Source organism: Cibotium barometz, chromosome 21, assembly GCF_041138505.1.
Source record: "Cibotium barometz isolate CiBa-2024 chromosome 21, ASM4113850v1, whole genome shotgun sequence".
Taxonomy (NCBI): domain Eukaryota; kingdom Viridiplantae; phylum Streptophyta; class Polypodiopsida; order Cyatheales; family Cibotiaceae; genus Cibotium; species Cibotium barometz.
This window is the reverse complement of record NC_141066.1, coordinates 44,645,571-44,717,659: the sequence shown is the minus strand read 5'-3', so window position 1 is coordinate 44,717,659 and position 72,089 is coordinate 44,645,571. Positions and strand designations below refer to the sequence as shown.

The 72,089-nt window shown below is 39.2% G+C and overlaps 1 protein-coding gene and 1 pseudogene across 2 annotated transcripts; both read left to right on the top strand.

Annotated features, from left to right (window-relative positions):
* The first annotated feature begins 36,726 nt into the window (after nucleotides 1-36,726).
* On the top strand, nucleotides 36,727-44,812 carry LOC147627211 (acyl carrier protein 2, mitochondrial-like). Of its 2 annotated transcripts, XM_086815872.1 has the most exons (3): nucleotides 36,727-37,028; nucleotides 44,282-44,454; nucleotides 44,530-44,812. In XM_086815872.1, the coding sequence occupies exons 1-3, from the start codon at nucleotides 36,834-36,836 to the stop codon at nucleotides 44,567-44,569; spliced, it is 408 nt and encodes a 135-aa protein (XP_086671998.1). In that variant the 5' UTR covers nucleotides 36,727-36,833; the 3' UTR covers nucleotides 44,570-44,812. The 2 variants fall into 2 exon arrangements, with proteins under 2 accessions (XP_086671998.1, XP_086672000.1); XM_086815874.1 differs by having other exon boundaries at nucleotides 36,730-37,028; nucleotides 44,282-44,812.
* A 1,186-nt stretch (nucleotides 44,813-45,998) lies between these two features.
* LOC147627210 (uncharacterized) lies at nucleotides 45,999-46,888 on the top strand (annotated as a pseudogene).
* The last annotated feature ends 25,201 nt before the right edge of the window (nucleotides 46,889-72,089 follow it).

Here is a 72,089-nt window from a genome sequence, read left to right as displayed (position 1 = left end):
ATATCACCCAACTCCAGCACCAACTTTAGGTGACTAGGAAAGAAGCAGCCCACATAGCCAATCATGCTATTCCTCACCCAAAAAGAAGCTCAAGACCTCCCGTTGTAGAGTCCAAATGGTCGCATGTGCACCTCCTTCGATAGTTACAAACATGTGGCCAAAGAAACATTGCTTTAGAAGGGATGCATACATTTATGAGCAAAATATCTGAGCAAATTTTTTCAAGCAGACATTTTTGAGCATTTCAATAAAGCATATTTCTTAAAGAAATATATCTTATAAGCTAGAAGCTACTATATAATTAACTATGATTTTCACTACAAATTCCTTATCCTTGTGACCCCATCTAGTCTCCATTTTTATGGAATTAGGCTGCTCCATTGACCATACTTACCCAATATTTTATGGATATATTAATATTATTTTTCTTTCTTTCTTTAATTCTTTCTTACTCCACTCTCTCCTCCTCCTACATAGCTACTCCTCCAAGTAAGCACAAGGGGCAGGAGGGGTTTTTTTGTCTTAACCCTCTCAGTCTTTGATCTATGAGATATTACATGCAGAAGGATGACAATCCCTCTCTCTTTTTGTTTCCCTCCAGCCAATTGAAGAAGACAAAATCAGCTCTCCCTTTGATATGCAATAAGGGAAAAGCCCGACTCTCTCCATCTCTCTTGCTCACTCCCTCTGATCAAGTATGTGCACCTCCGCCGTCTCTCTTTCTCTCTCTCGCCTTTGCATCGTGTGCCTTAGCCGGTTAGCCATTGCCTCTGCCACCATTGTTGGAGCCGCTGACCATGGTCTACCAGCTACTACAGAGTCTTTCATTGAGCCCCCCCTACTCCAACCTTGCACCGAGACTTCATGTGAGCATACTCGATCTAGTACAGATAGATCCGGTCAGCTCTAAGGACCAATCTGAATTAGGGAGGGGGGTATGTTAACCACTCTAGTTAACATTACTTTTAGCGTGGCTACGCTTATTGTAATTCATCTTTTGTAACCATGCAAAGTGCTTAATGTAAAAGAGACATGGGATGACCGAGCTTACGGCTTATGTAATGCCGGTCATGAGAAATAGTTATACATATAGAGCTAGAAAGACTAGGAAGACTAGTTTTGGGCCCCCAATTGTAAATGGGGGCCCAAAACTATTGTAAATAGTTGTACATAGAGCTCGAAAGACTAGGAAAACTAGTTTTAGGTCCCCAATTGTAAATGGGGGCCGGCCATTGTAAACTATGAGCTCTTGTATATAAGTCATTTTATGGAATATGAGGTGTTCTTGCTTGTTGTGCTTGCATGCTTGATTGTTGGTGTGTGCTTATAGAGATGGTGATGCTCAAGCTTCTCTCCCTTCTCTTTGCTCTCTACCAAGTCCCTCTTGCATGCATGTGACATGAGGTGAAGGTTGAGATATCCATAGCTCCCTCCTTACTCTCTACCCAACCATTGAATCTCTACTTGGGTGACACAAGTAGAGTTGGAGTGAGCCCCTAGTGGCTTCACATCGAGGAGTTAACCCTTCGGACTAAGTGCAACTCTTCAGACTCGACCCTTGCATGTTCTCTCTTCTCTTTTCTTTCTCTCTTGTGTGCAAGGTAGCATGTTAGGTTTAACATGTTTGGTGCCACTATCAGGGAATGCATTTAGCTTAGGGTCCTCCACTTTGTTCATTTGCTAGAGTCCTTATTTGGCCCGATTAGAGTGCAAATCCATTGGTTGGTTGCTTGATTTTAAGCTTGTTTTTGTTTGTTGATGGTGATTCCATGAAGCATTGAAGTTTGATCAATAATTGGAGCATTGAGATCTTCACACCGATGAGTGCGGGAGAAGACTAGTTTTCCAACTGTAAATGGGGGCCGGCCATTGTACACTATGAGCTCTTGTATATAAGTCATTTTATGGAATATGAGAAGAGACAATCCCTTTGTCTCTCTCTCTCTCACTCTCATGAGCTTATGGTTGTGTGCTTGCTTGTTGTGCTTGCATGCTTGATTGTTGGTGTGTGCTTATAGGGATGGTGATGCTCTGGCTTGTCTCCCTCCTCTTTGCTCTCTACCAAGTCTTTCTTGCATGCATGTGGCATGAGGTGAAGGTTGAGCTTTATAGCTCTCCCTCCTTCTTGCTCTCTAGCTAGACATTGAATCTCTACCTAGACATTGAATCTCTACTTGTGTGACACAAGTAGAGGTGGAGTGAGACCCTAGTGGCTTCACATCGAGGAGTTAACCCTCATTAGGATTGGCTAAGTGCAACTCTCCGGACTTGACCCTTGCATGTTGTGTCTCTTCTCTTTTCTTTCTCTTTTGTGTATGTAAGGTTTAACATCCATATAACTTCAACCACTATGAGTCAATATGTACTTAATGTATTCTAATGTACTTAAATTCCATGTAACTTCAACCATTGTGAGTCAAAATTCATAAATGTGAAAAGCTAGTACTCTATAAATTAAGAAAGTAAGTACAAGAATACTTCTAACATAAGTAACTATGTAACTTCAAAAGTACAACATGGAATTCAAAGCTGTCGATTGAAAAAAGTGGGTTTTTAAAAAAAACTCGAATATATCTTACAGAAAACTTAGTATTTTGAAAAGTTCTTTTTTCTCGCGTATAAACACGCTTAAGTTTTATTCTAGTGCATTTTTATGAAGTTATGGTGGTTGTTGTTGGGGGAGTTTCCTCATTCAATAGCCACTCTTTTGGCCTAGCCTCCATTTGAATTTCCCTCCATTCCAATCGTCCTCAATATCTCAAGAAAGCCTCTAAGCTTTCAAGCAAATCTCTAAGCTTTCACCTAAATCTCATATTTTCTCATATACTATTTATGCATGGACAACAATGAAGAGAGATTTGAGTTTCTAGTGCCATCAAGTGAAACCAAAAATTCATATTTACCTTCATTGATTTTCTGTACCCAATTTATGTACTTCTAGGAAGTGTTATTACATCAAGAAGTGTTGCTACAATGCTGAATGGAGGTATGGATATGTTTAAGTGTTGCTACAATGCTCAATGGAGGTATGGATATGTTTAGAGGGCATTAATTTATGTTGTTTGAAATGTAAGTGTGAAATTAATGATAATGTTTTACTACACTTATATTTTTGCAAACAAAAGGGGTTAATTACAATTTTAGGATTGTTTTATGGTTTGTAGAACGTCAGAAACAATTCTAAGAAGCGATTTATACATCTAGACCTAGATGATTGAGTATGCTCCTCTTTATAAGAGAAAGGAGGCTTGTGAGGTCAACCTTTATGTAATGCAGTAGGCTAGGGCATTAGGGAGAAAGCACGTTGATATATCGGTGGAAGGATTAATGTATCCACTTGATCCCTCAACCCAACAACCACCTAAATTTTCATAGATAGCGACTAATAGGATCTTCTAATGTAGAGGGCCCATTGAAACGAGAAGGTTTTAGAAAACAATTCTTCTACAACCAAGACACAAAGTTCAAACCTCCGATAATTTCTTCTTGAAAGCTTTCTAAGTGGTTGGATCTCATCCACTCATCTTTTGTCCCATCCACCAATTGGCACAACTACTTCTTTACAAAGTTGAATATGAGATATAAAAGGGATTGAGTTGCCTTGAGTCTTGCCATTCTCCGAGTGAGATTTTCCAAGTAAGTCTTGGCAAAAGGGTAGTTTTAAATTCTCTCCTTTAATCAATTCCCTGGACGGTTACATATTAATATTTCTTTTTTAGTAGTGTAAATCATGACTCCCATAAAAATTTTTGGGTTCTTCTCTTTGGAAAATGTACGATCAAAATGAAAGAATAAAATGATTACCACACACATCATTCTAACAAAAGCCATTAAGCAAGCTGTCATGTAATTAAGGTTTAAATGTGTTGACCAAGTCGTTCCACATGCTCAAGGGACACTGCACAAAAAGCATCTAAATATAAAAGATATATTTCACACTAATATAAACAAGAATATAGCGTTCAAAAAGAGACGGCATATTGTAGGGGCTTAGCCCCACCAATGAGACAAGTCATGACTACTCACACTTGTTGTCGACGAAGAACCCTCCAGGATCCTCCTTAGGTGTCCTGGCACTTCACTCGGGGACCGCTTCATCGTCCCTCGTCCATGGTACTGAAAGCACACCATTTTAACCATACCGAGGCTAGTCAAGACCTGGGTAGGCTTTGCTGCATGAGCTGTCCTTTGAACACTCCCCGCCAGCTGTTACAACCAAACTTTCCTTAGAAAACACATATACCAAATGCTCCCTCCAGCATTTTGGCGTAGGACAGTTCTTTAAGAAAACAGGGTTTCTATGCAAGTTTTTAGTTTTGATTTTCTTTTGAATACAATGAGTATATCTTAATTCCGTATCCCAAGACTTCTAGATCACAGTTTGGATTTCCAAGCAGAATTCCTCGAATTTTGAATTCTTAATCCTCAGATCAAAATCAAAGGTCTCAACTTAGTTTCAGAATCGGTGGGTAATTTGAGTGTAGATTATGGGACTGGTCACATCGTCATTTCTTGAAACTGACGAAGAAGTTATGTCTTGGTCATAGTTTGATTCAGGTTTTGAGTCTGGAAAGGTTCTTCTTGAACTATCTTTATCAAAGGAAATATTTCAATTACTACTTTACTGAATTTAAAACTAATCACGAATTCCTATGAGGAATCATTTATCTAAAACTTCTATTTCGATAGTTTCACTGAATTTTCTCACTGCTGTCATCTTAGAGAATATGAAATGGTAGGATTTTCTTTCACAGAGTATTTACTTAATCCTTTACCAATTTTCATGGGAATTAGGCATAGGATTAAAGAGAACTCTTATTTTGATATAAAAATAAAATTCTTTTATGCATCCTTTTATGCATAAAAATCGATATTAGTGAAAGTAACACTTTTACAATAAAAAATTTTCTTTTATGCATTATTTTATGCATAAAAATCAATAATGATGAAAGTAACACTTTTATAAAAAAAATATTCCTTCATGCATACTTTTATGCATAAAAATTAATAATGATAAAAGTAACACTTTTATAATTAAAAAAAATTCTTTTATGCATCCCTTTATGCATAAAAATCAATAATGATGAAAGTAACGCTTTTATAATAAAAAAAATATTCTTTCATGCATACTTTTATGCATAAAAAATAATATTGATAAAAGTAACACTTTTATAATTTAAAAAAATTCTTTTATGCATCTCTTTATGCATAAAAATCAATAATGATGAAAGTAACACTTTTAAAATTTTAAAAAAAATATTCTTTCATGCATACTTTTATGCATAAAAATCAATAATGATAAAAGTAACACTTTTATATGCATAAAAATCCATTTTGATGAAAGTAACACTTTCATAATTTAAAAAAAAACTTTTATACATAAAATCCATTTTGATGAAAGTAACACTTTCATAATAATAAAAAATTATTCTTTTATGCCATAAAAATCCATTTTGATAAAAGTAACACTTTCATAATAAAAAAATTATTCTTTTATGCATAAAAATCCATTTTGATGAAAGTAACACTTTCATAATAATAAAAATTATTCTTTTATGCATAAAAATCCATTTTGATGAAAGTAACACTTTCATAATAAAAATTTATTCTTTTATGCATAAAAAAATAAATCAATATGCATCTTCTATGCATGAAAATGACACTTTTAGAATATAGAAACGATAGGGATTACTCTTTTAGAATAATAAAAGATAATACTTATTTCTAATTTTTTAAAAAAGTTTACCATAACCTCCTTTGTATGGCTAACCATTTTTTAATTTTTTCTACTTATTTTTACTTAACAATTAACCTCAATTGGTTTTTAGCATTCTAAACTAAACAATTTTCACTTTTAAATGAGAAATAATATAAAAGTTTAATTCCAACTATTAGTTCACTTAACTAGGATAAAGAAGGGCTGATTTTAAGAATGAGAGAGGGGGGAAGCCTTTCCACAAGGCATAGCATCCATTTATCACTTCAAACAACACAAAAATTAGAAAGCATAAAAAGAATAAAGAAAAATATATGATTTCTAACCTACATAAATTCTTGGGAGCTTTCCTTTGGCTTGATGGTTTGAGGGTTCTACTCTTGTTTGTAACAAGAGTGGCCACTAATCTTTAGAAGAGGGAAAGGTCAAAAACTAGTGAATTATTAAGAAATTCACAGTTCTTGGCTCTTGGGAGGAATAGAGTAACAGTGCATAAATGCTATTATTTTTCAACAAAGGGGGAGACTTCTATTTATAGGAAAAAGTGAGCTCCTAACCAAGCAAACTGATTCTAGAATTTTCCAATTCAGTTTGGTCAATTTATTACCATTTTTAGGTCAGTTTAGCTTACTTTTTGGAGCTAGACTTGAATTAGGAGAGAGGAGAGATAAAATATCTCAATTTTTGAAGATTTAAAACTCCATTACACATGTGAAGTAGGCGCCTCATTCATGAGGGGGAATCCCCATTTAAGGTGTCAAAAATCCATTTTTTTAGCTTTTCCTTTGGTCCTTAGTCCACTCTTCATCTTATGTGAGTATTTACTCATTTTTGGGGAGATTTTCTTTATTTCTTCTATTTATCTTCTCCACACATTTGGATGAATTTGATTGGCCCCTCGAAACCTTAATTTGAAATTTTTCGAAAATCTAGACCCCTGGGATAAGGCCTCTTAGACAGATTATACTTGATTTCTAATGCACCTTCTGAAAATCTTTTTGAACTTCTGTTTCGGGGGAACTTATTTTAATAAGAAGGGATATTTTTCCATCCAAAAATATTCAAAATTTGAATATTCTCTCTCTAGAACATTCTCTCTCTCTAGGTCAAAATAGGTAGAAACAAGATCTTTTATATTTTTTAAGAGGGATTTGATTACAGGGGGAAGATGTTGGACATCTTGAGAGCCTGGGGAGGAATCTTACACATACCATACTTGGACAACATGTCCAAGCCATACTGCCTCTATAATAGCAAAATGCCATGAGGTGATCTCACCACCTCTATGTCCAAGAAATACCACAGCTCACCAAAATCCTTCATCTCAAACTTCTGCTTCAAAAGCATCCTGACATCATGTATGTCTACATCACTATTACCAATGATAATCAAGTCATCTACATAGATGCCTAATAGCATGATCCCTCTATCTGTCTTTTTCACATATAGTGAAAAATTCGCATTGGATATCTAAAATCCAATGGTAACAAGTTACTCCCCGATCTTGTCTGACCATGCTCTGGGTGCCTACTTCAAGCCATACAAGGCTTTGCATAGCTTGCACAAAAAATCTGGATGTGCATCACTCTCATAACCTACTGGCTGCATCATGTACACTTATTGTTGTTGTTGCAAATCACCACGCAAGAAAGCATTCTTTACATCCGAATTTGATGTGAAGACCAACCCTTCGCTGCCCTCACGGTTGCCAATCTTGCGACCAGGTTGAATGTCTCCTCATAGTCTATTCCATAAGTCTACACATAGCCCTTGGCAACCAATCTTGCCTTGTACTTGCTCACTGAACCATCCGCATTGTGCTTGAATTTATACACCCACTTACATCCAATTGCCTTCTTTTCCTTAGGCAAAGGCACTAACTCCCATATTGCATTTGCATCCAATGCTACCATCTCCTCATCCATGGCATCTTCCCATTTCTTATTTTCAATTGCCTACTCAAAGCAAGTGAGCTTAACCTCCTGTATTGCTTTTACTATGTAAGCATAATGATGGGCTATATACTCGGGGGGGGGGGGGGGGGGGTCACTCGTATAAATATGTAAGTATCACGTGGGCTCAACAGAAGGACATTTTAAATATTTAAAACTTACAGAAATATATTTACAGAGGGGATTTATTTATTGTATTTTAAAAAAAAATTACAGATTTGAATAGGAAAGGATACATTATATTCACTAAAAAATTCACAGATAAGGGACTTTTTAAATAGGCCTTGAACGCACGTGATATAGAGGATTTACATATAGTGACCCCCCCGAGGCTATATATCCATCATATCTCAACCTTCCAATAGAGTATCTCTAACCCTCGTAGACCTTCGTACGCCTGGATCACTACCAGGTGTCCTCAAAATAGCCCTAATTCTCCTTACACCAGGAGTAACCATAGATGGAATCCCAAGCTCCTCATCAAGGCTCTACTCAGAGCCACTAGAGTCACCATCCACATATGAGTGACATGTTGACAGATCAAGCACAAAAGGTTGATCTACCTTTTCCTTCCCTTTCTGTGATACATGTGTACTTGCATCATTCCTCAACCTGCCTGACCATGGGCTAACATTGGATCCACTACTTAAGGACTCCCCAGGTCCACTCAACACCTGTGATTGTTACTCCACATGTGGTGCAGCATCAGCACTTCTTACATATGCATCTTCTGTTGCCTTCACTATGCATACCTGCTACTCATCTCATCGAAGACATCATCTTTGCTTACTCGCATCTCACAAGTGGTAGGGTTATAGGATCTATAACCTTTTTGCTCCATAGCATAACCAATGAAGATGCATTTCTCTTCCTTTGGATCCAACTTTGTTACCACTTCATTAGGAACATGTATATATGCAATACACCCAAACACTTTCAAGTGAGACACATCTGGAACATGTACATATGCAATACACCCAAACACTTTCAAGTGAGACACATCTGTCTTATGCGTGTAAACTTCTTTTCAGTCATACCATGAACAACAGTGGGTGTCCTGCCCATAATGTACACATCAGCAGTTGCTACTGTTTCTGCCCAAAAATGAATGTGGCATATTCTTTTCAGGTAGAGGGAGAGGAGACACACACACAAGAGCAAACCCTAATGTATATTGCAAACCCTAACCATAGAGGGAAGCCATCTCACTTCTCACACAGTGCATAAAGCCATTAATCCATAATACACAACACACACTATGTCTTGTGTCCACACACAGCTAACCCTAGCTAATGTCCACACACTATGACCAGCTGGACGTGGTCATTTATGTCTCACACATGCTGCTACCTAACATGCCAGCACATGGTGCAGCTGGCACAAGCTGACATCGAGCTTGAATCTCAACAGCCCCTCTCAAGCTCATGATGTACTACCATAGATGTAGATGAGCTTGGGCTATCAAAGCTCTCAACACTCCCCCTCAAGCTCATCCCTCGTACTCCCAACATAGTACGGAAGTACTCAAACTTCTCCCTGCTAAGTGGCTTTGTAAAGATGTCGGCCATCTGCTCTTCAGTCTTCATATACTGCAGATCCACTGTACCATCCATTCCAGCACTTTCTCTCTGACAAAGTGATAATGGACCTCTATGTGTTTGGTCCACACATGAAAAACTAGATTCTTGGCCAACTATGTATGTTGCTCATGTTGTCACAATGAATGACAACCTTGCCATCAATAGGCTCACCCAAATCAGCCAAGAGACTCTTTAACCATATTCCTTCACATGTAGCAATGGCTGCACCCCTGTATTCAGCCTCTGTAGTACTAGATAAAGCAATAGTAGGTTGCTTCTTGCTACTCCAACTCACCACGGCACTTCCAAGTATAAAGGCATAACCACTAGTAGACCTCCTTGTTGAAAATATACAAGTGAATAGGGTGTGTGTGGGAACAAGCCCTTGGTTAGAGGCTGTAAAAGAGAAGATGTAAATGTGAAAGAACCTGTGAAAAGGTGAGAAGAATCTACTGGGAGAGAATAAAGGGTAGCATGAGAAGATTTAGGAAGTGTGGAGATACTCTGGGAGATATTCTGGGAAAAGTGAAGAGGTGGAGAGAATCAGGGAAAAGAGATGGAGTGAATCATGGAGAAATCAGTGGGATTTGATGCTCTCTATGAATTGAGGCATTGTCCTAATGAGAATTTGCTGGTTTTTGAGTATCCATGCCTACATTAATCTCTTTGTTAATTACCCACTAATTATATCTTAATTATTTACTAATCACTTTGTTAATGATGTTGATTCTAGTGTTTGATCCACCATAGCTCATCACAATGCTCAAATTTCAACATGGTATCAGAGCCATGCCTAGAATCCATCAGATTTATGAGTCCATTATCTAATTAATAGGATTAGTAGTTAGTTATTTTTCACTTCACCCCCAGCCAGTGGAGGATCTCATTCATCTTGCACACTCACAATTAGGGCAAACCCTTCTAGCACATGGTAGCCAACATCCTTGAGCTATAGCCAGTCGAAACGGAAGTGAAAACTGCCAAAGCATTTAGGAGAAATCGTCATTTTCGTTGGTGCTAATTTTCTGAGGATTTTTTGACATTGCAGCTTCCACAGATCAAAGGTCTCTAATTTCTCCTAGCCTAAGGTGTTTTCAATCATGCTCTACAAGTTGGTGAAGAAAGAATTCAGTTTCATCAAGTCTACAGTGAGATCCAAGCTCTTCATCAAATCTGCAGGTGAATTTGGTAAAACAGAGATTAAGCTTTCAATATTTGGTCAAGTCTTGTGTTTCTTGGCTTAATCCTCTACTAGACTCATTGCTATTGATGCCTTTGAAAGCATTTGAGCTCATTTGAAGTCTAAGGCACCAGATCTGGACTCCCCGCATACTCTGTTTTCTGCACACAAAACAAAGCATTAATTTGCTAATCAGTGATTAATCAATGCTAATCACTATATTTTGGTGCAATTGAGGGTTCAAATTAACCATTAGTATCTGATACAGATCCTTATAACTTCAAATTGCAATTTGGAGTTGGTTTGATACTCCAACCATTCTGCACAAATTGGTTACCCTTGATTTAATGTAATTTCTAGAAAATTTATGCTGATAAAATTGGGATAATCATCATTTTGCATTTAACCCTTGGTTGATGCCTATAAATCTCACTCAAAATCAAGATTATTCACAGCCAGAGTTGTATTTGGGAATGTGCATAAGAATGAATGCTATACGCATTATGTATTGGGCACATTGCATCAGTGTAAATATGGGAGCAGACACTACCCTTGTCCAGAATAAGGCAAGAGGTAAGACCTCCCGCATAAATTTGGGTTTGCATTGCATAATGACACAAGATGAACATCAAAAGCCCAAAGAAACTGTCAGCAAAACATTTAAACATGCTACTCACATGAAGCAAGAAGACTTGACAGACAAGCTTATGGCCCCAGCCATGAAAGAAGAAGAACATCTCCTTCCAAGAGGAAGATCCACACCAAGAAGATCTAGAAGAAATGCTGAAGGAAGACATGGACACGAGAAGAGAAGCTGCCCCAAGAAGACTGAAAGAAGAGGAAGAGACGGACACATGGAGAGAAGCTGCCACGACAAGAAGACTGAAGAAAAGAGAAGATGTGAGGCTCCAAAGAGTGAGGAGCCATGTGAAAATCTCTGAGAGAGAAAGAGAGAGAGAGACCCCACAACCCAATGTAACCTGCCCCAACAAAGTAAAACCACCTCTGAGCCACCTCTGATGTAGGCCACGTGGTAGATGTATGTGTGAGCACTTTAGTCAAGGTCGCGGGCACTTATAGTAGCCTTGGACACATAGAGAGAGAGAGTGTGTGTCAAGGACTATGGAGTTTAGGGACTTGAGGCACTGGTCGCGGACTGTCAAGTAAGAAAAAAACTTGATACAGGTACCAGGTGTGCTGAGATAACTTGAGGGGAGGAGTAGACACTTGTTCGCAGACTACCAAGTAAGGGTAGGCAAACTTGGTATAGGGTCTAGGTGTGCTAGGAAGTATTCACTTGAGGGGAGGTGTTGAAAATATACAAGTGAATAGGATGTGTGTGGGAACAAGCCCTTGGTTAGAGGCTGTAAAAGAGAAGATGTAAATGTGAAAGAACCTGTGAAAAGGTGAGAAGAATCTACTAAGAGAGAATAAAGGGTAGCATGAGAAGATTTAGGAAGCGTGGAGATATTCTGGGAGATATTCTGGGAAAAGTGAAGAGGTGGAGAGAATCAGGGAAAAGAGGTGGAGTGAATCATGGAGAAATCAGTGGGATTTGATGCTTGATGTAAAACTCTATGAATTGAGGCATTGCCCTAATGAGAATTTGCTGGTTTTTGAGTATCCATGCCTACATTAATCTATTTGTTAATTACCCACTAATTATATCTTAATTATTTACTAATTACCCACTAATTACATCTTAATTATTTGCTAATCACTTTGTTAATGATGTTGATTCTAGTGTTTGATCCACCATAGCTCATCACAATGCTCAAATTTAAACACTCCTGTCATATGAGCTACCTGCCCAATCTGCATCTATGTAGCCATGTATATGAGCTACCTCCCAATCTGCATCTATGTAGCCATGTATATCCAAGCCTTTACCATGCTCATAAAGAAGACCATAATGTGCAGTGGTCTTTACATATCGCATAATGCGTCTCACTGCATCCAAATGAGGTTTTCTGGGGCTCTACATAAATTGGCTTACTAGCCCCACAGCATAACTAAGATTCGGGCATGTGATAGTCATGTAAATAAGACTCCCAACCATCTTTCTATACATAGATGGATCATCCAAATCTTCACCAAAATCAGCCCACAACTTCACATTCTGCTCCAAAGGTGTACTCATTGGCTTACACCCTATCATCCCATATTTTGCCAACATATCCAATGCATATTGTCGTTGCACTAACCATGTACCTGTATGGTCTTTGACCACTTCAATCCCAAGAAAATATCTCAATTCACCCAAGTCTTTCATGTCAAACTGCCCACTCAATGCCTTCTTGACATGCATTAGCATGATCTCCTATGACAATCAAGTCATCCACATAGATGACAAGTAAGACAATCCCATGATCTGTTTTCTTCACATAGAGTGAAGAATCTGCTGTAGAAACTTGAAATCCAAGGGAGATAAGATATCGGCTCATCTTATCACTCCAAGCACGAGGTGCTTGCTTCAAACCATATAATGATCTGTTTTCTTCACATAGAGTGAAGAATCTGCTGTAGAAACTTGAAATCCAAGGGAGATAAGATATCGGCTCATCTTATCACTCCAAGCATGAGGTGCTTGCTTCAAACCATATAATGCTTTCTTTAATCTGCATACATGAGTGGAATACCTTGGGTGTACATATCCTTCTGGCTGTGCCATATAAACTTGAAATCCAAGGGAGATAAGATATCGGCTCATCTTATCACTCCAAGCACGAGGTGCTTGCTTCAAACCATATAATGCTTTCTTTAATCTGCATACATGAGTGGAATACCTTGGGTGTACATATCCTTCTGGCTGTGCCATATAAACTTCTTCTTGTAGATCACCATTTAGAAATGCATTTTTCACATCCATTTGATGCATTTCCCAACCATTTGCTGCAGCCATAGCAATGATTGCTCTCACTGTTCCCATCTTTGCAACTGGACTAAATGTTTCATCATAGTCCAAGCCTTGGGTTTATGCATAACCCTTAGCTACCAATCTCACTTTATGACGTTCAATGGAACCATCTGACTTGCATTTCACTTTGTAAACCCATTTGCAACCAATGACATTTTTGTCCTGTGGTAATGCAACGAAATCCCATGTTTCATTATGAACCAATGCGTCCATCTCAACATCCATTGCCTTCTCCCATACATGCTTTCCAATAGCTTTTGTATAGCATGTAGGTTCCACATGCTTCACCAAAGAGGTCATATATGCGTAATGCATAACAAAATCACGATATGTCAACCTGACCCTTTGGGATCTCCGCAATGCATGCGGATCACTCTGAACACCTGTCACTCTAGCATGTGGTGGCACATATCTATCCTGCCCAGCACCAGGTGTGCGTAAAACTGGTATGCCAAGTTCCTCATCCAAACTCTCTGAACTTGATGACTCATAACCTGTAATTCCAATTCCTTCAACTTTCTTTTTCCCTTTATCCACAGCACTACTCCCAGTGCTCACACTCTCATGCCTCAAGCATCCTGACCATGGACGTATAGTGCTACTCTCAGACTCTGATAGCCCAGACATAGAGATAGAACTTGCTTGTGAGTTCACATGCACATCAGCATGAAGGGAATCAATGACACCCTCATCCTTTGCTTTGTACCAACTAGCAAGTTCATCAAACACCACATCTCGTGAGATAACCACTTGCCTAGTTTGTGGATTGTAACATTTATATGCCTTATGATCCTGTGCATAACCAACAAACACACACTTTTCTGCCTTAGGATCCAACTTCCTCCTTCTCTCATCAGGCACATGTACATAAGCTATGCAACCAAACACTTTGAGGTGTCCAATGTCTGGCCTAAAACCTGTAAGCCGCATCTCTGGCGTACTTCCATGTATGGCTGATGTGGGTGTCTTATTAAGTATATACACCATGGTAGCACACGCTTCTGCCCAATAATAGTCTGGCATGCTCTTTTCATTGACCATTGCCCTGGCCACTTCACAAATGAGCATTGCCCTGGCCACTTCACAAATGACTATTCTTTCTCTCAGTGACACCATTTTGCTGAGGTGTGTACCTGCAAGAAGTTAATTGCCTTCTTATGCCATGGTTTCTCAAGAAATGCTCAAAAGCATGTGAGGTGTATTCATCACCTCCATCTGTCCTCAAACATTTTATCCAAGAGCCATATTGCTTCTCTGCAAAAGCTTTGAAATCCATAAACTTTCCCAACACTTCAATTTTCTCTCTGAGAAAGTAAATCCAAGTCATTCTGCTGAAATCATCAATGAATGTCACATAATATAAATTGCCTTTAATGGCCAGGTTTTCTGCAGGACCCCATACATCGCTATGAACTATCTCAAGTGGCCTGCTACTCATGTTGCCTTCTCTAGGAAACGGCAACTGCTTGCTTTCCAAACTGACAGGCATCACAAACATGCATATTCCCATCATACTTGAATCTAGGCAGCCCACTAACAATGCCTCTTGCCTGCATGTTCTTTAACCTTTGTATATTCACATGCCCAATCCTTTTATGCCACATGTCAATGTCTTGTACCACATTTCGACTTTTAGAGAACATGGCTGGTTTCAACTCAGGAATCCCAGTATCCAACTTAATAACTTGCCTTCTTTCTTGTCTTTGGCAATGACTCTACATCCATTTTTGAAATCCTCAACGAAGCAACCATGCTCGTTAAAACGAACCTGTAAACCCTGTTCCACCATTTGACCAACTGAGGCCAAACTTTTTGTAATAGAAGGCACATACAAGACATCTGCCATAAATTTTATTTCACCATTGTGCATAACCAATGGTACACTTCCACCAACATGTGTAATGGCATGTTGGGTATCATCTCCTGTTTCCACATAGCCTTTCACATCCATAGGCTTCATATGCTCAAACCATTCACCATGATAAGTCATATGGTTTGATGCTCCAGAGTCCATATACCAAGTGTCATCACTTTCTGCATTTGTCATCACAGATCCCACAACATGTTTCATGGCAAACAAGTGATTTGCGCTGCCATCATTACTGCTTGATGCATAATTTCCACCATGTTGTGCATAATGTCCACCATGTTGTGCTCTACCCCCTCTCAAATCATTTTGTTTGCAGAAATAATCACGTGCCATATGACCAAATTTCCCACAACAGTAATGGCATTCCACATTTTGCATAGATGTTTGTTGGCCTTTCCAACGTCCTCTACCACGAGGATTACCTCTGCCTCTCTGAGGTGTATATCCACGACCACCTCTAGCACCATATGTAGGCTGAAAATTCTGTTTTGGTGACCTGTCATGCCATCCACGACCATCACCACGGCCACGTGATGCAAATCTCCCCCTGCCTCTAGATCCCCTTTGTGAATAGAAGGCCTGATTTCTGCCATTATCATCATCATGGCTAGTAGATGCATCATGAAAAGAATCACTGAGCTTGATTTCCTCAACAAGCAAGAGTGAAATCAACTCATCAAAATCTGGTAGACCTGTACTCCGAACCGAGATGGATGTATCAAAAGACTTATACTCCTTGCCAAGACCACGCAAGGTAATGTCTACCAAATCATCATTAGGCATGGGGGCATTGATTGTTGCCAATGCATCTGCATACTTCTTTATCTCTTGTACATAATCATGGATGCTCCTTCCTTTCCGTTTCACATTATGAATCTGTTGTCGCAACAACTGATGCGAGAGCACTAGTGTCTGTATCAAAAAGCTTTACCAATGTATCCCATGCATCCTTGGGATTCTCAGCATCATGTATCTGTATGAGTATAGCATCTGAGATATATATAGACAGGTAGATAATGCAAAACTTTGTATGCTCTTTCTTCAGACCATTGCTTATGAGCTATAACCTGCTGTGTAGGTTTGTCAGGGTAGTTTCGGCTCTGGCTCCACACCTGTAATAAGATTCCAAAAACCTTTTCCCTTCAGAAAGCTTTTGATCCTATACTTCCATGCCTCGAAGTTCTTTCTATCCAACTTTTCACCCACAATTTGTACTGGATTGTCTGACATATTTGCTCAATGCAAATGCACCTTTCCGCACAGGTCCAAATCTATAAATGAGCCTTCCTCAGTTCAACCACACTCTAATAAGTGTTCCAAATACTCCAAAATAGTCAACAAACTTCACTTTTGATGTAGAAAATCAAACTGATTTCATCCAAAATGAATTGGCATACGCAGTCCAAGGTACCCTGTTTTGGCATACGCAGTCCAAGGTACCCTGTTTTGGCACGCTTTCCAAGGCTCCGAATTGCAATGTAGTGGTTCAATCAAGTGTGGATAACTTGCATTGACACCTAAACAAGCTCAATGTTGCATATCAACACCAACCAAGGTGCATACATACCAATTTTGTCAAACCCCCTTCTCTATTTTGAGAAAAGCCAATAAAACCAGTAGTAGAATTGCTCTAATTTCTTCAATGCTTATCCAAATTGGGAGAAGCATTCATTAGCTTAGCAATGATGTCCACTAACTCCATGTAAAAGGAATTAGACCAATTGTTTAAGATGAGAGAGTAATTAGCCGATATTTAATCAGCTCATTTCTAGCTTCATAGATCATAATTGCTTCAACCAATCATATAGCAACCTCCTCACTAGGGTGAATCACAAATTTGCTAAGCCAATTTTGAAGTTAACCAATCAAATAGCTTGTAATTGACCTCCTCTTGTAAAGTTTCAACAAAAATACTCTGTTTTCTCTGTATGATCTGCACCACCTACTCGTGAGGGGATTTGGGCTGATTGTATTGTCAATTGATAGCATGTGTAGTTGCCTAACACTCCAGGGCATGTGTACGACCCATCAATTGTCTGATTTTTGTAAAAACTTGCTCTAATTTCATCCCCCAAGTGACTCTTTTTCTCTGTTTTGTGAGCTTCAAAAATATTAATTTTTTAATCACTCAAATGCACCATACTTGCTCCAAATTCATTGTAGGGCTTGCACATGAGTTGCCAATACATTAATCCTTGTCACATACATGTGTCTTTGCTAGATTTGCATCTATTTTCACAATACATCACTACTTCCAAGCTCCAATGGAAAGCTTGCGAAAAACCAAAATTTTCTTTTGCTTTGGGCAACCCTAATTTGCCTTGTTTGTGCTTGAATCACCTGCAATCCGCTCAAGGGTGTTTAGTAGTCCTTACCCAATAGGCCAAGCTCTCAGATCTGATAGAAATCGGTGTGCTCCAAGCTTCACAGCATCAATGGCAAGCTTCACAGCTTTTCTTCGCAGCTTCTTCTCCCTCTTCTCTCACTCACTCATAAACCCTAATAGAGAGCACCAGGCTCTGATACCATGATGAAAAACAAGTAGAGGGAGAGGAGACACACACAGGAGCAAACCCTGATGTATATTACAAACCCTAACCATAGAGGGAAGCCATCTCACTTCTCACACAATGCATAAAGCCATTAATCCATAATACACAATACACACTATGTGTTGTGTCCACACACAGCTAACCCTAGCTAATGTCCACACACTATGACCAGCTGGACACGGTCATTTATGTCTCACACATGCTACTACCTAAGATGCCAGCACATGGTGCAGTTGGCACAAGCTGACATCGAGCTTGAATCTCAACAATGTACAATTACAAAGGACTCTTTCTCTTGTACCCAAAATCTCTTCCAGCACATACTCAATTATCCCCTCCCCATCCACTAGAGGCAATTCATCTTGCACAAATATCTATGAAAGAAAGTGGCAGCCTAGATTTAGCCTCATTAGCCTAGGATTAAGGAAATCATGATAGATTAGCCTAGTATTAGAACAAGAAGAGAAAGCAAAGGACTTGTGTAATCTTGATTATCAAAAGGTACCAAAAATATGGTGTATGTGACCTATACATGACCCCCATTTCACACTATCATAAGTGTTGTCCATGGGCATGGTCAATTGGCCTTGGGCCCACTGTTCATATGAGACCATTCCACTTTGTTACAAACCATCCCCACCCAAAGGGTTTCGTTCTCAAAACCATTGATATGTACAATTACAAATCCCATGGATGGAGTATATGTCAATGGACTCATGTAAATCTTGAAGCTTATGCTCACACCATGTATGGGGTATCAAAATCACATGTATATAGTTGTAAACTACTCAATAAACCCTCAAAACAATACATAATGTCTTCCCCATAATGGTATAAGAACCTTGAGTAGCTTCCAATCATAATGCATCCAGTTCCCAAGGGTATAGGGCTATTGGCAGTGAATTTACGGTAATTTCCAACAAGTTAATTCACTGTTCATGACCCTCGTTGGACTTCCAAAATGCATCCAACAACCCTTCAAATCCTTCCAATGTAGAGGCAGGTTGCCAAGAGGCTTCTTCCTTAGGTAGCCCGCACCATTTGATCAAGTACTCCACTAATGTACGTGCAACCGGACCTTTAATTTTCTTGAAGAGATTAATCAAAAGACTCATAAAAATTATATCAAATATCAAAACAACTATTTGAACTAAATTAAAAATTAAGCATATAACAAAACATAAGACAAGAGAAAGAAAACATCACCATGGTGCAATCTTCCCCCCCCAACGTGAGTGGCTTCTTCTCGCGTGGGTATTTTTATATATTCCAAAAAGCAGGCTTTTAGCCAAAAATAAAGTATACATCCATATTTGGACTTTGCCATTTAATTAGCCTTTGTCCTCAATTAACCTTTGTCCTCAAACCTTCTAAGGTTTGCACTATTTTTCTAATTCAATAATCTAACTTGTGCACATATGCACATTACAAAATAAATCAACTAATGCTCGTACGCACACTGTACAATAAATTGACACGTGCACACACACATATCACACTGATGTCAAAATAATATCAAATGCCATAATATAGCCACAAAATATTGTGAGATCGGTCCACACGCCATGACTCAATCCACCATCCGTGCGACACCTAAATCGGTACCCTCGCACTGTGCAACACCTAAATCGGTACCCTTGCACACCTCATCACCTAAACTCATAAACATAAATCACGTCAGTAGTAACAATCAATTGATATCACATCAATCAATCCTAACGTGTTCATGATGAGAAATAGGCATCATAAAAAATATATATCAAATATTAAATGACCAAAGCTTGCTTGCGCCTAGCGCAGCACAGAGGAGAGGAGGAAAAATTAAATAAAAAAAACAAATTAATTTTTGAAGAGACTCATGAATAATTCTCAGCCCTCTATTATAGATTGCTTCCTCCCTCAATGGTTTAGCAATCTGAAAGCTAAGCTGGATTGACTATTAATTTTGAAACCCATCCATACAGACAGATCACAAAGAGGTCAAGAATTTAGCAAAACCGCTTTTCAATTTTGAGAGAGGTTTCATGGTTTCTGAGAATGGTTTACCACCTTTCCTTTATCCTTTGGGAAATAGGTTGATGGAGACTTATTAGCCAATGGTTAAAAACAACCTTTATTTCATCCATAAAGAAAAATCTCTAAACGTGTTCTTCTTCAATTAAAATTCAAGAAAATTTTTCACCTTCAAGAAAATTTTTCACCTCTGTTTTTGTCTCTTTCACCTCTTTTTCACGGCCTCTTTTTCACGGCCTTGAAGAAAATTAAATTTCACCAAAGCTCTGATACCACTGCAACCGGACCTTTAATTTTCTTGAAGAGATTAATCAAAAGACTCATAAAAATTATATCAAATATCAAAACAACTATTTGAACTAAATTAAAAATTAAGCATATAACAAAACATAAGACAAGAGAAAGAAAACATCACCATGGTGCAATCTTCCCCCCCCAACGTGAGTGGCTTCTTCTCGCGTGGGTATTTTTATATATTCCAAAAAGCAGGCTTTTAGCCAAAAATAAAGTATACATCCATATTTGGACTTTGCCATTTAATTAGCCTTTGTCCTCAATTAACCTTTGTCCTCAAACCTTCTAAGGTTTGCACTATTTTTCTAATTCAATAATCTAACTTGTGCACATATGCACATTACAAAATAAATCAACTAATGCTCGTACGCACACTGTACAATAAATTGACACGTGCACACACACATATCACACTGATGTCAAAATAATATCAAATGCCATAATATAGCCACAAAATATTGTGAGATCGGTCCACACGCCATGACTCAATCCACCATCCGTGCGACACCTAAATCGGTACCCTCGCACTGTGCAACACCTAAATCGGTACCCTTGCACACCTCATCACCTAAACTCATAAACATAAATCACGTCAGTAGTAACAATCAATTGATATCACATCAATCAATCCTAACGTGTTCATGATGAGAAATAGGCATCATAAAAAATATATATCAAATATTAAATGACCAAAGCTTGCTTGCGCCTAGCGCAGCACAGAGGAGAGGAGGAAAAATTAAATAAAAAAAACAAATTAATTTTTGAAGAGACTCATGAATAATTCTCAGCCCTCTATTATAGATTGCTTCCTCCCTCAATGGTTTAGCAATCTGAAAGCTAAGCTGGATTGACTATTAATTTTGAAACCCATCCATACAGACAGATCACAAAGAGGTCAAGAATTTAGCAAAACCGCTTTTCAATTTTGAGAGAGGTTTCATGGTTTCTGAGAATGGTTTACCACCTTTCCTTTATCCTTTGGGAAATAGGTTGATGGAGACTTATTAGCCAATGGTTAAAAACAACCTTTATTTCATCCATAAAGAAAAATCTCTAAACGTGTTCTTCTTCAATTAAAATTCAAGAAAATTTTTCACCTTCAAGAAAATTTTTCACCTCTGTTTTTGTCTCTTTCACCTCTTTTTCACGGCCTCTTTTTCACGGCCTTGAAGAAAATTAAATTTCACCAAAGCTCTGATACCACTGCAACCGGACCTTTAATTTTCTTGAAGAGATTAATCAAAAGACTCATAAAAATTATATCAAATATCAAAACAACTATTTGAACTAAATTAAAAATTAAGCATATAACAAAACATAAGACAAGAGAAAGAAAACATCACCATCAACACCATGCTGGGTGCAATCTTCCCCCCCCAACGTGAGTGGCTTCTTCTCGCGTGGGTATTTTTATATATTCCAAAAAGCAGGCTTTTAGCCAAAAATAAAGTATACATCCATATTTGGACTTTGCCATTTAATTAGCCTTTGTCCTCAATTAACCTTTGTCCTCAAACCTTTCTAATTCAATAATCTAACTTGTGCACATATGCACATTACAAAATAAATCAACTAATGCTCGTACGCACACTGTACAATAAATTGACACGTGCACACACACATATCACACTGATGTCAAAATAATATCAAATGCCATAATATAGCCACAAAATATTGTGAGATCGGTCCACACGCCATGACTCAATCCACCATCCGTGCGACACCTAAATCGGTACCCTCGCACTGTGCAACACCTAAATCGGTACCCTTGCACACCTCATCACCTAAACTCATAAACATAAACCACGTCAGTAGTAGTAACAATCAATTGACATCACATCAATCAATCCTAACGTGTTCATGATGAGAAATAGGCATCATAAAAAATATATATCAAATATTAAATGACCATGATTATCATTCAAATAACATGGGTCATAACAGTACGATTGCAAAGGACTCTTTCTCTTGTACCCAAAATCGCTTCCAGCACATAATCATTCCCATCCTTATCCACAAGAGGCAACTCATCTTACACAAATACCTATGAAAGAAAGTGGCAACCTAGATTTAGCCTCATTAACTTAGGATTAAGAAAATCATGAGAGATTAGCCTAGGATGAGAACAAGAAGAGAAAGCAAAGGACTTGTGTAATCTTGATTATCAAAAGGTACCAAAAATATGGTGTATGTGACCTATATACATGACTCGCATTTCACACTATCATAAGTGTTGTCCATGGGCATGGTCAATTGGCCTTGGGCTCATTATTCATATAAGACCATTCCACTTTGTTACAAACCATGCCCACCCAAAATGTTTCGTCCTCGAAACTATTGATATGTACAAATACAAATCCCATGGATGGAGTATATGTCAATGGACTCATGTAAATCTTGAAGCTTATGCTCACACAATGTATGGGGTATCAAAATCACATGTATATAGCTGTAAACTACTCACAATAAACCCTCAAAACAAGCCATAATGTCTTCCACATAATGGCATAAGAATCTTGAGTAGCTTCCAATAATTATGCATCTAATTCCTAAGGGTATAGGGCTGTCGACAGTGAATTTACAATAATTTCCAGCAAGTTAATTCACTCTTCATGACCCTCGTTGGACTTCCAAAATGCATCCAACAACCCTTCAAATCCTGCCAATGTAGTAGAGGCGGGTTGCCAAGAAGCGTCTTCCTTAGGTAGCCCTCACCATTTGATCAAGTACTCCACTAATGTACGATTGCGCGAAGGACTCTTTCTCTTGTACCCAAAATCGCTTCCGGCACATACTCAATCATTCCTTCCTCATCCACTAGAGGCAATTCATCTTACACAAATACCTATGAAAGAAAGTGGCAACCTAGAATTAGCCTCATTAACCTAGGATTAAGGAAAGCATGAGATATTAGCCTAGGATTATAACAATCCACTAGAGGCAATTCATCTTACACAAATACCTATGAAAGAAAGTGGCAACCTAGATTTAGCCTCATTAGCCTAGGATTAAGGAAAGTATGAAAGATTAGCCTAGGATTAGAAGAAGAAGAGAAAGCAAAGGACTTGTGTAACCTTGATTATAAAAAGGTACCAAAAATATGGTATATGTGACCTATATACATGACCCTGATTTCACACTATCATAAGTGTTGTCCATGGGCATGGTCGATTGGCCTTGGGCCCATTATTCATATGTGACCATTCTACAAGAAGAACATACAGAAGTCATTACCAGAGAATAATTCATTCATATTCTTAACACAATAATGGTCCATTAGACCGAAAATTCTATCTGAACATTCCCCGAAAATTTTAGTTATGCAGGTTCTCAATTTGTCATTCCTTAATTAGACCCACTCGGTTAAAGGTTAAACGGCAACAATCTGTCAACACAATTCACTAATCTCATAGTGACCTACTGAAAGTCATAATAGTCTTTCAGTTACTAACATCATCACTGGGATTCTCTCCATTCATCCTCATTGTGGCTTTGTTCAACTTATCTTCTTTCAACCAAATTTCAGAAATCATCATCTTTCAGTCAGAATCCAAATCAATTCATCAATTCTCAACCAGAATTTTAAAGTCATATCAACTAGCACTCGAATTCATCATCATCTGGACAGCATTTTTGCTTATAACTTCAAGGTCTTAGATTTACTCGTATATATTGTCAGTAAAGTGCTATAGTTATACCCACGATATATACGAGTAATCACGGTCCTTGGAACTATAAGGTAAATACCATCATATCTAGGCCTCAAGCAAGTCAGGGATTCCACACAATTGCGGTACTTCCATCTGAAGACCCAATTTCCAATTTATGAGTCTTTATTCTGAATATCAATTTGTATGAATTTCATCACATAATTACAATCTTATACTGGTACTTCATAAATTTTTCACATTTCTTGTTTCTCGGTTAATCCACTTTAGCCAATTCACTCTGATACCAGCTAAAAGATCCGCGCCCCCACTACACATCGAATTTCGGGTGCTAACAGCGAAAGTAGCACTTCTCGCAGGGCAGAGTCTCGCACTCGGGGCCTTGCACAAATATCCAGACAAGAGACTAATCCCTCGATTCTTCCCAAAACCGAACCCAAAAAAACCTCCCTCACCCAGCAAACATAGGAGATTCCTCTAGGAAAATTTATTTTAACGTAGTCAAGAGCCTTAAATTTACCCATTGACATTCCGACCAAACCCAAAGGACACATGGTGGGGTCAAGGGAGGAACTTGCACTTGGATCATAGAGACCAACGCTTTTTTCCTCATCAAGAGGAACAGCCGTTGATTCTTTTCTATAGAACAAGGATTATCCATGATTTTACTTCAACTATCGTAACTTAACAGGATTTAGTCTTATTTTAAGGATCCATGAGTCCAGCCTAACCAATCCCATGGGTTAGCCAACTACCCACCAACCACTATATTGATGGGATCCATTTAGAAATTTGGTTATGTTTTGCCCCGCGTACCAGGGAAAAGAGTTCCCAGGCTCCCTAACCGGTGCTTTAAGCAAAGTTCAAGATAGTCACACCACTTACACACCCAATATGAAATTACCTTTTTCTCACAGATTCAGCTATCTTTAAAACAATCGTTTAATGAAACCATAGTATCACTGATCATAATCCTCTAAAATATTTAACTTGAATTCTAATTTCCAATCATTCCTTCGTCGGTGTATCTATGGCATCATTGGCAACCAGAACGCTCACCACCTGCTCACTCAGGGGACCTGTTCAATAGTTTCTAGCTCATAATACTCGAAAATATAATCACGTAAGAAAAATCCAGATGGACTCTGTTAAAGATCAGCAAGATCAAACAACAGATCCATATAAAAGAGCCATGGACTCATCCGTTGAAGACCAGCAAGGCCAATCACCCAGATCCATGCCTGTGTTTAGAAAACAACTCCAACTCATTGTTTCATTTCCTTCCTTGATACACACATGGGTATCTTCGACGACCCAGAGCCCAAGCACCGTATGATCAGCACCCTCTAGGCTCCTTCGCAGGTCACCTAGCGCTTCACTCATAGGCCGCTTCCTTGGTCCCTTCTTATCCACCGTAACCTAAAGCTCGCCATTTAAATCGAACCAAGGCTGGTGGTCAAGACCTCAGCCAACCTTGCCACACGAGATGTCGTCCATTGACTCTCTCTGTTAGCTGTTGCAGCTTTTTCACTTAGGTCACCATGACCTCATTCACAAGATGGTCAAAATGCTTCCCCAACATTCTTGACATAAAATAGTCTTTTAAAAACAAGTTTCATAAATATAGTTTCTAACGAACTCTCATCATTCCACATTGTCCACATCATTTCTCATTATTCCCATATTCTTCTACATCAATTCACATTGCTTATTCCACATCCACTCATATCTATTCCCATCATCCTTCATCCATTCTCATCCAATCACATCATATTACATCTTATTACATCTATCTACATCACATCACATTCATCCACATCACTTCTCATCATATCCATTTACATCTATTCAGATCCACATCACATATATCAACACCACATCTTATCCATTCACATCTATCTAGATCCGCATCACTATTCATCACATCCATCCACATCGCATCTCATCCACATATCATCATATCACGTTCACATCCATTTACATCATATCACATCTCGTCACATCCATTCACATCTCATCACATCCATTCACCTATCATCACATCCATTCACATCTCATCACATCCATTCACATATCATCAATTCCATTCACATCACATCACATCCATTCAGATATCATCAATTCCATTCACATCACATCACATCCATTCACATCTCATCACATCCATTCACATCTCATCACATTCATCCACGCCGCATATTATCCACATATCATCATATCACGTTCACATCTATTTATATCACATCACATTCATTGACATCTCATCAAATCACATCCACATCCATTCTTAGTACGGTTTCTCTACTTTCGATACTGATAGGACTTTTCTAAGTTTCTGCAAATTGCTTGACTTAGTTAAAGGCATTTTTTCTCAATCCCATTAAATCTAATTATCAGAGTGTTGTTGAGGGTTTAAAAAGGAGAAATGAACCTTATTGTTGCCATATATATAGGCAGTGATGTGTGTGAACACACTTACATCTGCCGGGGCACTTTTTCTCTCTTTAGGAGGTTTTTTCCCTCTTGTATATACGCCCATTATTCTAGGGCTAACTTATCTTTGTACATAGACACAATCTAATACACTGTGTGTTGTGTGCATTCTTGCTTCTTCTTCTCCAAGCTTTGTGTGCTTTCTTGCAACCCTAATTCCAACAATTGGTATCAGAGCGGGCATTGTCTCCCAGGGCTATGCCGCTAGCACCCTCTAACTCACATTCTCCGATTGAGGTGAGCTTTCACGAGCGCTTGGTTGTTGCAGGTCCCTATACTCTGCAGATAAGGTCATTTCGGGCTCCGTTTTTGCATTACAAGTTCTGTACAAGTGTTTTTGTCATTTTGTGCAGAAATTCGAGATAGTGCAAAAATTTTGACAAGGCAATTTTTTACAAAACAGGCATACGTATTCTATTGTGGACTGTGCTACATAGCACGAGTTGTTTTCTGTTCAGTCTTTGCTTCATTACAAGTAGCTTTTGCATCAGTTTCAATCAGTGGCCATGGCTGATAATAGCAATGATGTATTTCACATGTTGTCTGCTACTGCTGTTGATGACAAATTAGATAGAGACAGCAACTACCCACTTTGGGCATACATGATGCAATATGTTTTGGTTGCAAAAGGAGTGTGGAACATTGTGCAGGGTATGGATGTACATCCAAGTTCTGTGGATGTAGGATCTGTTAAGTAGTATCGTCCTCTATTTCAACAATACCTGGTCTTTTAAGACTCTTCATTTCCTTGAACCACTCACCATGACTTGTCATTTAGTTCGAAGCACCTAAATCAACATACCATATATTATCCTTACATGTTGCTACATCATTTTCGAACATAATATTAGCCACATGTTGTATAACAGGCAATCTCTCATTATCCTCATTATTTTTGCTAAAAGATGCATAGTTGTTTTGCTACACTTTTCTATTTCACATGTCACTCTGCTTTTTATAGCAATCTACCTGCACATGTCTAAGCTTACCACAATAAAAACAACCTCATGTATCATTATGTTACCTTTGCCAATTACCACCACGACCTCTTTGACTCCCCCTACCTCTAAACTAACCTCTTCCACCTGTGTGTTGTTGGCGAATCCTAGGACTATTACTACTGCTGACCATAATTCTGATTACTTGTTTGGCCGCCACCTTGGCCACGTCGTCCACGACCTCTACCTTGTCCTCTACCTACACGTATAGAAGACCTGCTGCTTTGAATTATTTTTGTTTTGTGAAGACTGTTGATCTTCACCCAAATTCTTCTCTTCAATAATCAGCATTGACACCAAATCTGTAAAGTTGAGAATGTTCTCCTGAGTTTGAATAGATGTCTTGAATGTCTTGTATTGTGGTCCGAGACCACGTAGACACACTTCCACCTTATTATTATCATCAACAGAAATACCAATTGATGCAAGGGATTCTACAATGCCCTTTATCTTCAAGGCATAATCATTCAGTGACATATTTTTCTTCTCCACAGTATAAAGCTCATTCTTCAACTGGTGCCTTGGTGTTAGTTTCATACAGCTTCACCAAGGTATCCCATACTACTTTAGGTGACTTAACATCCTGTATATATCCAATCATAATGTCATGTATGGTGATAAAAAGTCAATACATAACTTTCCTTACTTCTTGATTCTAATCCTTGAATTCTTTTACATCTGCAGTAGTTAGATTAACCTTCGGTATCTCTGATGCCTCCTCATGTTCACCTTCAATATAGTCCCAATAACCTTTTTCCATCAAGACATTTGTCAATTTAAACCTCCAAACATAAAAGTTATTCTTGTCAAGCTTCTATGCAACAATCTAATTTATTCCATCATTCAACATCTTGTTCGCAGTGCCCGTGAATGCCTACGAACTGAAAAACAGAGATCCAAACACCCCCAAAATACGTTTTCAGTCCTTAAAAAAATTATGTCCAACAAACAGTATAGTTGCCATGTAGCTCTGCTCTCACAAAAAAAACTCCTCAATCAGAGTTTGTTTGTCGATGCTTCCCGAAGAGCTCTTAACAAGGGTGTAGTAACCAACACAAAGAGGTAAGAGTAAATGAAACTTACTCTCGTACCGCTTTTTGTGCTTCTCTTGCTTGTCGCTTAACCCTTAGCATGAACCAAGCTCTGATAATATGAAAAAATACAAGAAAGAAGAGAGCTTGAGCTTTTACAAGCACACACTCACACAAACCCTAAAAAAGAACACACAAGGTGAAACAAAAAATTCTTCTTCACACAATAAAAAGAGGTTTACAAGGGAGATAAAATGATTAACACACATAATAGAGTATATACAAGAGCGGTCCATAATGTAAACACGCTAAGTGGAGTGGATAGGTATGGAAGACTAGTCAGTGTAGTCTAGCTTAGAATCTTAGGACGAAGATATGTCGGTGCCAGCTACCAAACCCACCAGTGATATAAATGTCGAAAAGTCATGCAGGCGCCTGGTGAGTGTCATCCCATATTAAGCTTGACATCTCAACAATGAGTAGTTTTTGTTTTAGTATATTAAAAAAACACAAAAAAGATGGATCATTTTATGAAGCTATGAACAAGATGTGTTTTATGTTCATTGCTTGTTGTTATAAGCAAAGATTATGAACGAGATGTTTTCCAAGTTCATTGTTTAGAGGTTATTGGGATGTGGTGTGTTCACAATTCATTAGCAAGAAATATTGGACATGATATGTCCAACAACCCATCATTCTATCTATTTTAGAGTTCATTACATATTGGTGTGGAGATTTGAAGCCAATAAGATTTCTTTAAGGTTAGCGATGGCATTTATTTCGAGCAACATGGCTAGCAAGTGCTCTATTCGAGATGTATCTAGTATCGACCAATACTGGAGTGTCCACGCTTGCATCTTTAGGCCTTTTGCACACTATGAGTTGTAGAGAGGGTGTTACAATCATGTGCATCTCATGTGCGAGTTGGACATGAGCATTATCTAAGGTATGCCTTTTTTATTTAGCTTGTGTTATTAATAATTCATGTTAAGTTGGAATCAATAATTGGTTAGTTGAAAATACCTCCTTTATGCTCTATATAAAGGCACCTCTCCCTCTCATTTGTAATTATCCATCGCTTGAGTATAGGTCTTCAATATCTATTGGTTGTTGTAGTGCCATTGTAACCTCTATGCTATTAATGAAGTGATCTTGTCTACAACCTTTCTCACGCTCTTACTTCTTCTCACTCATTAATGTTTGCTTCCTCTTGTTTCAACTCTCACAAGGAGTGTAAGCAAAAATTCTAGAACCATACCACATGCGTCGTATGTGCCTAGACCTCCATCCGATGCTGCATAGCAATGCTCGTGGTAGGGTCCTCTGTCATCAGATCTCTGTAGGGCTATGGCCACGTCCTGCTCTGGCTCTATAGCAACTGAGCCGTCCACTCTCTTGAGTCTCCTGATCTCGGCTCTCGGGTGATGAGGGCTGATCGTGGCCAAAGAAAATCTACAGTCACTCTATCTCCTCCTTGAGTCGAGTGAGCTACCTGGCTATAATATCAAAACTCTTTTATCCTCTCCTCAATCTATCATAGCTCTAGGTAACCCTGGCCCCAACTTTTGCTCAATCGACGCGCTCTCAGGTGAGCCTCCAAGTCACTGTAAAGAGGCCAAGCTTTGTTTTAAGCTTTGCTCTTGCTCTTGCTCTTGCTCTCGCTCTCGCCCTCGCCAATGCTCTTGTTAGGCACAAGCCTCATTGCAAAAGGAACCAATGATCTCTTGTAGTCCCCTAGAGGCCTCTGATGTTGCCGCACCTATCTTCCATTGCAAGCTTTGCCATACACCCACCAGCCTCTCCCGCATCTCCAGGTCTTGAATCAACTACTCTGGTATCCGCATGCCTTGAGAGAGGCCTCACCGACTCGGATTAGAGAGGTGAAATAGACAAGTTCATGGTTGAAAAATGCAATACCAGCCAAAATCCCAAGGGTCCCTTCTCTGGCTCCCACCCACTCATCAACATAGAATTACTCAATGCGGGATAGTTTGGCCTCCTATCAGATCTCGAGAAAGAAAGAATTCCCTTTGCACTGCTAAAAGCCTCAAGGTGCCAAGGGTCCAAGAGTCTCAAAGTGAAGCAAAACCTCCCCTAGGCTACCAGCTCAGCCCCGTGAACAGTCTCATGGCTACCACCGATCCTATCTGCCACATCCTCTAGCATGTTGAAGTCGGCCCCCCCCCAACACACCAATCATCCATTGTCAGGAGTTCAAAAATCATCGCAGACCAAAATGCCGCTCTGGATCCCAAGGAATAGGGAGCATAAATGTTGAGGACTCCCACCTGGTCCTCCCCAACCTGCAAAACCAGCCACTGTGCTCTCCCTGGGACAACAACTCCTCGATCTAGAAACTTTGCTGTGCGAGCACCCACTATGCCGAATGTTGCCTACCAGAAAGTGTCACTCTGTCTGCCTAAGATCCTCCTGCATCTACAAGTCCTACTCTCTTAGCAATGCACCGTTGGGAAAATAAAAAGGGATGATTTGTGGCTCAAGCATAGCTCTAGCTTTGCTCTCATTAATTTGCCAATCCTTTTCCCACTCGACGGGCCACCTTGGATAATTTCGGCAAGACCGCGCCATCTACGACACTCTCTGGTCTTCTTTAAGCAACAGCCCCTACCCATGAGTGGGGAATGGACACCACAGCGGTGTCGGGACTTGATGTTTTCATTTCTTTTTTCTTGTGAAGCAACTTTGACATCTAGGCGAGACCTCCCACAAAGCAATGATATTCTGCAGCACAACGGCAACCACAAAGTGAGGCTTCCCATTAAGCAATGGTACTCAGCAGCAACGATGGCCAAAAACCGCACAAAATACAAGTTGCAAGGTCTTATTCACTACATCTGTCACTAATGCAGAGTGAAGAACAGTGCTAACATAAAGTGCTTACTGTGGTCATCACCTTGCTCATACTCAACGCAAAGTCATCATTGCAAGTAGCAGAATTTACTCTGGTCGTCCAGGTTCAAACACAGGCAAGCAAACAAAAAAAAACATGTATCACAGGCGCATTATCAGCGCAAGCTCATTTCATTTTCAAGAGCTGGCAGTAGCATCATTGCCTGATCAAGGCTCAACAAAAAAGCTTAGAGAAACACTGCCACACCTAGCACATCATTGCGCGAGCTTCAGCAATTTTGTCATGGTAGGTAGCAACAGTTTTTTTCTTTTTTTTTAATAAAGAAAACAACAAGAACTATGTTCAACACAAGCTGCGTCATTGAGCTAACTAAGCTCTCAATAGCAGATGGCCGCCAACGTGAGAAGGCACAAGCAAAGTGAGAGGAAAACAAAATCTGTGTGTGAGGAAAGAGAGAAGAAGAAGAAGGTAGGGTCTTCAACATCTAGGTTTTCTTTCTTTTCACATTATCCCATCTTTCACACCATCTATCCACACTTGGTCCAACATTACTTTTGAAGTTGTTTGGGTTTATTCACATGTCTTGCGTAATGTGGGTGTTATTCACACGCTTAGCACATTGTGTTTTTTTTCACAAATTTGGGAGATTTCTTATGGGACGTGTTCATATGCTATGTGTGGGACATTGGGGATTTTTAGCCTTTGTTCACATGCTTGTTCACACACAAGCACATCTGTGTGAGGTGTTCACATGCTTAGGGCTTATATGGGGCGCGCTCACACGCATTAGCACATTGAGGGCTTTATTTGCACATTTGGGTGCATAGTGTTCTTTTCATGCATTGGCGCATCAGGTACTTCTGAGGATGATGATGATGTTCGTGATGTGGCCGTATATGATTATATGGGTGATGATGATCATGGTGATCATTACATGTGGTGAGTTATGGCATGATAGGATTGGATCCTTGGAGGATGTATATCGAGCATGCTTACACTTTCGCGCTATCACAATGGTGTTCACATGGGCCTTGATAGCTTCTACGACTCACTTACGACATCGACTAGCCATAATCTCATTGATTCTCATTTGCTTAGACCGATTCATTCATTGTTTATGATGGGGATGATGAGGATGATGTTGTATTGTACACACACACACACACATGATGTCATTGATGTGTCACACCCACATAGCTATGATGTTGTATCTCATACACATGAGATTGTATCACACACACACATATGGTGATATTGATACACATGGACATGATCATAGTGATACACATGCACATGATGCTATTGACACATATGCACATGATCATGATGTATGTGATAGTGTTGTGTGTAAGTCAGCTCATGTGGGCATGATCTTGAGGGTAGAGATGGTAGCAAACATAGCGAGCATTGGCATTTTTATACTTATCGTCTTTCCTAAGGATCATGTGGACACTCTATTTGATCATGGTGAAATTCTAGAGGATAGTGTGCATTTGATTAGTGATGTATCTATTAGCACACTTGAGGTTCATGATACTCCACATATGGGTGACAGAGGCACCTATGAGCAAAGACATGAGTTCCTAGTGTTAGATGCATCAGGCTATTCATCTAGGATTTTTATTTGTGGAGATATCACTGATACGACCACTACTCCTAGTATTCATAACATTCCTAGAAGCATCCGTGTGTGGATAGAGTTCATGTATTTGAGCAGTTAGGGATAGTGCATGAGAGTAGTGAGGATTTCATTGATGTGAGATATCGTAGTAGGATTATGCATATTGACCATTTTCATAGTAGATCATATGGCATAGATCTTTAGAGATTTGCATTTGATCTAGACATCTCCTTAGATCCTATATTATTGGAGATAGATTTATCATGGGATATAGGTCACATAGGGGCATCATTAATGGAGATAGACCATGTTTACGAGGATGACCTTTGAAGCCTTGGGATGCCATAGATGATGATTTAGGAGATGATACCATTTATCTTTCATGTGAGACTGTGTTTTGGACCCTCTATGTGTGTATTCATAGCATTCCTGGCAGCGTTCGTGTGGATAGAGTTCATGTATTTGAGCAGTCAAGGATAGTGCATGAGAGTAGTGATGATTCCATTGATGTGAGACATTGTAGTAGGATTTTGCATATTGACCATTTTTATAGTAGATCATATGGCATAGATCTTGAGAGATTTGCATTTGATCTAGACATTTTCATAGTAGATCATATGGCATAGATCTTGAGAGATTTGCATTTGATTTTGCATATTGACCATTTTCATAGTAGATCATATGGCATAGATCTTGAAATATTTGCATTTGATCTAGACATTTTCTTAGATCCTATACTATTGGAGATAGATTTATCATGGGATATAGGTCACATAGGGGCATCATTGATGGAGATAGACCATGTTTACAATGATGACCTTGGAGGCCTTGGGGATGCCATAGATGACGATTTAGGAGATGATACCATTTGTCTTTCATGTGAGGATATTCATTTTTTAGTGATGATGATGACTATGATGATGTTGATGATTATATTGATATCTTAGATCATCATACACACATAGAGGGTCCTATGTTTTGGACCCTTTGTGTGTGTATTCATAGCATTCATGGTAACGTTCGTGTGGATAGAGTTCATGTATTTGAGTAGTCAGTGCACTTGATCTAGACATTTCCTTAGATCCTATATTATTGGAGATAAGTTTATCATTGGATATAGGTCACATAGAGGCATCATTGATGGAGATAGACCGTGTTTACGAGGATGACCTTGGAGGTCTTGGGGATGCCATAGATGATGATTTAGGAGATGATACCATTTACCTTTCATGTGAGGATACCTCTTCATTTTTTGGTGGATGACTATGATGATGCTAATGATTATATTGATATCTTAGATTATCATACACACATAGAGGGTTCTGTGTTTTGGACCCTCTATGTGTGTATTCATAGCATTCATGGTGGTGGTAGCGTTCATGTGGAGCAGTCATGGACAATGCATGAGAGTAGTGATGATTCCATTGATGTGAGACATTGTAGTAGGATTATGTATATTGACCATTTTCATTATAGATCATATGGCATAGATCTTGAGAGATTTGCATTTAATCTAGACATTTCCTTAGATCCTTTATTATTGGAGATAAATTTATCATGGGATATAGGTCACATAGAGGCATCATTGATGGAGATAGACCATGTTTATGAGAATGGCCTTGGAGGCCTTGGGGATGATATAGATGATGATTTAGGAGGTGATGTCATTTATCTTTCATGTGAGGATACCTCTTCATTTTTTGGTGATGACTATGATGATGTTGATGATTATATTGATATCTTAAATCATCATACACACATAGAGGGTTTTGCACATGAGGAGGTAGTGTATGGTTTGGCTCATGCCCATTACCTATTGATGTAGTGGATCATGTCTTTGACATTTTGAGTGATGCCACATGGGATGACGGCATTGGTTCATTCTTAGCCTCGCATGATGCCGACCTCGAGGTATGTTCTTTTGGCTTCTACATATGTTGACACGAGCCTATGTTCTTTCGAGCTAGGACATTTTCCTTTGGATTCATTCTTTGCCACTTGAGGAGCGTAGTTTTTGGATATGTGGCTCGACATTCAAATGCACCTACGACATATCTTAGTCTTGGTCTACACGATGGTTCTTTTGCACCAGGACCATTTGACATTCTAGCTAGGAGTTTTTAGCTTTTTCGGTGGATATCTTTTATGCAAGATTCACACTGCGGTGAGGATGGGCTTTTGAGTTCTCCTTTAAACCCTAGAGCTACTATTTCTTTGGATTTGAGCTTTCCTTTTGATTCAGGAGCTACCATTACTTCGGCTTCAGAGTTGAGCTTTCCTTTTGACCCAGGAGCTACTAACATTTCAGCGAGGTTTAGCTAAATAACCCTAAAAGATGGCAACTAAAGCTTAAATAATCTCACCCTTTTTTAGCTTCATTTTTTTTCCAACTCCTATCTGTCCTTGGGGTGTATTTTCCTAAAATGGTTTTATTTGCAGAGCTATAACGAAGAAGCAACATTTTATTTGCAAAAGTCTCTAAAGGCCACAAAAATGGCTTTCTCTACACACAAGACTAGTGTTAAGCTGCTATAGAGATTTAAAATCTTTTTTTCTTGTTGAAGCCAACATTTTGAAAGCTTTAGTATAAGTCTTTTGCAAAGGTTGAACTAAAGCCTTCTTATATTATAAAATATACATATATTTTTTGTTTGAAAAGATAACTCCCTCTATATAAATTTTTGATCGATTTTTGGGTAGGTTTGAATCTCCTTCTTCAATTGAAAAGTTACGTCTCTTAGTCTTGCTTTATTGTAAGAATAGCTTGATCTAGCTCCATCAATACTTGATAATAAATAAAATGTTTATTATCTTATCTTTCTCCCCTTTGTTGTGGTCCCGTTGTCATAAGGATCTTTGGGAGAAAGATCTAACTAAAGCTATCAGTCTCCACACACATATGTATTGTGTAAATTGATTAACAACTTGATATACTTTTAGCATAACATAAATTAAAATGTTAAAATATGTGACAAGAACATCATGTATAAACACCAAAATGAAAATGACAAAGACAAGGTTAAAACTCCCCTTTTTTCATGTGGCCTTCTCCCATGAATTCAAGTATTTATCACTTGGACATAAATTTTATTTACATATTTGGGAATACCTTCACTACTAGAAATTTCATTTGGCAGAGAAGGGTTTCCTATGTAGAAAGCTTTGATGATCCTATGCGATCCTTATGACTTCGAAGCTTAAGCATTTATTGCCCAATTTCTTCAAGGCGGACACAATCATTTAATCTTGCAAATCCTCCTCACCTACACATGAGATTGTTAGCATAAAAGAACACATCACTTCATACAAAAACTATTCATATGTATCGTTATCCACCTTTTGGAATTGTTGTAACACATATGACACAATTCTAAAGGCCTCAAGCACACATCACTATAGTCATTGACTTCAACACATAACATTGGCATGACGTGTAAATATTTTAAAATTAGGGGAAAATTTTAACTCGCGACACATGTGGGCACGCATGTGCGCACACACACCGACCACAAGGGATTACCACTCCTTCGAACTAATGTAAAATTATGGCTACAAATAATCCCAAAGGAAATGACTTAGGGATGTGGTCATACACTTGCAAGGTTAGCCAAGAACCTTACACTAGATCGAGGCCAAAAGCATTCATGTTTCACATCCTCCAGAGTACTTAGTGTTTGCAATATCCAGAATACAAACATTTGAAGATCCGCTTCTTGTGCATGTGGGAGATACGATGGCAGATACTACGCTAGGACTCATTTGAAGATCCTTTCCTTGTGCATTTGAAAGATTTGATGGCTGATAAGACACTCAAAGTGTTGATTTACGATGGGCATGTGACAATGAGTGACGTCTTTGCAAGGAGACCCGTGTGTAACTGGCCATAACTGGGCAGTTACACATTGAAAGAAAGGTTTAAGAGAGCTAAGGGCTTGCAAGGCATAAGTGGCCATAACGCTACTAAGGCCTTGGCAAACAAGGAGCGCCATAACGGGAAGAAAGGTTTTACTGAAGCCTATAAAAAGAGTAAGTAGTTCGGAGAGGAAGGGGACTCTTCCCCTACTGAGGGTCCAAAAATGCAGGCTGTTCGAGCGAGGCTTCTGCAACATGTGAGGGTGCCTGTGCAGCAACTAGGGCAAGGTCCTGGGCGTCTGGATCGTCTCTTCCGCCCTTTTGCAGCAGAGTCTAAGGCTTCCTTTCTCGACAAGAAGGAGGTCACAGATCGTGTCATCAACGTTCTCAAAAAGTTCCAGAAAGTTGACCCCTCCAAGGTACGCCATATTTCATCTCTCTTACATGAGTCCTCACTAATGTGGTTTAAACAACGAACAGTCACACACTTCCCAGATTACAACACAGGCAGAGGCAATGGTAAGTGATGGACCTAGACCTGCTTACAGCAAATGAACCATGAATGATCCACACACGAGGCCTACCATTGTTGTGGGTGTGCCTGCTCGGATAGAGAGACAATATCACTTTGTTCGTGAGAAGTGACATCTTACTTATCTATCGATCGATGGAGGACAATGTAGGGGACCTCTTCACGAAGTGTCTACCTTAGGCAATGCTCCGTCAGTACTCCAGCTCACTGGGGTTGGTTCCACATCCAGGAGCTGAGAGGGGGTGTTAGCAATGATCTCCTGTGTGTACTATATTACTTAGTAGGGAGTGAGGGCCACTGTTGTGGGTGTGCCTGCGTTGATAGTTCTCTCCATTTTTCTTGTTTGTAGGACCCGTGGGGATGTTTTGTTCTGCTGTCGGCTCTAGTGTTGCTGGCTGACCAGGAGGGGCTCTTGTTTGTGGCTGGCCGACTGGACTGTTTCCCAGTCGTGGGTTTTTTCATGGGTTGTCGGCCTGTGCTCTACTGGCCAACCAGCATCCCTTGGCCATATATATTGCCCCATGTCCCCCATACTTGGTTGTATCAGTATGGTACCGGATCTTGTGTATATAGCAGAGTTTATATAGCTTCTATCTCTCTACACTTTGCGTTTTCTTTCTCACGGCAGTTGTCTCATTTTCCGCTGTGCATTCCGACAATATCTATCCTTGTTTCTCAAGAGTAGGTAAGGTTCCCTCCTAGTAGATAGGATTAGGCACTTGCTATAGTGCAATAGACAGGACGGCGTCACTGCTACTCTTGTGTAAAGCAGGTTCATTTGGCCAAGGATTGCAAGACCTAAGGTGCAGCCCAGGCCAGGACCAAGTTTTCAAAGATGGACAATGATCACATACAAGATGGTGTGCCTGATACTTCTAGTGTCCCCAAGGCTGCAAAAGCCAGGAAGGACGTGGATGATCACTTCTATAGTTATACAGTGTGACATGTGAGGGAATTGACCGTAGTAATCACAACCTTAGTCTAACTAAACTGCAGTTAATGATGTTTAAGAGATAGACAAATATGTGTCAATGCAATGCAGCTATATTAGATGATGAATGCGGTTACAATGAGATCTGAATAGATGTATGATGCTGAATATGCTGCCTATATGCTAAATATACTGTTATGCTGAATGAACTGCTGTCCCACTGTCTTTCCCTTGTTTCCTAGGAAGGAAACGCTGAAGGGATGGCTTTGGGACTGAAGCAATGCTGATGAGATGCTGAAAACGCAGATGCTCTCCTGTTACCTGGGAAGGAAACGCTGAGGAGACAGATGCGTTTGGCTGAACTGGATGCGTTGATGGACTGAACTGGATGCGTTGCTGTTCTCAGCCTTCCTGGAGTAGAAACGCCGAGGGACACTTGGCTGAGTGCTGAAAAATGGACTTGAAGTGTTGAATGGAGAGGCGCCTGTTTATATATGGGTGAGGGCTGCTGGTTGGCCAGCTTGCTGCAGTCAGCCAGCTCTGAATATGCTCACGACTGCCATATAATGCCATAAAATAGTCTAAATGCTGGTCGCCTGAAACGCTGGTGTATACATGCTGTTGGCTGCCTATATATTGTCAGAATACGCAGCGGAGATGATGACCAGATCTGGGAACACGAGCAAAAAACGCAGGCAGAAAAACAGCACAAGAGAGAGAGAGATGTAGGCGTGTAACTCTGCTCTGATATACACAAGAAGATCCCGAATATGATACAAATAGTGGTATGGGGCTGGGGGCCTATATATATGCCCCCACATCAGCAGTCGGCCTGCTGTAGGGCAGCCGACTGGACACAGAAATCCTCCATGACTGATAAATACAGTCGGCCAGCATCACAATAGGTCGGCTAGCAGAGGAGTCCTACGACTCATACAGTGCAGTCGGCCATGTCACTGATGCAGTCGGCCAGGCTCTGGGTCCACCTGCCACTACTAGACTGCCTCCCAAGCCACAGAAAAAATGGGAAAAATAGGAGAAAAATGCGGGGAGTGAGGAAGAATGATAAAACACCTGATAAGGGCGGGCACACCCACAACAAAGGCCCTGGTGTATAAATCTAGACAGGAGATGACTTCTAACACCCCCTCTCAGCTCCTGGCTGTGTAACCAACCACTGGGAGCTGGGGTGCCGCCTGAGTAAATCCTGAGAGAGCGACTTCGTGAAGAGGTCCACGGTACTGCCCTCCGTCGAACAGAACTCCAGCAAGATGTCATCAGCAACGATCGGTTCACGAACAAAGTGCCTCTGGATGACCATGGGTTCCTCCGGTGGAAACCCAAACCTGCAATGTAACCTCCTGCTGCTCCGTAAAACTGCTCCTGGGCCATAAGTAGATCCCCTCGTGTCCGGATCTCCTCCCCAAACCGAGTCACTCCGACCGTGGAGTCGGACTCCATCCAACAATCCCCCTCCTGTGTACAAGAGTCCATGATCCTTCGCATGCCGCAGAAACCACAGGAAACGCAATCCTGCCTCCCAAAGAGACATCCGCAACCATGAGCTCAACCGCCTCATCAGGAAGCTCTCGTCCAATTTGGTGTCCCTCAACCAGATCAATGAACCATACAGCTTCTGAATCATAGAGACATCACACTGCTCACAAGGATCAACACCTGTTACGGTGCACAAGCAAGTCCTGGAAACCTGATGAAACCTGTCAACCACCCCCTCTGAATCCGGAACCACAAAGCCTAGAGAAACCACCTCCTTCTGCAAGTAAGCACCTGCCACCTGCCTGGCTTTCCGAAAGGTCCCCGTGGAAAGAACATCCTCATCTACTGGAGGTTCTATGTCCCGAACACGACGAGACATCAGAGCATAAGTGACCTGTTCAGCTTCCTCTGACTGACGAACACAAGAACTACCAACAAAGTTCCTGCCAACTGCTGCCATCTACTGGCAAGCTATCCACCACCTTGTCTCGGAAAGCCCGCACTTGCAGCGTATCCACACTTAAGTGGCCATTACTAGACTGCCACTCATCACAAACCGGAGGACCTGGGAGAGAGAGTGCTGAAAGCCTGTAAACTCCATTCTCCACTCCACCTTCCCAAACCACTTGGCCTGTTGCTTTGTCCCGGAGAGCAACAAAATGCTCATCAAACTCCACCCGTACGCCAGTCTTGCAAACCTCCTTTGCCCGAGTTACGGCCTTTCGACCGTTGGCCAGTAAAGGCCTCCGAACCGCCACCCTGAGGAGGGTTCGTGAATTGTTCCTCTTGGTCCAGGACCATGGGCACAAGCTTCTCCCACGTGATGGTGCTGAGCCTGCCACTGGTAATCAAAGAGGAGTAAAATGCTGAGTACAAAGAGGGCAAATGTGACAGCAACGTGATGGCCATGTCCTATGATGATATCTCCTTCCCAGTCTGAAGAACTTCCTGCTGAAGAGCCTGCAGCTTGTTAATATGCTCCCGCATCGTCGACGACTTTGCAGGGCTCATAACCCGCATCTGTACTTCCAAGGAAATCCTCTTCATGGGCGATACCCTGTTGTAAAGTGAGGCCAAATGCTGCCATATACCTCTGGCCAGCGTCATGTGCTTTACATGATTGATTACCTGTGGTGTGCAGTTGAGAAAAATAAACGAACGGACCCTGGCGTTGACACGATCCCACATCTGTGTCTGAGTCTCCCGGTCCTTCCGGATCGACGGTAACTCCCCTTACATGATGTCTGACTGAATGACTGATGGAATGAACATGCTCTAAGGCTGGTTACCCTGTAACGCTCTGATACCAATGTGACATGTGAGGGAATTGACCGTAGTAATCACAACCTTAGTCTAACTAAACTGCACTTAATGATGTTTAAGAGATAGACAAATATGTGTCAATGCAATGCAGCTATATTAGATGATGAATGCGGTTACAATGAGATCTGAATAGATCTATGATGCTGAATATGCTGCCTATATGCTGAATATACTGTTATGCTGAATGAACTGCTGTCCCACTGTCTTTCCCTTGTTTCCTAGGAAGGAAACGCTGAAGGGATGGCTTTGGGACTGAAGCAATGCTGATGAGATGCTGAAAACGCAGATGCTCTCCTGTTACCTGGGAAGGAAACGCTGAGGAGACAGATGCGTTTGGCTGAACTGGATGCGTTGATGGACTGAACTGGATGCGTTGCTGTTCTCAGCCTTCCTGGAGTAGAAACGCTGAGGGACACTTGGCTGAGTGCTGAAAAATGGACTTGAAGTGCTGAATGGAGAGGCGCCTGTTTATATATGGGTGAGGGCTGCTGGTCGCCAGCTTGCTGCAGTCGGCCAGCTCTGAATATGCTCACGACTGCCATATAATGCCATAAAATAGTATAAATGCTGGTCGGCTGAAACGCTGGTGTATACATGCTGTCGGCTGCCTATATATTTCTTCCACGACTCATAAATGCTCCAGATGTTGCTGTCGGCTACTGTAAATAACCTGTCGGCTGCTCATAACAGGTCCTGACCTGAAGTAATAAATGCCCTAAATGCTCTTAATGACTCATGTGCTGATGTTGGTGAGAAAACACCCCCATATGATGCTCATACTGATATATGCCTGGATGAATATCCTGATTAAATGCCTGATAAATCCTGATGATGCTTATGATGCTAAAATGATGCCATGTCACTGTACACCTGAATGGTGTGCACGTGACATACAGATAGTTCTCCCCCATGTGCTTCCAGCCAGAGGCTTGTGGGTGGGAGAGCGGATTGGTAGCAGCTCCATTTTTTGGTGCATGGAGTCTGAGAGTCAGAGTTGCAAGCATTAAAAATATGTTGCGAGACAAGTTCATTTTTTTGGAGCTATGGATTGGATGTGTTCCAAGTCTATTGCTTGGTGTAGCAGAGATTATGGACTCGATGCGTTTTAAGTTCATGGTTTGAGGTTTTTTGGGACGTGATGTGTTCATCGTCCAGTGTTGGAGGATCTTATGGGCATAGTGTGTCCGGCAGCTCATCATTCTATACTTGGAGTCCACTGCACACTGGTGTGGGAATTTGGAGCCAAGCAGATTTCTTTGCTGTTCAGGGTGGCATTTTGTTTTGAACGGCCAGGTTAGCAAGTGCATCTTCTGCGGTGTTTTCAATATTTCGCTAGTACTGGGCTGTCCATGGTTGCATCTTCATCCTCAATTTTCTTCTTCTGACTTTTTTGCACACTATGAGCCATAGAGGGGGTGTTAAAATCTGTGCATCTCATGTGTTGAGTGGGGTCTTGGTCTTGTATTAATTAGGTTGGACATTTATCTCATGTATTTATGCTAGTTGTGAGGATTTCCTAGTCGTGGGGGTTATTTGTTGGAGTCGACCAGCTCCACTAGGGGCAGTCGGCTAGCTTCACCACCTTATATAAAGGCCTCCTCTCCTCTCACTTGTTATCCAACAATTCAGTCATTCAAAGGCACTAGTTCTACAACATCTATTGGTTGGTATTGCCATTGTAAAAGCCTCTTGCTACATAACATGATGTTCATTGTTTGATGTCTCTCTCTCTCCTTTACTCTCCCTCTCTCCTATGTTATGCTTCCTCATTGTGCAACTTTATCAATGATACCTATTACCATGTGAGAGTGCACACACCCGGAAGCAAGAGTGGTGTGTGAGAGAGAGAGAGAGAGAGAGAGAGAGAGAGAGAGAGAGGAAAAAAAGAAAGAAATTTTTATTCACATCTTGCAAAAGGGCCAATGGGCCTATGAGACAAAAGATGATTACAAGTATCCATGGAATATCATCATCATGGTAAATTTTGAGAAAATTGGAACAAAGAATTAAAACCGAGAGTGGAAACCTAGAAACTAGAGCCGAGTGTCAGGAAAATGCATGTAACAAACTAGCTTAGGTGAAGGGTTCTTGAGATGGTTGATTGTGATCATGTCTGTGTCATCTCTCTCTACGCTTCTCCGTCTCTTTTCATTTAAGGTAACTCAAGTAACTCGAGTAAAGTAAGCAAGGGTTAGCAAATTAAGTATGAGTGTTATAATAGATTTAAGCTCCCTTGCATGTCAAATATGCCAAATTTGAGATTTTCTATTAAATGTGTAGTTTCTATTCATTGCTTCTTTCTGGTTGGCAAAGTCTACCTCTCACTATGTGTTATCAGCGCTTTTGTCTCCAAAGTGTAGATTTGCTACATTTTCCTTCTCACAGCTGATGTATGTTATTAACACAGGCTTTCCTTCCTAGAGCAAGCTTCCAAGAAGGGCTCAGGTAAAGGGTCCTTGACAAGGTTGATTGGGACCATGTTAGTGTCATCTGTCTACGCTTCTCTCTTTGTCTCTTTTCATTCAAGAGAACTCAAGTAAAGGTAGCAAGCGTTAGCAAAAGTAAGTACGAGCGTTATAATAGATCCAAGTTCTATCTCACTTCTATTGCATGTTTGAATATGCCGAATTTGAGGTTTTCTATTCAATGTATAATTTCTATCCATTGCTTCTTTCTGGTCGGCAAATTCTACCTCTCACTATGTGATACTGCACTGAAGTGTTTTTACAACCTGAGCTTGCCACTCCAGTCCCACTTTCGAGTTGAACTGGCACATCCGAAGGTTTGATCCACTAATGTTGTTGGCAGTCGCTATTGCACTCTCGCAATTCTTCTACCTTAAATGCTGTTCTTTTGATGAATGGGGTTATGCAAGTTCAAATTATGCAGTAAAACTTTGAGGGTCTCAGTAGAAACTTGTGGAATTAGACCAGCGAGTTTGCAAGCTTTGAGGGTCTCAGCAGAAACTCATGGAATTAGACCAGTTAGTTTGCCTTTTACTGCCATTCAAACTCATTTCTCCTGTTCCAGCTAGGACCCATTCAGATGAACTGAGAGATTGTGCAGTTTAAGTGGACAAAGCCTGATTCGCAAATGAGCATCAAAGTGGGTGATAATTAGTGAGTGCATAATCCAGCTGTTTGTGACTTTCTGTTCTAGTTTTTGAACTGTGCATATATGCTATGTTAATGCTCTGACAAGGAATTAGTTGTGCTTAGTAAGTTAAGATTTCTGCTGGATTCTAAATGTTGTTCTGATATAGGGCTAAATGAGAGAGGTATCATGTAAAGAGGGTAAGTTTCTATCTTTGTATATGGACATGCATGTTTCCTCTGGTTGTTTCGTGGTTAGCATGGCCATGTAGAGATGTGATTTTGATCTCTTCGCAGGTGTCAGGTGCTGCAAATTTTCAACAAGATCTTGGTCTAGACAGTCTGGACACTGTGGAGCTGGTGATGGCTTTTGAGGAGGAATTCTCCCTAGAAATTCCGGACAGTGAAGCAGACAAGATTGACTCATGTTCAGCTGCAATTGAGTACATAGCTGCCAATCCTAAAGCAAAGTAGGCTCTCTCTTTAATCGGTGTCACAATCATATGGCTGGCTCAATAGCAATTCCAATTGTTCTTTGCATGCAGAAGGTCAAATTTTCATGATGTAACAAGATTGAAGAGGTGAGCTTGGGGCAGTTCGAGTTCTTTAACAAGGATACATTCCTGATCAGGAATATTGGTTGTCAAAAAGACCCTAGAAAATGTTAACTGTGAAGCATGCATTTGAGTTTTTGGATTGATTTTGTTTTCTATCATCCAAATATATCCTCATTTTCTTGAAGTTTCATAGAGTGAGCATTTTGGTTTCATGTCATACCAAGTATGCAAGGGCAGACTATTAACAATGACACAACAACCCATTTTCACTGATGGCTTGGCAATGATTGTGTTGTTTAAAAGTGATGTAAATGAAGGTGAGTTAGGGAGGACTGATAGTTAGTCCCATAGAACTTGTCACTTCTTTTGAGTAACATCAAATTTACATTTTTTCGCCTGATGTTTTCTGAGGCATGATACAAGCAGTATATGCAGAAAAGAGTCTAGGATAACTTGTATCTAGGAACCATGCTTTGGGAGCATTATCAGTCTTAAGCCGATTGGTAAGGCTTTCTTTACGGCCTAGTATTTTATTGGCAACTAACTTGAGTTCAGAGTATAATTCAGATACTATGAACGAAATTTGAGCTCCCTCATTGAGTTTTAAAAACAACATTATGCATATTTAGTTAAATAGACCCCAGCTGTTGTCACAATTTTGCAGGGCACAACAGATGTGAATGCTGCTAGCAATGTCTGAATTAGTCCTTATGTTATTTTTAGCACTTTTTAATGTTCGATTGAGTTGGGTGGTCATGCATGTGAAAGGGTGATGAATTTGTATTGTTGTTTGGTAGTGTCTACGTTTACAAAAAGTGTTACATAAATGTGAGTGGGTTCATAAATCAGGGTTGATCTTTTTAAGACCAGTGTTGTAGGGGTAAATTGTAGAGGTTGCTCTGATGTATGCAAGTGAAGAACTGTCACCCAATTCTCTACAATCCATGACATCTTTTGCAAATTACCAGCTACATCATCATAGTTATGGTGCTGCAGTGCAGAGCCACGTTTCGTCATCTGCCTGTTTTGCTCTGTTGTTTTTCTTGAACATCATTTGTAATTTTCCAAGATAAGGTATTCTATGGAGAGAGACATTATTCTTCTGGGACATGAGTCATTACTATTGGATACTATTCACCATATTAATGTGTTCTGTTCCTTGTGCTTTTCTGGATATCACACCATGGATTTGAAAATCGTTGTTTGGCTCCTACACAATTCGATGTACGTTGTGGCTTTAGCTTGCTTGAGTCCTTGATTTGTAGATCTTATAAATGTGTACGTTTCTGGGGAGTTTTCGTATGCACAATGTCTTCTATGTAACTTATCTAGAGTTACGAGTACCACTGACATGGCATGCAACCCCGAATGGTTGCCTTTACATGTGCAATGCATGAAGAGCTCTGCTTGGGGCTTCCCGCCTTGAAACATGGCGAGCAAGAGTAAGAAAACGTTGATGTAAGAAGCTGGCGACGGTGGTATCGGCAAGCACATCTTCCCGAAAGACCTCGCTGGCCAAGTTTTGCAATGGTCCTTGCTTGGCCCCAAGCAAGCATGATCGAGTCAGGCAACTCCAAGCCGTACTCGACAAGGTCCTAGAAGAGAGAACCAAGCCCTCAAAGCGTGCATTAGCATGCTCGAGGCACGGGTTGACAAGGAAGTGGAAACCAAGGTCAAAGAACATTGCCACCAAGGTAGAGACTTGCATGACAGTGCAGCTCTGCGAGCAACGCCTCCAAGAGAAGAATGCTCTCAAGGTTCGCATTGGGGGGTTGCCCCAAGCATGGGACATGGGCAATGACCGCTTCTACGAGTCCATTGCTTTCCTCAACGAGACCATCAAGCTTGTATGCATCGACCCCAAAACGATCGACGCTTTGAGCAACAAGAAAGACAACTGGTGAGCACATGTTGAGTAGGCATGCTGTCCTCCATTTCAATGATAAAGAGGGTCGACTTTGGCTACTTCAACAATCACGCCTCAAGGACACCAAGTTTTGGATCGCTGAGGAACTTACACCAATGCAACTCAAACACAAAGGAGAAGAACTCAAGAAGGTGAGAGCGAAGGTAAATGGGTGGTTTATGTGGTGGCAAGGCCATCATACAAGAGTTATGCTCTCCTAGGCCCCCAGCCGCCCCACATACCCCTTAGCTTTTCTTTTATTTTTATAGCCCCTATTAAGGTTGCTCCAATCAAGCTTGATGTATCTTCCATAAGAGACCCCATGGGTCACACTTTATTTGTATCAACCATTCCCTCTTCTCAAGAGGAGACAGACACCCTTTGTACATGCTTTTTGGTCCCATAGGCCATATGTGGCCTTTGAGGACACTTATTAAGTATCTATTTCTCTCTCTCTCTCATGCACGTCAAGCATGTAAATCACAAATCAAACACTAGGCGTGTGCACCAGGTGCACTTGAACCCATGGTGCAACAATTCACCAAGATGATTATCATTATAGATCCATCTAAAGTGAACATGGATTAGGCTAGTTTGAAGAGTATGATTGACTCTTCTCCTATGTGAAGCTTTGATATGGTCTTTTGAAAGTAGTGTTGCAACCTGGTTGACCTCTCAGACGTTTATTCCTTGCTACGGTGTTACACCTTCTCAGTATTATAAGGAAGCTCCTTTCATTACCTTGGGTAGCCTAAGATGCTTGTAGAAAAGCAAGCATCTAGAGTTGGCCACTCGGCAGGCAAAAAGCGCGGTAGGAAGTAGGCCCACTCTAAAGAAAGCAAGGTTTTTTAAAAAAAGTTAATTGATAAAAATATAACAATCAATTTGTGCGCGTGTGTGCGTGCTCTCTCTCTCTCTCTCTCTCTCCTATCAATACAGGATTAAGGAGAACCCCACTTCCCTCCACGTGGGCAAAAGAGGTGGGGCTATTTCAAAATACCCCGTCCTCCTGCAAGCGTGATGTTCACGCTTGCATTTGATACCCACTCCTCCAGCGCGTCCGGGTCCAATCAGTTCCAGTCGCCTGCTGTTCCACGCTTCCATCACTGCTGTTCCACGCTTCCACGCCTGTTGTTCCACGCCTGCTGTTCCACGCTTCTGAGTCACCTCGAGCTCCACACAGTGTAGGTACGTTTCGAAGGTTCCCATCCGTGTCCATTGTAAGCGAAGAGCCAAAATGAACGTTAGTCTGCTTTTATACTCGATCACCCGCGTGCTTGAGATCTTACTAAAAGAGTGCCAAAGTAGATGTAGCAAGGCAACGAGTGGCTTTCATGAGTCCACCATGCTGCGAGATAAGATGGACTGACATTGGTAGGTGGTCATGATGGGGGTGGAGGAAGGGCGGAATCGTAGATGAGGTGGACGGGCTGCGGGAGGAGGCGGTACTCGATGCCCAAATCGGAGAAGAATCTCTTGAGTTCTAAGAGAAGACCAGATCTGCGGCTCATCCTCTCCCCAAAGTTCTAGAAGTTGATGGTGTGCTGCATTATCACGGACAGACGCATCCAGTTGAGATCCTCCAGCTCTTTCACCAACACACTGAACTTGGGATGCCAGTGCTCGCGCTTGCGCTCCACGTACCTGATAGTTTCCTCGAAAATGGCTCCACATTAGTGCCTCACAAAGTAGAAACATGAGAAACATAGGTGGTGTAAGTGAGGATGGAGAGTACAGTAGTTCCACATACGCTGCGATCTTCTCCTTGAGGGCTGTGATTTTTTTGGTGGGCGTTGAGATGTGGACGGCGAACTCCAAGACGTCTTTCATGTCGGGACTGCGATACAGAGAAACATAGGTGGTGTTAGTGAGGATGGAGAGTACAGTAGTTCCACATACACTGCGATCTTCTCCTTGAGGGCTGTGATTTTTTCGGTGGGCGTGGAGATGTGGACGGTGAACTCCAAGACGTCTTTCATGTCGGGACTGCGATACAGATTGCTGATGGGCTTTACGGCCAGCACTGAATTTGGATAAAACACCTTCTCATTATCAACTCGCAAGAAGACCGTGGACAGAATCTTCATCTCCTCCACCACCATCTGCAAATCATGGCCACAAATCGTTACCATGGCAACGCGGTTGCCAAATCCGAAAAGCTCACTGGCATATTGGTGCCGTGTTTGCTCTACCTGGACCCCGTCGATGATACACCTGTCGCCCACGTCGTAAGGGTGCATCACAAACAAGAATATGATAGCCTCAAACACCTGCTTCACCGTGTTGCCAAACATGAAGCCCACCAGCAGGCAGCATGCAACACACACACACACACACACACACACATAGAGCAACGAGAGAGCATGCAACACAGAATTATGATAGCCTCAAACACCTGCTTCACCGTGTTGCCAAACATGAAGCCCACCAGCAGCATGCAACACACACACACACACACACACATAGAGCAACGAGAGAGCATGCAACACAGAATCTTCATCTCCTCCACCACCATCTACAAATCATGGCCACAAATCGTTACCATGGCAACGCGGTTGCCAAATCCGAAAAGCTCACTGGCATATTGGCACCGTGTTTGCTCTACCTGGACCCCGTCGATCGCCCACGTCGTAAGGGTGCATCACAAACAAGAATATGATAGCCTCAAACACCTGCTTCATCATGTTGCCAAACATGAAGCCCACCAGCAGCATGCAACACAGCATGCAACACACACACACACACACACACACACACACACACACACACATAGAGCAACGAGAGAGCATGCAACACAGAGAGAGAGGAAAGAGAGCATGCAACATAGAGAGAGACCTCAGGAGCTGCTTGGTCACCAGGTATGTGGAGCGTGAAGGAGAGCTAGATTTCAAACTGCGAAGGAGATGTGGACGGCGAACTCCAAGACGTCTTTCATGTCGGGACTGCGATACAGATTGCTGATGGGCTTTATGGCCAGCACTGAATTTGGATAGAACACCTTCTCATTATCAGCTCGCAAGAAGACCGTGGACATAATCTTCATCTCCTCCACCACCATCTGCAAATACGGCGGTGGCATATACTGCATAGCTTTTCAGACAGACAGCATGCCAGACTGACACGACTGCGTGGAGAGGCGACAAATAGATGCATGGAGAGAGTACATGGCATCCTCTCTAAACATTTTGCCACATGACAGAGGAGAGGATTCCCTATTATACTATAAATAGATAAATAGATGTGTGAATGTTGCATTCTTTCTTGAAAACACGTGCAAATGTATCATACGCTAGGTTGCATTATTCCAATTCGAAATTTGAATTATACGTTTTATTCGGGAGAATCGTATGTTTTCAGTAAAAATTTAATCGAATAATTTGGAGATATGTCATCAATTTGAAGAAATTTATTGTACGATAGAATGTTACTAATATATAAGCCAGCCAGATTTGACATTTTTGTTGTTGTGGAACTTTATTGAACTTTTCCTCTTTGTAGAGTAAGAATGTAAAACTTAAAAATGGATATTTAAATATTAAAATTATATATTTTCTTAAGCATAATTTTTCATTTATAAGTGAATAGTCTATTAAATATTTTTAATATTCTAGATTACATTTTTGAAGTGTCGCTTTTACATTTATTAGATGGCGAAGATGAAAAAGTGGCTGTTGAAAGCCCAGAACACGCGCACGCCCACGTGCTGTTGCATGACAACGTGGATGGAGGAGCGGGAGGGGAGGCCACTGGAGGCAGGTCGTAGTATGTGGTGGTGTAATTGAGAGGCGGCTGGATGTTTCCGAGTTGATGAGGACGATGGGGAAGAGAGGAGTCAACTGTAAGAAGGAAGTTCTTCGCAGCCTATAGTTGGGGAGAAAGAGAGAGAGAGAGAGGCTAGAGAGAGTTTTTTTCCTTTTGCCGCCTACCGACGAAGAATTCTGAGCTTTCGGCGAAGTAGGGTTTGCTCGCCACAGCCAGGCGTCGAAATAGGGGAAACGCAGGACCATGGCTATGGAGGGAAGCTCTATAATTGTGCTCACTGGACACGATGGAGAATAGCTCTGGATTACGGCTATGGCGATGGAGAATAGGTCGCTATTTCTAACTATTCTGCGCAGAAAATCGTGAACAAGAAAGCTTGACCAGGAAGATGATTAAGATTGATCAGAAAATATAAAACGTTAAATTATATATATTTATATATAACACAAATATATATTTCACCACCACCAGCTTGCTCACCGTGCAAGTACGTGAAATTTGAGAAACCCGCCAACCTCTGCAACCTCTACACGGCGTAATTTCTTTATAGCCTTTGCAATGCAGCCACGTAAATTCTTTGCAACCTTGCAAAGAAAAAGCAGAGGGCAGGGGCATAAACTCAGAAGCTTTTCGCACATAATGGAGAGACAGTGCCAGACTGATGCAGATGGTGGTCCAACTCTGTTTTGACATGGCGGGCCGCCATAAAGCTTCCACGTGTAAAAACAATGTTGGGCACGCTTTTTCTTTTCTTTTTTTGGACAACCCCACCTCCCTCCACGTGGGCAAAGGACATATTCCTCAGACTTATTTTCATCCATCTTTTTAAATTAGTTTCCTAAGAGTTCTAAAAGTGTATTTTGTAAAATGATTTTGGACTTTTTAAATAAAAAATGATTTGTTTTGTTTTATATATATATAGATAGAGAGAGAGAGAGAGAGAGAGAGAGAGAGAGAGAGAGAGAGAGAGAGAGAGAGAGAGAGAGAGAGAGAGAGAGAGAGAGAGAGAGAGAGAAAGTGTAGAATAATTTGGGTTTTTTAATAAAAAAATGATTGAGAAAAAGTGGTTGCATTTTGGCTAGCCTTGAGATTTTTAAAAATTTTGGTTATTCTATGTATGCCAGGCACCTCAGTCTGCCAGCTTTGAGCTCCACGTGGTCGTGCCTTCGCCTCCTCGAGCTCCTCGATCGCCTTTGCCTCCTCCAAGTGCTTCATTGCTCAAGGTCTTTTATTTTGCTCAAGGTCATTTTATATATACAAAATGTATTATATATACAAAATGTATTATATAAACAAAGTGTATACAAGATAAAGGGAGAGCGTAGAATGATTCGTTTTGTTTTAAATTTGCGCATCAATAAAAAAGCATTATCATATCTGACGACCTATAATTACTAATTAAGGTCCAATTGTATACATGAGTGTTGTAATGAATTGTTTTATAATTAATGATTTAACCTAATATAAACATTAATGACTTTTGATTAATGTTTGATAAAGTTAAGGGCATGATTAATTCGGACAAAGTGTATACAAGATAAAGGGTGAGTGTAGAATGATTCGTTTTGTTTTAAATAAAAGATTTATTTATATATAATATACATATTCCTATTCTAGAAGATGAAGGGAGAGTGTAGAATGATTTGTTTATGTATATGTAAATACATATGTATCTCTCTCTCTGTATATATATATATATATATAGAGAGAGAGCGAGACTCTCTCTCTCTCTCTCTCTATATATATATATATATATATATATATATATATATATATATATATAGAGAGAGAGAGAGAGAGAGAGAGAGAGAGAGAAAGTGTAGAATAATTTAGGTTTTTTAATAAAAAAATGATTGAGAAAAAGTGGTTGCATTTTGGCTAGCCTTCAGATTTTTAAAAATTTTGGTTATTCTATGTTTGCCAGGCACCTCAGTCTGCCAGCTTTGAGCTCCACGTGGTCGTGCCTTCGCCTCCTCGAGCTCCTCGACCGCTTTTGCCTCCTCCAAGTGCTTCATTGCTCAAGGTCTTTTATTTTGCTCAAGGTCATTTTATATATACAAAGTGTATACAAGATAAAGGGAGAGTGTAGAATGATTCGTTTTGTTTTAAATTTGTGCATCAATAAAAAAGCATTATCATATCTGACGACCTATAATTACTAATTAAGGTCCAATTGTATACATGAGTGTTGTAATGAATTGTTTTATAATTAATGATTCAACCTAATATAAACATCAATTCAAAACCTTCCTAAAAAGTCAAAGACTGATGACTTTTGATTAATGTTTGATAAAGATTTGGATTGTTTTGTTTTAAATAAAAGATTTATTTATATAGAATATATATATATATATATATATATATATATATATATAGAGAGAGAGAGAGAGAGAGAGAGAGAGAGAGAGAGATAGAGAGAGAGAGAGAGAGAGGACTACCTAAAGATTTCAAACAAAATGTATTATATATATTTATCTATATCTATAAAAGATTAACCACAACTCCCCCTCCCTCCACGTGGCCAGCCAAAAGCGGGGTTAATTCAAAAGGAGGGTTAATTTGATAAGTAAGCAATGCCATGTTCGGCTTGGTTTTATAATTTGACAGTAGGAGGCAGAAGAAGGTTTTAAAACGCACACAAAAATGCGCTGCAAACCAGAACTGGTACTGCGCTGTTACCTTGAATTCGATGCATTCATGGATGGGAGAGGAGGGTCATGAACGGCTTGATGTCAATGGTGCGGCCAACGGCAGCCCATTCGCCATGGCCAGAAGAAAACGATCGATCACTGTCTTGGTTTTTGTTGTGATACCTGAGAAGCCCATGGGACCAAATCCCTTCTGCATTGACGGCTATTGCCTTGCAATTGATCCCACGACGTGCATGATGATCGGCGTGTATGTCGAAAGGCTTCTTGGTGCTGGTGACCCAGAGAGCATTGCCCCTCATACCTCTTAAGGATAGATGTGGATGTGTATGTGATAAGTATGGATGTGGATGTATGTGATGTGGATGTAAATGTGATGGATATGAACGAGAATTGAAGCGATGAGATGTGAAGTAAATTGGACAGATATGAATGATAAGGGATGTGAATGAATGATATAGGATGTGAATGAATGTGATAGCATATGAATCGGGATGTGAATGAATGATACAAGATGTGAATGAATGATAAGGGATGTGAATGGATGTGATGTGATGTGAATCAGGATGTGAATCAGGATGTGAATGAATGATATAGGATGTGAATGAATGATAAGGGATGTGAATGAATGATAAGGGATGTGAATGGATGTGATGTGATGTGAATCGGGATGTGAATGAATGATAAGGGATGTGAATGGATGTGATGTGATGTGAATCGAAATGTGAATGAATGATAAGGGACATGAATGAATGTGTTAGCATGTGAATCAGGATGTGAATGAATGAGATGTGTTAGCATGTGAATGAATGAGATGTGATGTGAAATGAATGTGATAAGATACGATGTAAACTGGATAGATGTGATAAGATACGATGTAAACTGGATAGATGTGATAAGATACGATTTAAACTGCATAGATGTTAATGTATGTGAAGTGATGAGATAGAAAAAGATGTGATTAGATGAGAATGGGAATGCTTATGAAATGAGGTGGATTGATGTGCATGGATATTTGAATGATGTGGATTGACGTGTGGATTGATGTGGATGGATGTATGGAAGATATGGATGGATGCGTGGATAATGTGGATTGATGTGGATGATGTGGATTGGTGTGTGTATGATGAGTGAATGATGTGGATTGATGAGGATGATGTGGATGGATGAGGTGGATTGATGTATGGATGAGGAGGATGGATGTATGGATGAGGTGGATTGATGTGTGGATAATGTGGATTGATGTGCATGGATGTTTGAATGATGTGGATTGACGTGTGGATTGATGTGGATGGATGTATGGATGATGTGGATTGATGTGTGGATGATGCGATTGGATGTGATTTGATGTAGGAATGATGTGAGAGAGTTAATAGTGTTAATAACAATAATATGAAAGTTCTTGGTTTGTTATAATTTATCATTTATTATAAGAATAGGCAAGTCTTGGTTGGAAGCTTCTCGATAATGCTAGGAGGCACAATGAAGGAATTGATTGGGCTTGCATGTAAGTAACATAGTGCATCATTGACTTAGAGCTTGAAAGTGCTAGCATTATAAAAGTTTCCAACCCTATACCTACACAAACATTTAATTACAAAAGGTTACTCTCATTGAGAGCCAGAGGAAGGAAGCTTCACTGATAAATTGCATAATATACCACCTCCTCTACATCAACATCCATAACACCACTTAACAATTCTTCACCTTTATTTGCCCCATCCATATCTACCCCACTAAACAACCAATCACCAATTTCATCCCCACATTACTAATCACAAAATACCACAAATCACATCTAAGGGATCAAGGATAATTAGGTGCTACAACAAAACCAAGCCACAAGCTACCCCTCACACTAGATCCTAATCCATCTCTTCAAGATCAAGGATATTGTATTTGGATACCCAAGAGGAAGTAGGTCAATATAACCTTGCCAAGAGATGTTAATATCACTAATTTATCTCTTACAAATTTTTGACGTGATAAGGGAAAGTAAAGTTAGATAAATAGTTTTTTCACAAATGCCCAGGTCTACTTTAAGTATATAATTTACAACAAGAGGGGGAGGGGTACTAGTGAAATGTTAAGCTAAACGTCAAACACAATCTCATTACCTTTCATGACATCATCTTTGCTAGATTTCTAAGAAAATCCTATATTTTCAAAGATATTTACTCATGAATAGATTGGCATACTTGTGTAATATTTCCTATAGTATCATATGAGCTACTAGAAATCATTTTAGGAACACATTAAAAGCATATGGAAAGATCTAATTCTAGCAACCATATAAGATGATCTCCACCACATGTACCTTTTTTCAAGCATGGAAGGAATAGAATGATAATTCTCTTCGTGCCACTATCATGAGTGGAAGTATTCTTACACTTATATTCCAAGGCACCAAAGTCTTTGGAATATATTGCATGGAAGGAACATATTGATAATTCTCTTTGTGCCATTATCCCATGAGTGGAAGTATTCTTACACTTATATTTCAATGGACATCCAAGGCACCAAAGTATTTGGAATATATTGCACAAACATTATGAGACTTAGAGATTCAAAATCTAAAGAGTCAAGTATACCAAACAACGAGCCAGTGGGAATGAGCAAAATAGAGAATGAGTGAATCCCGCCAATATTGTTGAACATATATTGTTTTGATACGTGTGTAAGCACAAGTTATTGACACACTTTTGCACGAGAATATCCCATATCACACACGTTCTCCATTGTGATCATATCCCATGCAGGTCGAGGAGAAGAACCATGAAGAAATCCACCGAAGGGGAGATCAAGAAAAATAAGATCTACAGCCAACCCAATAGGTTTCCCCTTGCTCACACACTCTCTACCTTGAGGCCGATATCTCATGACGTGCTCATGAATCTCTGTGTACATGGGATTCTTCTTGTTGCCTAAGAAATTGTAAGATTCCTCCCCAGCCTCTCAAAATGTCCAGCATATTCCCCTGTAATCAATTCTCTCTTCAGAAATATAAGAGATCTTGTCTCTGATTGTTTCGGCATAGAGAGAGAAAATATTCTAGAGAGAGAATATTCAGATTTTGAATATTTCTGGATAGAAAAATATCTCATATAATGAAGATGAATTCCCCTGAAACAGAAATTCAAAAAGAACTTTCCAATGTGCAATTGGAATTAATTGGAAATGGGTATAAAGGACCTTAGCCTAAGGGTCTAGATTGGAATTAATTGGAAATGGGTATAAAGGACCTTAGCCTAAGGGTCTAGATTTTCAAAAATTTTAGATTATGGTCCAATTAAGGTTCCTATGGGCCAATTGGATCAATCCATGTGTAGGGAGGAGATAAATCCAATTTTGTAAAAGAAGATACCCAAAAATGAGTAAATGCTCACATAAGATGAAGAGTTGACTATGTACAAGGTTTATTAGTAAGAAACTATGAGCAATATTAAAAATATGAGATATTTTGGGTATAATGATCCCATTTTGACACATATGTAAGGAAGGGGAGTTCTTAGGTGCATATTTCACATAAGATGACGAGTTGAAAATGTACAAGGTTTATTAGTAAAAAACTATGAGCAATATAAAAAATATGAGATATTTTGGGTATAATGATCCCATTTTGACACATATGTAAGGAAGGGGAGTTCTTTAAAGGAGGTGCATATTTCACATAAGATGAAGAGTTGAAAATGTACAAGGTTTATTAGTAAAAAACTATGAGCAATATTAAAAATATGAGATATTTTGGGTATAATGATTCCATTTTGACACATATGTAAGGAAGGGGAGTTCTTTAAAGGAGGTGCATATTTCACATGCTTGAATGAGTTTTAAACTCATAAAAATTGAGATATTTCATCTCTCCTCTCTCCTCATTCAAGTCTAGTTCCAAAAAGTTAGCTTAACTGACCTAAAAATGGTCAAAAATTGACCAAACTGATTTAGAAAATTCTAGAATCAGTTTGTTTGGTTAGGAGCTTAATTTTTCCTATAAATAGAAGCCTCCCCCTTATTGAAAAATATATAGTGTTTATGCATTGTTACTCTACTCCACCTAAGCCAAGAACTGTGAATTCATTAATAATTCATTAGTTTTTGGCACTTCCCTCTTTCTTCAATCCCCATTGGTGGCTCCATCAACATACTAAACCAATTGATTGGTTGGGGGCCTCTACCGTGAACAAAGAATCAAGCAAATTGAAGGTAAATGGTGAATTTTGATCTTTTCTATAATTTCTCAATGCTTCTCTCTTCTCAACCCCTCTCAAGTTTGAGAAGCTTAATTGGAATGGTTTTTGAATGCTATTGAGGTTAATTGATTAATGATAGTTAGGAATTACATAAAATTGATGAATGCTATTGAAGTTAATTGATTAATGATAGTTAAGAATTATATAAATTTTCATTTATGCTTAATTCAAATGGTTTTTATGTAAATGCTCTCTCTCACTCAAGAAATGGTCATACTCATGACCCATTCTCAATCCAAATGAAGCTTTTCATAAAGCTTTTCCTTAATCCAAGATTAAGCTATGCTTGAGGCCAAATTAATGGCTTTTTTCTATGCTTTTAGTTTATGTATATTGATGATTCAATCCATTATGGATTAATGATCCAATTAGAGTTCATTCTAATTATTTCATTAATGATAAGCTTTATCCCTTAGAAAAATTGAGATTTATCAGTCATAGCAGCGGAGCTATGGTAAAATTTTTATAAAAATTACGCATAAAATAATTTCATTCAAAGCATAAAAAGAGGACTTCCTACCATATTCTAGGAATTATCTTCCTAGATTAATTGGAAGAATTTCATTGTAATCATGGAGAAATTGAATTTTTATATTATGCATAAAGGATAAATATTTATATGAAAAGTGTTACTTTTATCATTTTTATTTTCATGCATAGGAGTATGCATAATGGGTAAATTTTTATATCAAAAGTGTTACTTTTATCATTTTTATTTTCATGCATAGGAGTATGCATAATGGATAAATTTTTATATCAAAAGTGTTACTTTTATCATTTTTATTTTCATGCATAGGAGTATGCATAATGGATAAATTTTTATATCAAAAGTGTTACTTTTATCATTTTTATTTTCATGCATAGGAGTATGCATGAAAATTTTTATATCAAAAGTGTTACTTTTAGCATTTTTATTTTCATGCATAGGAGTATGCATAATGGATAAATTTTTATATCAAAAGTGTTACTTTTATCATTTTTATTTTCATGCATAGAAGTATGCATAATGGATAAATTTTTATATCAAAAGTGTTACTTTTATCGTTTTTATTTTCATGCATAGAAGTATGCATAATGAATACATTTTTATATCAAAAGTGTTACTTTTATCATTTCTATTTTCATGCATAGAAGTATGCATAATGGATAAATTTTTATATCAAAAGTGTTACTTTTAGCATATTGAATTTCATGCATAGGGGTATGAAAAAAAAATGATTATTTTATTGTAAAACTGTAAAGAAAAAAAAATATGATTATTTTATTATAAAAATGTTATTTTTATCATATTGAATTTTGTGCATAGAGGTGAATAAAATAATAAAGTATTATTTTATTATAAAAATATTTTTTAAATGATTATTTTATTATAAAAGTGTTACTTTTATCACATTTGAAGTTCTTGCATAGAGGTATGCATAAAAGATGTTTATTATATTGTAAAAATGTTACTTTTATCATAATTGGATTTCATGCATAGAGTTATGCATAAAAGATATTTTTATACTAAAAGTGTGATTTTCATCATAAATAGATTTTATGCATAAATTAGATGCATAAGAGAAATTCTTTTATTCTAAAAGTGTAATTCCTACCAAATTGAATTTATGCATAGGAAGATGCATAAAAGATTGATTCAAAAGTGTCATTCTCATCTAAATTCAATTTATGCATAGGAAGATGCATAAAAGATTGAATTTTAATTCAAAAGTGTCATTTTCATTTAAAACGAATTTATGCATAGGAAGATGCATAAAAGATTGATTTTTACTTCGAAGGTATTAATCTCCTTAAATGGAATTTATGCATAAATAAATGTGTAAAGAAATCTTATACCAAATATAAGAATTCTCTTGTATTCTATAAATAGATATGAGATGTGATAGGATGTGATAAGAGGTGTATAAGATGTGATAAGAGGTGATAAGATGCTTATGAAATAAGTTAAGAGGTGATAAGATGATTTAAGATGTGATAAGATGTGTATGGGATGAGGTAAGAAGTGTATGTGATAGGATAAGATGTATATGGGTTGTGATAGGGCGAGAATGGATGTGATGTAAAAGATTAGATGTGAATGCATATGGGGTTATATGAATGGGAATGTGGAAATGGATGTATGTATGTGGATGTGTGGATGTGGAGATGGGAGTGTGGATGTATGAATGTGAAAATGGATGTATGCATGAAGATGTATATGCATAGATGTGAATGTGGATGTAGATGTGGCTGTATAGATGTGAATGTGGAATGTGGATGTGGATGTATAGATGTGAATGGGAATGTGGATGTGAATGTATGTGAATGTGGATGTAGATGTGGATGTATAGATGTGAATGTGGAATGTGGATGTGGATGTGGATGTATAGATGTGAATGGGAATGTGGATGTGGATGTATAGATGTGAATGGGAATGTGGATGTGAATGTATGTGAATGTGGATGTAGATGTGGATGTATAGATGTGAATGTGGAATGTGGATGTGGATGTATGTATGTATGTGGATGTAGATGTGGATGTAGAGATGTGAATGGGAATGTGGATGTGGATGTATGTATGTACGTGGATGTGGATGTATGAATAAGGACGTGATAGTGGATGTATGCATGTAGATGTGGATGTATGGATATGGATATGGATGTGTATGTATGAATGTGGATATGGGATGTGGATGTATAAATGAGGATGTGAAAATGGAGGTAAGCATGTAGATGTGGATGTATGGATGTGAATGTGGATGTGGATGTGGATGTATGGATGTGGATATGGATGTGAATATATGATATGTAATGTGAAGGAATATGAAGTGAAGAGATGGAAAATGATGTGATTGGATAAGTACACATATAAATGGAATGTGGAATAAGTAATGTGGATTAATGAGGGATAATGTGGAAAAATGAGAGTTAATATAGAAATTGTATTTGTAAACTGTTTGTAAATGCTGTTTGTAAATGACTGTTTTATGTCAAGAATGCTGGGGAAGCATTTTGATCGTCTTGTGATTAAGGTCGTGGACCTAACTGATAGAGTTGCAACTGCTGACGGAGAGTCAATGGAGGACGTCTCGCGTAGCAAGGTCGGCCGAGGTCTTGACCAGCCTCGGTTCGATTTAAATGGTGAGCTTCCGGTACGGTGGATTAGGGACCAAGGAAGCGGCCTATGAGTGAAGCGCTAGGTCACCTGCGAAGGATCCTAGAGGGTGCTGACCATACGGTGCTCGGGCTCTGGGTCACCGAAGATACCCACACATGCGTCGTGGAAGATATTGGAACAAGGAGTAAGAGTTGTTTTCTGAAACCGGGCATGGATCTGGTTGATTGACCTTGCTGGTCAATCAACGGATGAGTCCATGGCTCTTTTATATGGATCTGTGGGTTTGATCTTGCTGATCTTCCACGGAGATTCCATTCTGTTATATGAATGTATTGTCGGTTACTACGAGCTAGGAACTATGGAAAAGGCCCTTGAGTGAACAGGTGGTGAGCGTTCTGGTTGCCAATGATGCCATAAGTATACCGATGAAGGAATGACTGGAAATAAGGATTCAACCAGAGACTGAGGATTGTCATCAGTGACATAATGGTTTCATTAAAGGATTGTTTAAAAGTTAGCTGATGCTAAGAAAAAGGCAATTTCATATTGGGTGTGTAAGTGGTGTGACTAGTTTTATGTTTGTATGAACTTCTGGCTAGGGGGCCTTGGAACTCTTTTCCTTGGTACCCGGGACAAAACCTAACCAAATTCTTAATTGGATCCCATCACTACAGTGGTTGGGCGGTTGGCTAACCCATGGGACTGGATGGGGTTAGGCTGGACTGATGGATCCGTAAATCGAGATTTAATTTCTATTGTTACGATAGATGAAGTAAATCCCGGATAATAATTGTTCTATGGATAGGAATCAACGGCTGTGCCTCTTGATGGGGAAAAAAGCATTGATCCCAATGATCCAAGTGCAAGTTTCTTCCGTGATCTGACCAAGTACCGTTAGAGGTGCAGTCGGATCAGTTTGATCAGTAATGATCTTGACTACGTTAGAGTAAAGAGATATCCTGGTGGAATCGCCCGTGCTTTCCGGGTAAAGGAAGTTTTTCCAGTTTTGATTTTGGATAAACCGACGGATTAGTAGGCTCTTGTCCGGATATCCGTGGGCGAGGCCCCGACGAGTGTGAGACCCCTGCCCCGCGCACGATATGCTACTTCCGCTGCTAGTACCCCGAATCCGTTGTGCGGTGGAGACCGGGATCTCACAGTTGGTATGAGAGCGAAATTGAAAGCTAATAAAGATAATTAAATTCTTATCTGAAATTGGTAATAAGAATTCAGAAACAGCATTTTCATAATGTATTTTCATTCCGTAAGCTTCTTTAATGAAGAAATTTTAATCAAAGAAATTGTTTTTATAGATGGAAGTTTCCCATTTATCTGGTATTCCCGACCTCACCCAGTCTCAAGATATGATTGCATTTGCCTTCGAGCATCTCATCTCTTCCGCTGCAACTCGAACAAGTCGAACAAGACTCGCACGCCATTTTGAGGAATTATATTTTCCTAACCTAGTGGAGAGACAATAGCATAAGTGGTTTGCAGGGCTATATATCCACGCCTCTTGCAACCGGCATGCAATGCTGAGGCAGAACCTCTCATTGGCCATGATTTTGATAAAGCTGAAAATGACGCGTGGTGTCATTCTATATCATTCAATGCCTCAAAATTTCAGACTTGCTTGCCGAGTTTATAGACTCTTTAGTCGATTTATCCCTAGGGAGAAAATAATAGCTCCCTTCGCAATTAGAGAAATTATGTAACAGGGCATGACTATGGCCTAGTACCATCGTCTTATGCATCTCTCGAGGAGCTTTTGAAATTTGGAGCCGAGCCACTCTATGTACTTATTGCAACTTGTATATAAATATACAAATGTTTTTTTTAAAGTGATTGTTTACGGACGATCGGATAAAGAAAAATCTGTTTATCAGACTTATGTCATAGATCTCCAATAAGATCAACTGAGGAGCCAATTATGTCAAAAGTTTATCAAGACGTACAAAAAGGTTGTAATTGTGTGATATAATTCATACAAATTGTTAATTCAAATTGAAATTCGTAAATTAGTAATTGGGAATTGGAAGTACCACAATTGTATCGAACCCTGACTTGCTTGAGGCCTAGACATGATGGTATTTACCTTATAGTTTCGAGTATCATGATAGTATCCGTATATACTGAGGGTATAACTGCAACTCTTTACCGGCAGTATATATGAGTAAATCCAAGACTTGAAATTATAAGCATTAATGCTATCCAGATGATGATTTCGAATGTGGTTGATATGATTTTTTAATTCTGTTTGAGAACTGATGAGTTGATTTGGATTCTGATTGAAAAATGATGATCCCTGAAAATGGATTGAAATGTAATAAACTAAGTGAAACCACAATGTGGATGATTAGGACGAGTCCCTGTGATGATATTCATAACTAGAATGATGATAATGAATTTAGCAAATCACTATGAGATTAGTGGATTGCTGTCAAATTGCTACTGTTAACACTTGACACGGTAGATCAAGTTAAGGGATGATAAATTGAGAACTTACTTAACTGAAATTCTCGTGGAGGAATGTTCAGAAGAAAATTTTTCGGTCTAATGGACCATTATCGTATGAATGATATGATCTAAATGAATTATTATTTAATGATGAGTTCTATATAAGGAATATTTATCCCAGTATTCTGTTGGGTTGACCAGAATATAAGGAACCCAGAATAGATTGGATCTTAAGAAAAAGAGTTGTCCTCTACTTTGCGAGATGAGGACATCTCGCACCTTTTTAAGTGGGGTAGAAGTTTGTAAGGTTCCTCCCCCCAAACTTCGAGGTATACAGGAGTAAGAATCTCCTTTTTTGATCTTATAATTATCCCCTCTCTAAATAAAAGAAAGATTCTGTTTAAAAAGGGAAGACACTTTACCCAGAATACCTTCTCAGGAGCCCACCTATTTTAAAGATTCAGAACGATGAGTTCAGAAGTGAGAACTAGTGTTTTGGATGCCAAGGTTTTGACCATCAGTTAAAAGACTGCCCGAGTCCTACCATGAAAAGGGCACAGGGAAGTCTAGAACCCAAATTCAGAGACCAATTCCTTCATACCAATCTAATCAGGGTTAGTCTCGGACAAGATTGCTTAACTCCATTAACTAGGCCCAACCCATTGATTAGGGTTGAGATGACCAGCTTGGCGACTTAGAGCAACAGATGCAGGCAATTCATAAAGATATAAACGCTGCCCAGGATCGACAGAGACAATATACAGATAAGAAGAGGACAGTCAGAGAATTCAAAGCAGCAGTTATAGTCTTCATTGAATACGGACCAAAAGAATTTCTTTATTCTCTAGGGGAGTATAAGTAGTTATCCCCCAGATATTGGGGACCAAAGAAAGTAAGTGACTTAGCCTACGAACTTCTTTTATCTCCTCATCTCAAAGTTTTTAATGCCTTCTATAGAAATATGTGCCAAACCCAAATCATGGAAAGACGGTAAAACTTCAGTGGCAAGATACCGTTGGCTTCTAGGTTACTCTAACTCCTTCCTTTATATAAGTCGTAACTTTTACTTATCGCTCACAGTAATCTTACTTCCATTGATCTCCCTTCTTCTTAATCTCCTTCATGGCTTGGCAACAGGAATTAGTTTTATCCATGATGATTTCTCACCTTCAAGACGCAAGCAAGTCTGTGAAGAAGGATTTTATAGAACAGTATGAGCGCTCACTTTTTCCTCACTTGGGAACGTCTGTAGCTCAGACCAAATGGCGGACCTATCAAGACATAACTAGGGTAACACCCTGGGGTCAGGAGCACTTTCGTAACAATGTCTGCTTGGCCATGGTTATCGAAGCCTTGGGTTTGGGTCCCCGATACTACTGCGTCATGAGATCAAGACATCTTGGGTTTTCTGAGCGGGTCTTCTTACTGGCGTGTTTTCTTCCTCATCAGAAGATATGCCTTTATCCCATTTTTGGTTTGTCTCTCAGAGGTCCTTTTGTTAGATCACCTCATACCACTGAGATAGGTGCGGCAATAACCAACAGAATTATTCCTATAGATGAGTTACCTTATACGTACGCAGCTTGTGAGTGCTGCTTTTGTGATCATATGATGGACGGGCTTATGGAAGTGTAAAGAGTTCTTCTATCTTTACTGTATATGTTCCATGAATGAATAAAGTTTAAATCTTGTTCTTGTCTTGACCCTTACTCTCTTTGAGACTTTTTTAATTAGTGGTTAATCTTAATTAATTTTTCTCTAAGTCTCATGTTCGTGCATTTTGCGAAATTATCCCAAGTTTGCGAGATGAGGACATCTTGCGTTTTTCAAGTGGGAGAGAATGTAAGATTCCTCCCCAGCCTCTCAAAATGTCCAGCATATTCCCCTGTAATCAATTCCCTCTTCAGAAATATAAGAGATCTTGTCTCTGACCGTTTCGACATAGAGAGAGAAAATATTCTAGAGAGAGAATATTCAGATTTTGAATATTTCTGGATAGAAAAATATCTCATATAATTAAGATGAATTCCCCTGAAACAGAAATTCAAAAAGAACTTTCCAATGTGCAATTGGAATTAATTGGAAATGGGTATAAAGGACCTTAGCCTAAGGGTCTAGATTTTCAAAAATTTTAGATTATGGTCCAATTAAGGTTCCTATGGGCCAATTGGATCAATCCATGTGTAGGGAGGAGATAAATCCAATTTTGTAAAAGAAGATACCCAAAAATGAGTAAATGCTCACATAAGATGAAGAGTTGACTATGTACAAGGTTTATTAGTAAGAAACTATGAGCAATATTAAAAATATGAGATATTTTGGGTATAATGATCCCATTTTGACACATATGTAAGGAAGGGGAGTTCTTTAAAGGAGGTGCATATCTCACATAAGATGACGAGTTGAAAATATACAAGGTTTATTAGTAAAAAACTATGAGCAATATAAAAAATATGAGATATTTTGGGTATAATGATCCCATTTTGACACATATGTAAGGAAGGGGAGTTCTTTAAAGGAGGTGCATATTTCACATAAGATGAAGAGTTGAAAATGTACAAGGTTTATTAGTAAAAAACTATGAGCAATATTAAAAATATGAGATATTTTGGGTATAATGATTCCATTTTGACACATATGTAAGGAAGGGGAGTTCTTTAAAGGAGGTGCATATTTCACATGCTTGAATGAGTTTTAAACTCATAAAAATTGAGATATTTCATCTCTCCTCTCTCCTCATTCAAGTCTAGTTCCAAAAAGTTAGCTTAACTGACCTAAAAATGGTCAAAAATTGACCAAGCTGATTTAGAAAATTCTAGAATCAGTTTGTTTGGTTAGGAGCTCAATTTTTCCTATAAATAGAAGCCTCCCCCTTGTTGAAAAATATATAGTGTTTATGCATTGTTACTCTACTCCACCTAAGCCAAGAACTGTGAATTCATTAATAATTCATTAGTTTTTGGCACTTCCCTCTTTCTTCAATCCCCATTGGTGGCTCCATCAACATACTAAACCAATTGATTGGTTGGGGGCCTCTACCGTGAACAAAGAATCAAGCAAATTGAAGGTAAATGGTGAATTTTGATCTTTTCTATAATTTCTCAATGCTTCTCTCTTCTCAACCCCTCTTAAGCTTGAGAAGCTTAATTGGAATGGTTTTTGAATGCTATTGAGGTTAATTGATTAATGATAGTTAGGAATTACATAAAATTGATGAATGCTATTGAAGTTAATTGATTAATGATAGTTAAGAATTATATAAATTTCTATTTATGCTTAATTCAAATGGTTTTTATGTAAATGCTCTCTCTCACTCAAGAAATGGTCATACTCATGACCCATTCTCAATCCAAATGAAGCTTTTCATAAAGCTTTTACTTAATCCAAGATTAAGCTATGCTTGAGGCCATATTAATGGCTTTTTTCTATGCTTTTAGTTTATGTATATTGATGATTCAATCCATTATGGATTAATGATCCAATTAGAGTTCATTCTAATTATTTCATCAATGATAAGCTTTATCCCTTAGAAAAATTGAGATTTATCAGTCATAGCAACGGAGCTATGGTAAATTTTTTATAAAAATTACGCATAAAATAATTTCATTCAAAGCATAAAAAGAGGACTTCTTACCATATTCTAGGAATTATCATCCTAGATTAATTGAAAGAATTTCATTGTAATCATGGAGAAATTGAATTTTTATATTATGCATAAAAGATAAATATTTATATCAAAAGTGTTACTTTTATCATTTTTATTTTCATGCATAGGAGTATACATAATGGATAAATTTTTATCATTTTTATTTTCATGCATAGGACTATACATAATGGATAAATTTTTATATCAAAAGTGTTACTATTATCATTTTTATTTTCATGCATAGGAGTATGCATAATGGATAAATTTTTATATCAAAAGTGTTACTTTTATCATTTTTATTTTCATGCATAGGAGTATGCATAATGGATAAATTTTTATATCAAAAGTGTTACTTATATCGTTTTTATTTTCATGCATAGGAGTATGCATAATGGATAAATTTTTATATCAAAAGTGTTACTTATATCGTTTTTATTTTCATGCATAGGAGTATGCATAATGGATAAATTTTTATATCAAAAGTGTTACTTTTATCGTTTTTATTTTCATGCATAGAAGTATGCATAATGGATAAATTTTTATATCAAAAGTGTTACTTTTATCATTTCTATTTTCATGCATAGAAGTATGCATAATGGATAAGTTTTTACATCAAAAGTGTTACTTTTAGCATATTGAATTTCATGCATAGGGGTATGAAAAAAAATGATTATTTTATTGTAAAATTGTAAAGAAAAAAAAATGATTATTTTATTATAAAAATGTTATTTTTATCATATTGAATTTCGTGCATAGAGGTGAAAAAAAATAAATTATTATTTTATTATAAAAATGTTTTTTTAAAATGATTATTTTATTGTAAAAGTGTTACTTTTATCACATTTGAAGTTCTTGCATAGAGGTATGCATAAAAGATGTTTATTATATTGTAAAAATGTTACTTTTATCATAATTGGATTTCATGCATAGAGTTATGCATAAAAGATATTTTTATACTAAAAGTGTGATTTTCATCATAAATAGATTTTATGCATAAATTAGATGCATAAGAGAAATTCTTTTATTCTAAAAGTGTAATTCCTACCAAATTGAATTTATGCATAGGAAGATGCATAAAAGATTGATTCAAAAGTGTCATTCTCATCTAAATTGAATTTATGCATAGGAAGATGCATAAAAGATTGAATTTTAATTCAAAAGTGTCATTTTCATTTAAAACGAATTTTGCATAGGAAGATGCATAAAAGATTGATTTTTACTTCGAAGGTATTAATCTCCTTAAATGGAATTTATGCATAAATAAATGTGTAAAGAAATCTTATACCAAATATAAGAATTCTCTTGTATTCTATAAATAGATATGAGATGTGATAGGATGTGATAAGAGGTGTATAAGATGTGATAAGAGGTGATAAGATGCTTATGAAATAAGTTAAGAGGTGATAAGATGATTTAAGATGTGATAAGATGTGTATGGGATGAGGTAAGAAGTGTATGTGATAGGATAAGATGTATATGGGTTGTGATAGGGCGAGAATGGATGTGATGTAAAAGATTAGATGTGAATGCATATGGGGTTATATGAATGGGAATGTGGAAATGGATGTATGTATGTGGATGTGTGGATGTGGAGATGGGAGTGTGGATGTATGAATGTGAAAATGGATGTATGCATGAAGATGTATATGCATAGATGTGAATGTGGATGTAGATGTGGCTGTATAGATGTGAATGTGGAATGTGGATGTGGATGTAGATGTGGATGTATAGATGTGAATGGGAATGTGGATGTGAATGCATGTGAATGTGGATGTAGATGTGGATGTATAGATGTGAATGTCGAATGTGGATGTGGATGTATGTATGTATGTGGATGTAGATGTGGATGTAGAGATGTGAATGGGAATGTGGATGTGGATGCATGTATGTACGTGGATGTGGATGTATGAATAAGGACGTGATAGTGGATGTATGCATGTAGATGTGGATGCATGTATGTACGTGGATGTGGATGTATGAATAAGGACGTGATAGTGGATGTATGCATGTAGATGTGGATGTATGGATATGGATATGGATGTGTATGTATGAATGTGGATATGGGATGTGGATGTATAAATGAGGATGTGAAAATGGAGGTAAGCATGTAGATGTGGATGTATGGATGTGAATGTGGATGTGGATGTGGATGTATGGATGTCGATATGGATGTGAATATATGATATGTAATGTGAAGGAATTTGAAGTGAAGAGATGGAAAATGATGTGATTGGATGAGTACACATATAAATGGAATGTGGAATAAGTAATGTAGATTAATGAGGGATAATGTGAAAAAATGAGATTAATATAGAAATTATATTTGTAAACTGTTTGTAAATGCTGTTTGTAAATGACTGTTTTATGTCAAGAATGCTGGGGAAGCATTTTGACCGTCTTGTGATTAAGGTCGTGGACCTAACTGATAAAGTTGCAACTGCTGACGGAGAGTCAATGGAGGACGTCTCGCGTAGCAAGGTCGGCCGAGGTCTTGACCAGCCTCGGTTCGATTTAAATGGTGAGCTTCCGGTACGGTGGATTAGGGACCAAGGAAGCGGCCTATGAGTGAAGTGCTAGGTCACCTGCGAGCGAAGGATCCTAGAGGGTGCTGACCATACGGTGCTCGGGCTCTGGGTCGCCGAAGATACCCACACATGCGTCGTGGAAGATATTGGAACAAGGAGTAAGAGTTGTTTTCTGAAACTGGGCATGGATCTGGTTGATTGACCTTGCTGGTCCTCAACGGATGAGTCCATGGCTCTTTTATATGGATCTGTGGGTTGATCTTGCTGATCTTCCACGGAGATTCCATTCTGTTATATGAATGTATTGCCGGTTACTATGAGCTAGGAACTATGGAAAAGGCCCCTGAATGAGTGAACAGGTGGTGAGCGTTCTGGTTGCCAATGATACCATAAGTATACCGATGAAGGAATGACTGGAAATAAGGATTCAACCAAAGACTGAGGATTGTCATCAGTGACATAATGGTTTCATTAAAGGATTGTTTTAAAGTTAGCTGATGCTAAGAAAAAGACAATTTCATATTGGGTGTGTAAGTGGTGTGACTAGTTTTATGTTTGTATGAACTTCCGGCTAGGGGGCCTTGGAACTCTTTTCCTTGGTACCCGAGACAAAATCTAACCAAATTCTTAATTGGATCCCATCACTACAGTGGTTGGCTAAACCATGGGACTGGATGGGGTTAGGCTGGACTGATGGATCCGTAAATCGAGATTTAATTTCTATTATTACGATAGATGAAGTAAATCCTGGATAATAATTGTTCTATGGATAGGAATCAACGGCTGTGCCTCTTGATGGGGAAAAAAGCGTTGATCCCAATGATCCAAGTGCAAGTTTCTTCCTTGATCTGACCAAGTACCATTAGAGGTGCACTCGGATCAGTTTGATCAGTAATGATCTTGACGACGTTAGAGTAAAGAGATATCCTGGTGGAATCGCCCGTGCTTTCCGGGTAAAGGAAGTTTTTCCGGTTTTGGTTTTGGATAAACCGACGGATTAGTCTCTTGTCCGGATATCCGTGGGCGAGGCCCCGAGTGTGAGACCCCTGCCCCACGCACAATGTGCTACTTCCGCTGCTAGTACCCCGAATCCTGATAAAAAACAGATAGCACCTTCTCTCTGATGAAATGATAGTGGACCTCAATATGTTTGGTCCTGGCATGATAAACTGGGTTGCTAGCTGAATACTACTCATGTTGTCACAATGAATGACAACTCTCATATCACTCTGTAACCTGACATCATCTAGCAACTTCTTCAACCACATAGCCTCACATGCAGCTATGGCTGCTCCACGATACTCTGCCTCTGTGGTAGATAAAGCAACTGTAGGTTGCTTTTTACTGCTCCAACTCACAGCTCCACTACCAAGGCTGAAAACATAGCCACTGGTAGACCTCCTGTCATATGCACTACCGGCCCAATCTGCATCTGTATATCCATAGACATGCATGTCTTTTCCTCCCTCATAGAAAAGACCATAATGCACGGTAGTTTTGACGTATCTCAGAATACGTCTCACAGCATCCAAGTGAGGTTTACGAGGACTCTGTATAAACTGACTCACCAAACCAACTGCATAACTGAGATCTGGCCTCGTAATGGTCATGTAGATAAGGCTACCAACCATTTTCCTGTACATGGTGATATCATCAAGCTCATCACTCAAATCAGCCCTAAGCTTCATGTTTTGCTCTAATGGTGTCAACATTGGTTTGCATGCTGTCATACCATACTTTGCCAGCATGTCAAGTGCATATTGCCTTTGTACCAACCATATACCCTTGCTTGTTCTAATCACCTCAATGCCAAGAAAGAACCGTAAATCACCAAGGTCTTTCATATCAAACTCTTTGCATAAAGAGGCCTTAACCTCATCAATGCCTTTCCCACAATCACCTGTGATAATCAAATCATCAACATAAATGACTATCATCACAATACCATCATGTGTCTTCTTCACATAAAGTGAAGAGTCTGCATTTTCAACCACAAATCCAATACTGACAAGATATCTGCTGATCTTGTCACTCCAAGCACGAGGTGCTTGCTTCAAACCATAGATTGCTTTTTTTAACCTGCAAACAAAAGTCGGATATTTTGGATGTACATATCCTTCTGGCTGTTCCATGTACACCTCTTCTTGTAGTTCACCATTCAAGAAAGCATTTTTTACATCCATTTGATGTAAGGCCCAACCTTTTTGTGCTGCTAGTGCAATGATAGACCTCACTGTAGCCATCTTAGCCACTGGACTGAAAGTTTCATCATAATCAAGACCATAAGTTTGTGCATATCCTTTAGCGACCAACCTTGCCTTATGTCTCTCTAGGCTGCCATCTGACTTGCACTTTACCTTGTACACCCATTTGCAACCAATTGCATTCTTTCCTTGCGGTAACTCAGCCAATTCCCATGTATCATTTTTGTCCAAAGCATCCATCTCTTCATCCATGGCTTTCTCCAATAGCCTCTGTATAGCATGTAGGTTCCACATGCTTTACCATAGATGTCATGTATGCATAGTGCATAGCAAAATCTCGATATGTCAATCTTTCAACTGGATATCTGACTCTCTGGGATCTCCGCAATGCATGCGGGTCACTCTGTACACCTGTAACTCTAGCATGTGGTGGCACATATCTGTCCTGTCTAGCACCAGGTGTGCGTAAAACAGGTATGCCCGAGCTCCTCATCCAAACTCTCAGAACTAGATGACTCATAACCTGTGATTCCAATTCCTTCGACTTTCTTCTTGCCTTTATCCATAGCACTACTCCCAGTGCTCACACTCTCATGCCTCAAACGTCCTGACCATGGACGTACACTGCTACTCTCAGCTTCAGCTGCTGGCCCAGACATAGTAGTCGAACTAGAACTTGCTTGTGATGGCAAGTTCACAGGCACATTAGCCTCAAGTGAGTCAATGACTCCCTCATCTTTTGCTTTGTACCAACTAGCAAGCTCATCAAACACCACATCTCGTGAGATGACTACTTGTCTAGTTTGAGGGTTATATTATTTGTAGGCCATTCGATCCTGTGCATAGCCAACAAATACACATTTCTCTGCCTTAGGATCCAACTTCCGTCTTCTTTCATCAGGCACATGGACATAAGCTACACATCCAAAGATTTTGAGATGTCCAATGTCTGGCCTGTAACCTGTAAGCCGCATCTCTGGCGTGCTTCCATGAATGGCTGCTGTAGGTGTTTTGTTCAGGATATACACTGCAGTAGCACATGCTTCTGCCCAAT

Coding starts and splice junctions, on each gene's coding strand:
- LOC147627211 (XM_086815872.1), top strand. CDS start 36,834: ATGCAGGCTGTTCGAGCGAGGCTTCTGCAACATGTGAGGGTGCCTGTG. Junction 37,029..44,281: donor AGAAAGTTGACCCCTCCAAG/GTACGCCATATT, acceptor ATCTCTTCGCAG/GTGTCAGGTGCTGCAAATTT. Junction 44,455..44,529: donor GCTGCCAATCCTAAAGCAAA/GTAGGCTCTCTC, acceptor CTTTGCATGCAG/AAGGTCAAATTTTCATGATG.